General features: G+C 43.8%; 1 long non-coding RNA gene across 1 annotated transcript; it reads right to left on the bottom strand.

Moving 5' to 3' along the window:
- Positions 1-35,494: 35,494 nt before the first annotated feature.
- LOC142491079 (uncharacterized) lies at positions 35,495-59,728 on the bottom strand. The gene is made up of 3 exons (XR_012800268.1): positions 59,592-59,728; positions 52,812-52,873; positions 35,495-36,085 (listed from the first exon to the last, which is right to left on the bottom strand). It is a non-coding gene; the product is annotated as an uncharacterized LOC142491079 (long non-coding RNA).
- Between the last annotated feature and the right edge of the window lie 12,361 nt (positions 59,729-72,089).

The following is a 72,089-nucleotide window of genomic DNA, read 5'->3' as shown; positions in this document are numbered from 1 at the left end:
ATAGGGATTTTTAATAATGTATATGTGTTTTTAATATCTATGTAGATTTAATAAAATTTTATTATTTTTTTGATTTCCTCTGTGATTCTGGGAACTACTCAGACAGCCAGTATTGAACTGTAGGACCATTTATGTCCAATGAATATGACACTACTTAGATGACATGAGTTTGCTAATGATAAGCGAATCTTTTCTGATCAATCTATTTGGTCACCACCGATACTATTGTATACAATACCCTTAAAGCACCAGTCATTGACATCTTTTCACTCAAGCTACTCAAGGTGTTAGCGGTCTTCTTCACGTATTTAATCTATCTCATTACCCACAGTATCACAGATCTCTGGAATTTTTAGAATGGATTCATTTAGCTTCCAGTTCGTTCCTGGCCTACCCGTTTGAATATTGTTGCACCGGAGCTCTATGGGTGCGTGGTCAGACCATGAAATATCATGGATCTCCACTTGGGTGACCTTGGGGACCAGGTGGCAGGACACAGCGAAGTAATCAATACTACTGTATAAGCTATGTGGGTGTGAGAAGAATGTGTAATTTCTATCTGCTGGATGTAGCTCTCTCCATATGTCTATTAGTTGGTTACATTTGAGACCTCTGCGTAGGGATATACCTGCTCCTTTATTGTGTAGGGTAACTCCACCTGATCTGTCCATGTGAGGTTGTAGGACCATATTAAAGTCTCCTGCTAAGACCACACTTCCCTGCGCAACTGAGTTTAGGGTTCTAAAGAATTTTTCGAAGAAGATTGCACTCTTTTCGCAGGGGGCATATATACAAGCGATTGTGATCTTCTGTCCCCTAATAGTTCCTACTATTATAATATACCTGCCATCGTTATCCTGTTTGTTTATCAGGCCTTCGAAAGGAATGCTATTACGGAATAGGATGGCAACTCAACGCTTTTTGACTTCAGCAGAGGCCGAAAAAACCTGGGAGATGTCTTTATCAAGTTATTTGGGGGTATTGGTTTTGCTGAAATGTGTCTCCTGTAGGAGCAACACATCCGCATTTTTTCTTTTATAATCTGTGAAGGCTAGTTTGCGTTTAGTGGGGTTGTTAAAGCCCTGCACATTGTGAGATATAAAAGTCAACGGCATTTATTGCTGTGTGTGACTACGTGCATCACTATGTTGCTTGACTTACCCATGGAATCCATGTGTAGGGACGGACGATCACTTCCTTCAGGGCGCATATTCGTAAGTAGGTAGTTGAGGGTAGGGTAAGGAGAGATGAGTGTTAGGAAAAAGCGCTACTGCGCATGACAGAACTTCTCAATGTCCCGGATGAAGCAAAAAGAACTTTATTGGCACAGATACAATGGGGCTACACCACGATCTCCTCCTCTACGCGTTTCACCCTAGGGCTTCGTCTCCAAGACGAAACCCTATTCCTAAGGGTGAAACGCGTAGAGGAGGAAATCGTGGTGTAGCCCCATTGTATCTGTGCCAATAAAGTTCTTTTTGCTTCATCCGGGACATTGAGAAGTTCTGTCATGCGCAGTAGCACTTTTTCCTAACACCCATCTATCCACATGCACTGAAGGCAGCACGTGGACGCTGGAGGAAGAAGAGAGCAGAACCCAGACCGGAGTGGAGATTCAAGGTAAGAGTTTTCAACTTATTTACCTCTCCACACACTCCGGTCACACTAGAGTCCATTATTGCTCCCTCATACCCAGTTACATGACAGCCTGACACCCTCGGTGCACTTGCTGTGTGACTGAAGCGCAGGACAGGTTTTCACTTTAGGGTAAGGAGAGAGTGGGAGGCAGCGGGGGGGGGGAGGCAGAGGGGAGGGGGGGACTGGGAGGAGCACATGAGGATCAACACCAAGGGGAATGGGTTCACGACAAAAAACAACAAATACACTAGTGTACAAAAAACAAATAGGAACACGAAGACAAGAGCCCACTCCGGGAGCCCCCGGGAGTGGCCCTTGCGCCCAAGGGATGGGTCCTTTGGCCCAGACTGATGACGGGATCTCCCCTGCCTGCTGGGACCTGGCTTCCCTGGGACTTGTTTGCGACCCCTGTTCTGTAGGGATCGTAGCGGAGGACACATACACGCCGATCAGGGAACTGTCCCGCCGGCGCATCTCCTTTAAACAGACAACAGTTAAATAACAGTATAACTTATAACTTTAGCAATAACAAAAACTCTCAATCACATAACATCTACCTAATGAGTTTCTCCCTTAACTCCACCTTTCCCTGCTCCTCCTGTTTTTGTCCTCTATGTGAGTGTAGGTTGTAAGGAGCTCCGTGCCCCCCCAAAGGGTTACTATTGTGCGATCCTCGTAGCTCCAATCTCGATCACTCTTGGGGTTGAAGAGCCCAGAGGACCGGCTACCTAGATTTCATTATCCTCTTATGTGTGAATGTCTACCCTCTATATGGTAGGGTGCTTGGCTCCCCCCCGTTAAGTGCCTCTGTGTTTTAATGTGTGGATGGTGAACTTATAATGTGCGAGTGGTCTACATGTATTGCGACCACCCAGCGGCATCCAAGATGGCGGAGGAACCATCAGCGCACATGATGCTGACGTTAGTCAGCCACATGCAGACCTATCTCCTTATGGTGGTCCATGTTCCCATGTGGGGTCAAGCAGGAGGCAGCCACTGATTCCCCAATCCTCGGATGGCCCAGGCATATATTTACACTTCCCCTCCCCTGCCCCTCCGCCCGCCCCCGCAACCCTCCAAGGCCAAGGCCAGGCTCCCTCCGTCTGCGTTCCCGCACTGCAGACAGACGGGGCGCTGACATACACAGACAGCGATATGCGGCTTATAGGGAGCGGGAGCCGGAGCGGGAGGCAGGCGGGAGTGGGAGGCTTGAGCATGAGGGGGGGGCGTGGCCTGAGTGGAGGGACCCGCCACTCTCCCCCCCCTCCCTCCGCAGGCTCGGGCTGGAGCTGCTGTTCACAAGCCACACACTGCAGGCACTCTCACACACACACAGGCAGGCACTCTCACACATACACACACACAGGCAGGCACTCATACACATACCCATATACACAGGCACTCTCACACACACACACAGGCAGGCACTCTCACACATACACATACACACACAGGCAGGCACTTATACACATACACACACACACAGGCACACACACACACACACACACACAGGCAGGCAAGCAGGCAGGCACTCATACACATACACGCGCACACACACACACAGACAGAGGCAGACACTCACGCACTCAGGCACACACACGCAGGCACTCAGACACACACACAGACAGGCACACTCGCTACTGAGAAAGCCCGTGCAGCCGCCCATGCCGCCAGGCGCAGCGGGTCCCAGCTCTTACTGCTCTCTGGTCCGGCCCTCCCTGACATCATTATCCCGCCCCCCCCTGACATCACTATCCCGCCCCCCCCTGACATCGCTATCCCGCCCCCCCTGTCCCTGGACGTGTCCCATCGCCGGGAGCACCACCCGGTGTGTCCAGGTGCTAGGTCCCGCCGGTTCGGAGACATGTGTTGGTCCCAGGGAGGGGGGGGTTCGGGTGTCGGCATGATCCCGCTGCCGCCATCTTGGGCTTCGGCTACGTCATCGCCCAGTGCCGTCGCCGCTGGGCCCCTCCGCGCATGCGTCCCGCTTCAAGTCTTGCGAGAGCCAGTGACGTCACTGAGGCAGCCCGCGAAGAACAGGGCTGCTCCCGCGCGCCTCAGGGAAGGGGCAGGAGAAGATGGCCGCCCCGCGAAAAAAGTGAGTAGACCTGCGGGGGCTGATAATCTTCTTGGTCCTCGTGGGGGGGTCGATGGGAGCCCCCGGACAAGCACCTTTTGGCTAGGGCCCTCCAGAGGATCTTGCTGGGGAGTTTGGGGGAGAATGCAGTTGTTTAATGGGGTGGTAGAGCAGAGTCTATGTGGAGCTCGGCGACTCCTCCACAGCTCCAGCTACGGATCGTGAGCTCTCAGCTGCACGCCATGAGGTTGAGGGGGCGCCATCTTTGGCAGCTACCAGGTGAGGGGGGCTTTGCGGGGAGCCAAGGACTTTATGAAGGAATCCCTCTCCATCCTCCGCATGTTTCAGTGTGTGTGCAACACCGTTTTTCAGAACCATAACTGCACATGGGAACAACCACCTGTAGCGCACCTCTTTGTCCCGGAGCGCTCTAGTTATGGGGGCCATTGCCTTTTTTTAGCCAGGGTAGCGGGGGACCGATCTTGGTATACTTGGAATTTGATGCATTCAAACGCCACTGTTTTCATCCCTCTGTCGATTCTGCATGTTTGTTCTTTTGTCCGGTAGCAGTGGAACCGCATAACTATGTCTCTGGGGGGGTCCCCCTGCTGGGGTCTTCCTCTGAGTGCCCTATGGCACCTGTCTAGCATTAAGTCCCTTTCTGTCAGATCTGGAACAGATGCTCCAGCCACTTAGTGGCAAAGTCCTCCGGGTCTGTGACCGATTCTGGCACCCCGCGCAGGCGGACATTGCAGCGACGATCGCGTTTCTCCCCGTCCTCAATCTTGTTCTCCAGGGATCTGATTTGATCTTTAAGGGTGGACACTTGCGTTTGTGTCTGGGATATGGCGCTGGTGTTTTCTTCTGCCCTAGACTCCAGGGTATCGGTATGCTCCCCCAGGGCATCCACATCTTTCCTTAGTGCCCAGAGCTCTGCCTTGAAGAACTTTTTCATGGAGGAGCAAAACTCCTTCATGTCTTTCCTCCGCATCACTGCCATGTCATCCTGCTCCTCTGCGGGGGTGTCCATATCAGGGTCTGCTGCTGGCAGCTGCACAGGGGAATCAGGAGTCCCGGCCTTAGCTGTACCTTTACTTTGAAAATATGTAGATACTGGCTGCGTTTTTCTGCGCACCGCTTTGGTAGAAGCCATCCTTGTAGGTTGATGTATGTTGCGCTTATCTTTATTAAGGAAACATTAGCGTTTTAACTGTTATTTTTCACTATAATGCACCGGGGGGAATGGAGCTCTCACTCTAAGCTGCCATTCACCATCAGGGGGCGTGTCCTCCACTGATTTTATTAATAAATTGGAAGCCTTGGATTTTGACCTTACTAACTGCCTCCTGGTCACATTGGACTTTTCGAGCCTTTATATGAATATTGGGCATGCTGAGCGTATGGAAGCAGTAAAGGATCATCTAGACAAATTCATAGGCTATACTCGTCCGCCAATAGAATTTTTACTTCTGCTTATAGACATTGTGCTCCATAAGAATTTTTTCAAATTCGAGAAAAAATTATTTCTACAATGTATGTGCACAGCGATGGGGTCTAACATGGCCCATCGTATGCCAATCTGTTTATGTCCCAATATGAACAAACCCATATCCTGTATGATTTCCCATATGCTAACAATATCAGGACATATATGAGATATATTGACGATCTGTTCCATATGTGCATATGCAGCAACCATACATGCTCCTTCATTTTATTGTGCTAACTGCTGACCTTCACCAACAGGGCTCACTAGCTATTTGGCGTCATAGCAAAATTCACAAAATGGGTGATAAGCCGGTGATCTGAAAAGGCTTAACCAGGCAAGTTGTATCTGCTGCAGAGAGAGCTGCTCTGAGAGAGCCATCTCTCCCTGTGCAAATATCGCCCGAAATTTATGTGTTTAAATTTTAATTTTGTTAATAGTTTAGATGAGTAGGGGGTCTCCTGAGCTGAACCACATTGGTTTCAGCCTCAGGGACCCTGAGGCTATCCGCTATGGTAATGAAGTTTACTGTAAATGCATTTTTATTGCACAGGATTCATGCCAGGGGTCTCTGGTGCTAATATTAATGGATTCAGCTCCAGAGATTCCCGGCATCAATCCTATGCAGGAAAAATACATTTTTTTCTAAGTCCCATCTCACCGCTTCACTGCAGGTTTCCAACACCTTTAAGCCAACTTTTTCTGGCGTGAGAATTTTGAGATAAAATCCCCATTCTAGAGCGTTGATAGGCATTCATAGCCAAATCACTGCTACTAGAATTGCATGAGTTTATGAATCATGCCGAAAAGAGGTGATAAGTGGCTTATCACCGCTGCCTCTGTGATTTTTTTTTATGACCATTTTATTTAGCAATTCAGCCTTTTATCACCCACTTATCACCGCTTACTGAATAGCAGTAGGCATTTTGGGTGATAAGTGCTTGATAAGTGGCTTATGAATGCTTACTGCATAGGCCCCCAAGTGTTAATGATTCCCTCGGGCTGCCATATCCATTGATACAAAGATTCTGCCCCTGGCACACAGTGTTTGATCTCACCTTGTCATTGAGAAAGGGGGTATTAGAAGAGGCTATACTGACTTTATGCACACAGGACAATAGGCAAGGACCCCCTCCCCCTCCCCCCACACCCCTCTCCCAGGTCTTGTGGATTTCTGTGAAAGAGAATAAAGGGAATAGGGGGATTACTGAAAAATTAATGTAGACCTGTAATGATTATGCAACATCCACAGAAAATGTCTAAGCTTTTACTGCAGATACCTGTAATACAGTATACTTTATCTAATAGGCAGTAAACAGATTCAATATATCTGAAAATGTTTAACACATACAGTACAGTACTGTACAGTACTTTTCTGTGAAATTGAATACAGGAAAAGGGGGATTACTTCAAGATTACTGTAGACCTCGAATGATTATATAACATTAAATATATTTTACTGTAAGGCTAACATAAATACTCCACACCTAGAGAGAAAACGGTTACTTGTATGTAATAAAGGCCTGCCTTCTGCTTTCTGTCTGTACCATACTTACCTTAATACAGGCATATCGCAAGACTTTTACGCTCTAAAAGAACATACAAAACTCTGCTAATGTGATTAATATAGTTGTTGCATCTTGCTACAGTGCGTGTTTGCCCAGAGACTGTCTATGCCCTTTACAAGTTTGTCTTTGTTGGCAGGCTTGACTAATTTTCTTAGGTGATGTTTCATCTCGTGCCACACCAATTCTATTGTTCAAATTGGGGAATCTGAAACTTTAGGGACAAAAACGGTAAATTAATAGCAAAGATCAATACAGAGGAAAACAATGAGAAACACTTACAATACGGCACTTACTCTGACAGGGTTCTGACCCAGTTGATTCTGCTTGCCTGAATATAGGCAGCAGAGGCACTGTGACCAGATGGGAAATTATATATCTGATAATGTGCTCTTAGAAAAACATTTAATCCTTGATTCCTGGACAGAGATAATTAAAAAAAAAGGAAATGTACATTATGACATACAGTACATTCATACAGTACATTACACTACAGAATGCTCTTACTGGTTGTATTGTATTGTATTGTATTGTATGTCTTTATTTATATAGCGCCATTAATGTACATAGCGCTTCACAGCAGTAATACATGTGGTAATCCAATAAATAACAGATAATATAAATAACAGATCATGGGAATAAGTGCTTTAGACATTAAGGAAGAGGAGTCCCTGCTCCGAGGAGCTTACAGTCTAATTGGTAGGTAGGGAGAACGTACAGAGACATTAGGAGGGAGTTCTGGTAAGTGCATCTGCAGGGGGCCAAGCTTTATGTGCCATGTGTTCAGAATAGCCACAGTGCTATTCATATGCTTCTTTAAGCAAGTGTGTCTTAAGGTGGGTCTTAAAGGTGGATAGAGAGGGTGCTAGTCGGGTACTGAGGGGAAGGGCATTCCAGAGGTGAGGGGCAGTCAATGAAAAAGGTTTAAGGCGGGAGAGGGCTTTAGATACAAAGGGGGTAGAAAGAAGACATCCTTGAGAAGAACACAAGAGTCTGGATGGTGCATAACGAGAAATTAGGGCTGAGATGTAAGGAGGGGCAGAAGAGTGTAAAGCTTTAAAAGTGAGGAGAAGAATGGAGTGTGAGATGCAGGATTTGATCGGAAGCCAGGAGAGGGATTTCATGAGGGGAGATGCTGAGACAGATCTAGGAAAGAGTAGAGTGATTCTGGCAGCAGCGTTAAGGATAGATTGTAGGGGAGACAGGTGAGAGGCAGGAAGGCCGGACAGCAGGAGGTTACAGTAATCAAGACGGGAGAGAATGAGGGCCTGAGTCAGAGTTTTAGCAGTCGAGCAACAGAGGAAAGGGCGTATCTTTGTTATATTGCGGAGGAAAAAGCGACAGGTTTTAGAAATGTTTTGAATGTGAGGGGCAAATGTGAGAGAGGAGTCGAGTGTGACCCCAAGGCAGCGTGCTTGGGCTACTGGGTGAATGATCGTAGTTCCAACAGTAATGTGGAAGGAGGTAGTAGGGCCAGGTTTGGGAGGAAGTATGAGGAGCTCTGTTTTAGCCATGTTGAGTTTAAGGCAGCGGAGGGCCATCCAGGATGATATAGCAGAGAGACATTCAGAAACTTTGGTTTGTACAGTAGGTGTAAGGTCGGGTGTTGAGAAATATATTTGTGTGTCGTCAGCATAGAGGTGATAATTAAACCCAAAAGATGTTATTAGGTCACCTAGAGAGAGTGTATACAGAGAAAAGAGAAGAGGTCCCAGGACAGAGCCCTGGGGTACCCCCACAGAGAGATCAATAGAGGAGGAGGAGGTATTAGCAGAAGAGACACTGCAAGTACGATGGGAGAGGTAGGATGAGATCCAGGATAGAGCTTTGTTCCGAATGCCAAGAGTATGGAGAATGTGAAGGAGAAGAGGGTGGTCCACGGTGTCAAATGCTGCAGAGAGGTCGAGTAATATGAGCAGAGTGTAATGACCTCTGTCTTTGGCAGCATGGAGGTCGTCAGTTATTTTAGTGAGGGCTGTTTCCGTGGAGTGAGCATTACGGAAGCCAGATTGTAGAGGGTCTAGGAGAGAATAGGTGTTGAGAAAATGGAGCAAGCGAGCGAATACAAGACGTTCAAGGAGTTTAGAGGCAAAAGGCAGGAGGGAGACAGGCCGATAGTTAGAAAGACAGGTAGGGTCAAGCTTGCTGTTTTTGAGTAATGGTATGACTGTTGCATGTTTGAAGGAGGATGGAAAGGTTCCAGAGCAGAGGTAGGAGTTAAAAATGTGCGTGAGCGTAGGGATTATAGTAGGAGCAAGAGGTTTTAGGAGATGGGAGGGAATGGGGTCAAGAGGGCAAGTGGTAGAGTGAGAAGTGGCGATCAACAGCGACACATCCTCCTCTGAGACAGTGGAAAAAGAGTCAAGGAAGGCAGGAGGAGAGTTAGGAAGAAGTGTAGGATGGGAGGAAGAAACAGAGGGGATGTTCTGACGTATGGATTCCACCTTTTCCTTAAAATAGTCAGCAAAGTCCTGAGCGGAGATGGAGGAAGGAGAGGCAGCTGAGGGTGGTTTGAGTAGAGTATCAAAGACAGAGAACAGTCGGCGTGGGTTAGACTTGTGCATGTTGATTAGTGAAGAAAAGTAGGCTTGTTTAGCTTGCGAGAGGGCAGAGTTGAAACAGGATAGCATAAATTTGTAGTGAAGGAAGTCTGCGAGAGTATGAGATTTCCTCCAGAGGCGTTCAGAGGAACGAGTGGAGGAACGCAGCATGCGCGTGTGGGAATTTAACCAGGGTCTAGGGTTAAAAGGGCGAGTGCGGCAGAGAGAAAGCGGGGCATGTAGATCAAGAGAGGAGGACAAGGCAGAGTTGTAGTTCCTGACCAGTTTGTCAGGGTCTGTAGCAGAGCTTAGAGAGGAGAGGGAGGAGTGTAACGTGGACTCAAAGTCAGGTAAGTGAATAGAGCGCAGGTTTCTGCAGAACCGGGGGGTAGATGGAGGTGGAGAAGGGGAGAAGCGAGATAGAGAGAATGAGATGAGGTGATGGTCAGAGAGAGGAAAAGAGGAAATGGAGAAATCAGAGAGAGAGAAGTTTTTAGTGAAAACCAGGTCTAAGTAGTGGCCATCCTTGTGGGTGCTGGCTGCAGTCCACTGTTGAAGGCCAAAAGAAGAGGTTAGAGAAAGAAAGCGGGAAGCCCAAGGGAGAGAGGGGTCATCAATGTGGCAATTGAAGTCCCCAAGGAGAAGAACAGGGGAGTCTGAGGAGAGGAAGAAAGAGAGCCAGGATTCAAAGTGAGAGAGAAAGGCAGAAGGGGGATGAGTAGAGGGCGATACATGACCGCCACATGAACAGGGAGAGAAGAGAAGATCTGGACAGTGTGAACCTCAAAGGAGGGAAAGGCAATAGAGGGGGGAATAGGAATAGTTCGGTAACGGCAGAGAGAGGAGAGCAGGAGTCCCACACCTCCACACCTGCCATCAAGGCGCGGAGTGTGGGAGAAGGAAAGGCCACCATAAGAGAGGGCAGCTTCCAGAGCAGAGTCAGACTGAGTGAGCCAGGTCTCAGTTATAGCAAAGAGAAGCAGGGAGTGAGAGAGAAAGAAGTCATGCACAGAGAGGAACTTGTTAGAGAGGGAGCGAGCATTCCAAAGGGCACAGGAGAAAGGGAGAGAGGAGGGAGGGTGGCAGGGGATGGGTATGAGGTTGGAGGGGTTGTACATTCCTGCTTATTTCAGCACTGTACTGAGTGCTGTACAGCACTGTCTAACACTCTCACATACTGCTGCGACACACTTTATTCGAGCAAATAACCAGTTTGTACCTGGCAGATACCTGGAATGCGCCGCTCCTCACCTCTGACAAGCCGCATTGCGTTTGCCTTCCCATCCACGGTTCATGCCTGGCTGATGGGCGGCTGATCTGTTAAATGATAATGATCAGGAATTAATAGGCTGCAATGCTTCGCGTGTCCACCAGATGGCATAAATTCATGAATTGTAATGCAGTATATATATACAGTACTATATATACACAGTATATATATATATATATATATATATATATATATATATATATATATATATATATACACTGTATAACAACAACCCCTATAACCCCTAACATACAGTACTGTACACATACAGTACTGTATATGCACATACATAAATGATACTATGGGCCGGCGGGGGCGAGATGTGTTTGCAGCAGAGAGAGATCCGCTGCTCTCTCTGCGCAAACATCGGCACATTAAAAATTATTTTAAATACATTTTTATTTATAGTGTAGATGTGCACGGGGTCTCGGGAGCTGAACCGCACTAGTTTCAGGTCCGGGGACCCCCTGCTTCCCGAGATACAGACCCCTTTATGAGGTGCCGGTATCCCTCTGCATTTAAAGGTCCCGATCACGTGATCGCGGCCTGTTAAACCAAGCAGAGGGATACCGGCACTCCCAAAAGGGGCCTGTATCTCGGGGAGCAGGGGGTCCCCGGACCTGAAACCAAAACATTTCTGCTCCGGAGACCCTCTGTACATGTACAGTATAAATAAAACACATATATAAATAAACACACGTTCTTTACCTTAGCGGCTATGCGCTATGGTAAAGAAGCAGCATTTCTGTATTTTTAATAATATTGTACAGTGAGCAGGGGGTTCCCTGAGCCAGAAATCTAAACTCAGGGATCCCTTGCTCCTACTCAATATTATTAAAAATACAGAAATGCTGCTTCATTACCATAGCGTATAGCCGCTAAGGCAATGAAGGGGTTAACCCACCGTGCCCGCTTAATTGTGGGTAGCGGGGGTGGGTGAAGGGAGTATTTGGCCCTTGGTGTGAGTTTAGGACTTGCGGGTGGGTTGCGGGTGCACTTAACCCCTTCACGACCGTAGCAGTTAATACCGCTACGGTCATGAAGGGGTTAACCACTCCCGCGACCCCCCCCCGCACGCCCAAAACAACCACCGTTGGGGCTAATACCCCCTTCACCCACCCCCACTACCCACAATAAAAAATAATCACACACAGCATCCCCGCAATACATAAATAAATAAATTTATAAATACAAATAAATACATTTGAAATACATTTTTATTCCTAGTGTAGATGTGCAGGGGGTCTCGGGAGCTGAACCGCGTTGGTTTCAGGACTGGGGACCCCCTGCCCCCCGAGATACAGACCCCTTTATGAGGTGCCGGTATCCCCCAAAAGGGGCCTGTATCTCGGGGGGCAGGGGGTCCCTGGACCTGAAACCAAAACGTTTCTGCTCCGGAGACACTCTGCACATGTACAGTATGAATAAAACACATATATAAATAAACACTCGTTCTTTACCTTAGCGGCTATGCGCTATGGTAAAGAAGCAGCATTTCTGTATTTTTAATAATATTGTACAGTGAGCAGGGGGTTCCCTGAGCCAGAAATCTAAACTCAGGGGGCCCCCTGCTCCTGCACAATATTATTAAAAGTACAGAAATGCTGCTTCATTACCATAGCGTATAGCTGCTAAGGTAATGAAGGGGTTAAGGCATAATAAACAATTAATACATTCAATACATATTTTTAATGTCTGTGTTAAACCTCCCTGCCTTCACTGTAATCTATTTAAAAACCCCTCCCCCTATTCTGTCTTTTAAACTTCCCGGCCTTCTCTCTAATCTATGTAAAACCCCCTTCCCCTATCCCCCTATTGTGTGCGTTAAGCTTCCCTGCAATCTATGTAAAAAAACCTCCCCCTATTGTGTGTTAAATCTCCCTGGCCTGTGTTTCTGAGTGCAGTGTACTGTATGTAAATGTGGGGAGGGGGATCCCGTGTAAATAACCACACCCACCCCCGCTACCCACAATAAAAAAAATCACACACAGCATCCCCACAATACATAAATAAATCTAAATAAATCTAAATAAATCTAAATAAATAAATAAATACAAATAAATACATTTGAAATACATTTTTATTCCTAGTGTAGATGTGCAGGGGGTCTCGGGAGATGAACCGCGTTGGTTTCAGGTCGGGGGACCCCCTGCTCCCCGAGATACAGACCCCTTTATGAGGTGCCGGTATCCCTCTGCGTTTAAAGGCCCCGATCACGTGACCGTGGCCTGTTAAACCAAGCAGAGGGATACCAGCACCCCCAAAAGGGGCCTGTATCTAGGGGGGCAGGGGGTCCCCGGACCAGAAACCAAAACATTTCTTCTCTGGAGACCCTCTGCACATCTACACTGTGAATAAAACACACACATCATTAAAGAATTAATCTTTACCTTAGCGGCTATGTGCTATGGTAAAGAAGCAGCATTTCTGTATTTTTAATAATATTGTACAGTGAGCAGGGGGTTCCCTGAGCCAGAAATTAATACTCAAGGGACCCCCTGCTCCTGCTCAATATTATTAAAAATACAGAAATGCTGCTTCATTACCATAGCGTATAGCCGCTAAGGTAATGAAGGGGTTAAGGCATGATAACCAATAAATACATTCAATACACTACCCACTACCTATGGCAACCTCCGCTGCTGCTGCTGTAAAACAGAGAAAAAAATTAACACTTTCAAAGTAATGTCCCCTAACCCCTTAATCACCATAGCGGTTATTAACCGCTACAGTCATGAAGGGGTTAACCCACCCTCACCACCACTCGGGATGCCTACATACCCTCCCACACTAACCCCCCCCCTGAGGCCTAACTACCCTCACCCTGTACCCACAAGGGAGGCCTACCCACATACCGATGGGGAAACACCCCCCCCCACCCCCAGTACCCACAATAAAAACAGTACAGTGACCCACAATAAACAGCATTCTATTTATTAAATACATTACCCACCCCCTGTGCCCCCCCATAAATACATGATTTATTCTTTTACATACAGGGTTCATAACGCAGCCCCACGCAAGTCCCCGATGGGCTGGAGGGGCACCTGGACAGACCTACAGTTTACCAGCAGCCCTTTTTACACAGGTCCTGGAGGCCTGCTAGTTGATCCCGCCAGCACCATGGCCCCCAGGTGGTCTCCTTGGGCCACCGTGGGCCACAATTGGGTCCCCACGGTAGGCCCAAGGATGTCTGGGAGCCCTGGGTCAGACCCACAGGTGTCTGCGGGACCTCGGGTGGTTCCCATGGGGGTCTGGGGAACTCACGGGTGCTCACTACAGGTCCGCGGTGCCCCGACAGAAGTGGGACCACACATCATCATCCCCGCACCTACGGGTCGGCGGTGCCCCCACAGAAGTGGGACCACACATCATCATCCCCGCAGACTACGGGTCGGCGGTGCCCCCACAGAAGTGGGACCACACATCGTCATCCCCGCATGTGTCACCCGTGAACCACCAGCCTGATACCCTTGGGATACCCGAGGATACCCACAGGTGGTCTCCAGAGGTCCCACGCAGAACCACGGAACCAACCCTGAATGTAAAAATAAATAAACCTGTCCTATACATTCAATACATGCCCCCCCCCCCCAACACCTACAGTACAATAATGTGCAAAATAACTATTATCCAGATATGGATAATAGATTATGTGCCCATTATTAAAAACATTAACTAGCATATTCAAATTAATAAAGTACTACTGACCTCATCAATACGAAGTGTCCGTCGCCAGCGCCTTCCTTCTCTTGCCCACACAAGACATAGCCAATACCAAGCCAATACATTGCAAGTACATTCAGATATCAATTAACCCCTTAAACACCTTATCGGATTATAACCGCAAAGGTAATTAAGGGGTTAAGCCACATTGGCTGATACCCACCCTTCACCCATGAATTTGTACTGTGGCTTCATCATGCAACTATATATATATACTGTATATATAGACAGAGAGACAGAGAGAGAGAGAGAGAGAGAGATATATACAGTATATATATACACACACGTTATATACACACCCATGATAAACCAATATACAGTACAAATAAATGTAGAAGGGTTATCAAAACCATACTGTCCTACAACCAAACACTTCTCCATACATACACACTAAATTAAAATCAATTTCCTTTAATATTCATAACTGATCTCTCAATCTAAATCATCACTAAACCTCTGAAAAGCCATTTAAACAACTTACATTCCAATATAAATGATGCCTAAATATCTATGCACCATATACAATCTGCAAATTAATCAACCAAGTAAACAAAAAACAATTAGCAATCATTATTTACATCCCTAAACAATTCACACTACATCCCGAACAATGAAACCATTAACACATTCACGCCTAGAGCAGAACAATTAAGCCTTTGAAAAAATATAAGTACCGACAAAAATACAACCTTTACAACCAAGCCTATCCCTGACCTTCCTCAAATACACAATACAATACCAAGGAATACATCTATCTAATTTTAAAATACTTTAAACTCACAATAAAGCATAGCAGCATACACAAAATAATTTAAAACACATCTAATCCAGCTTTTAAAACATCATCATTTCTTACCCTGAATGTATACTGTATATCTCTCTAGACATATATACATACATACATACAGTGGCAAGAAATTATATACCACAAAAAAAAAAATACACATGTTAAAAAACCTTTTGAAAAAATTAACAAGTTAAATAAAATACATTCTTTAGTTAACTTACCATTACTTGCCCCCACCGATTCCCGTTGCGCAGCTTACTCACGAACCAATCCACGAACAGGAACCCATAAAATAATAAACCAGAAAAAAAATAAACTAAAAATCCAAAACAATCCACGGGTCTTCTATTTGTAATCCATCTTCATCTGTGTTCTTCTTTCTTCTATCTCCTTCCAGCAGGGCGGGGTCTTTCCATCTTCGGCCACGCCCTGGTCTTTCTTCTTCCCCGGAGGTCCTTCCTCCGCGGCGCCTGCCTTCAAAATGAGACAACATAGGCTTTTAAAGGCCTATGATGTCACATTTTGCGTCATGGTTCCCACAGTCCTGATTGGGCCGTGAAAACCATGTGTTTTGGCCGACAAAAATTAAAATGATGATGTCATCTTAAAGGCAATGAAAGCACAGCCAATCAGAATGGCTTTGCTTCAAATGCCTTTAAGGTGACGTCATTAAAAGACACATGGCCGTGCACACATGATACTAGAGCCAATCAGAGCGTGGGAACTTTATCCCTACTCTGATTGGCTCTGGTATACCATGTGTCAGGTGCTTGGGGGAGAAAGGATGTGACATCACTGAAAACCTGTCACGTGGTACGGTAGCCAATCAGAGTAGGGATCCACCAGCAGGCCTCCAGAACCTGTGTAAAAAGGGCTGCTGGTAAACTGTAGGTCTGTCCAGGTGCCCCGCCAGCCCACCGGGGACTCGCGTGGGGCTGCGTTATGAACCCTGTATGTAAAAGAATAAATCATGTATTTATGGGGGGCACAGGGGGTGGGTAATGTATTTAATAAATAGAATGCTGTTTATTGTGGGTCACTGTACTGTTTTTATTGTGGGTACTGGGGGTGGGGGGGGGTTGGTTGTTTCCCCATCGGTATGTGGGTAGGCCTCCCTTGTGGGTACTGGGTGAGGGGGGTTAGGCCTCATGGGGGGTGGGGGCTAGTGTGGGAGGGTATGTAGGCATCCCGAGTGGTGGGTGAGGGTGGGTTAACCCCTTCATGACTGTAGCGGTTAATAACCGCTATGGTGATTAAGGGGTTAGGGGACATTACTTTGAAAGTGTTAATTTTTTTCTCTGTTTTACAGCAGCAGCAGCGGAGGTTGCCATAGGTAGTGGGTAGTGTATTGAATGTATTTATTGGTTATCATGCCTTAACCCCTTCATTACCTTAGCGGCTATACGCTATGGTAATGAAGCAGCATTTCTGTATTTTTAATAATATTGAGCAGGAGCAGGGGGTCCCCTGAGTATTAATTTCTGGCTCAGGGAACCCCCTGCTCACTGTACAATATTATTAAAAATACAGAAATGCTGCTTCTTTACCATAGCACATAGCCGCGAAGGTAAAGAATGATTCTTTATTGATGTGTGTGTTTTATTCACAGTGTAGATGTGCAGAGGGTCTCCGGAGCAGAAATGTTTTGGTTTCAGGTCCGGGGACCCCTTGCCCCCCGAGATACAGGCCCCTTTTGGGGGTGCCGGTATCCCTCTGCTTGGTTTAACAGGCCGCGGTCACGTGATCGGGGCCTTTAAATGCAGAGGGATACCGGCACCTCATAAAGGGGTCTGTATCTCGGGGAGCAGGGGGTCCCCCGACCTGAAACCAACGCGGTTCAGCTCCCGAGGCCCCCTGCACATCTACACTAGGAATAAAAATGTATTTCAAATGTATTTATTTGTATTTTTTTTTTTTTTATTTATTTAGATTTATTTAGATTTATTTATGTATTGTGGGGATGCTGTGTGTGATTTTTTTTTATTGTGGGTAGCGGGGGTGGGTGTGGTTATTTACACGGGATCCCCCTCCCCACATTTACATACAGTACACTGCACTCATAAACACAGGCCAGGGAGATTTAACACACAATAGGGGGAGGTTTTTTTAACATAGATTGCAGGGAAGCTTAACGCACACAATAGGGGGATAGGGGGAGGGGGTTTTACATAGATTAGAGAGAAGGCAGGGAGGTTTAAAAGAGAGAATCTGGGGAGGTGTTTTTACATAGATTACAGTGAAGGCAGGGAGGTTTAACACAGACATTAAAAATATGTATTGAATGTATTAATTGTTTATTATGCCTTAACCCCTTCATTACCTTAACGGCTATACGCTATGGTAATGAAGCAGCATTTCTGTACTTTTAATAATATTGTGCAGGAGCAGGGGGCCCCCTGAGTTTAGATTTCTGGCTCAGGGAACCCCCTGCTCACTGTACAATATTATTAAAAATACAGAAATGCTGCTTCTTTACCATAGCACATAGCCGCTAAGGTAAAGAACGAGTGTTTATTTATATATGTGTTTTATTTATACTGTACATGTGCAGAGGGTCTCCGGAGCAGCAATGTTTTGGTTTCAGGTCCGGGGACCCCCTGCTCCCCGAGATACAGGCCCCTTTTGGGGGTGCCGGTATCCCTCTGCTTGGTTTAACAGGCCGCGATCACGTGATCGGGACCTTTAAACGCAGAGGGATACCGGCACCTCATAAAGGGGTCTGTATCTCGGGGAGCAGGGGGTCCCCGGACCTGAAACCAAAACCAGTGCGGTTCAGCTCCCGAGACCCCCTGCACATCTACACTATAAATAAAAATGTATTTAAAATAATTTTTAATGTGCCGATGTTTGCGCAGAGAGAGCAGTGGATCTCTCTCTGCTGCAAACACATCTCGCCCCCGCCGGCCCATAGTATCATTTATGTATGTGCATATACAGTACAGTACTGTATTTGTACAGTACTGTATGTTAGGGGTTATAGGGGCTGTTGTTATACAGTATATATATATATACAGTATATATACTGCATTACAATTCATTATAGGGGACGGCTTCATAGAGAACAGCTCGCAAGCGCCCCCATGTGTTTTTACACGCATTGCAGTATTGCAGCCAGCCGGAATAAAATGCTTCAATCCCTGCCGGGAAAATAACGCTATACACTCCGGCAGAAAACGATCACAAACCTCAATACACCGGAGTATACCCGAATTCGCGGGACTAGCCGAGCGAGAATAAAGTGTGTCGCCACTGTACTGTACAGTACAGTAGAATATGTGTCAAGATGGCTTACAGGGTTATAATATACACCAAAATAACTGGGTTGAATTGAATGCAACTGTGATATGATAAAGAAAGTTTATTCCTTTAGGGAAGGTGAACACACAATATTGAACAAATAACACACAGAATATATACACACGTGGGAATGGGGCAATGAAGTAATCAGGATAAGCAATTCATCAGGCATCAGGTATCTTTCAGATGTAATAACAAAGAACACGAACTAACACTGGGCATAGAGCTATATATTGGTTATATAGGATTTGGGCTCTATCCCTAAAATTGGGTCTCAGATATTTGTTCACAATTATCTGTACCCAATTACATTTTGCCAGCTAATGTGGGAAGCACTTTGGTACCTGCCCCAAGGTAGCTGGCACATGCGCACAATCCCTTAGTTAGGCTCCCATTTTCCTAACCCCACGCAAAAGAGTTGGCGTCACTAAATCTGCCAGATGGGGATCTGGGCTGGGGAAACCTAACTAAAGGTGTGAATCACCACACTTTACACAAGTACCCACGTTCTGCTCTTCTCCGCCCTAGAATACTTATTCAGGGTGGGGGAGCCTTTGATCAGTGGGCCTTCTGCAAACATACTGTCGCCCCCTGACCATTAACATACTGTATGGGTCAGGGATTTTCACGGACTTTCTACTAGGCATAAAATACAGTACAATTACAATATTTTATATATATATCAAAATATTCCGTTCGCTTGTGCCAAGTGGGTTAAAACTTGCCAGACCCTCATGCCAGAGGGGACTCTACATGGTGGCCAAGTTTCAGCTCGCTGCAACCTGCCGAACCACAGTTACAAAATTACATTTTAAAACGGCATGTTTTAGAAATTGCATTTCTCCGCCATTGAAGTCCATGGCAGAACCACACTTTTAACAGTTACCCATACTCCATTTGGTTGATCGGAAAGGGCTGGAAATTGCCATGCAATCATGCCAGAGCAGTGACTACATGTTGGCCAAATCCCAGCCCTCTAGTTCTTACAGAACCGGAGATATGGGTTTTCCGTTTCCACAGTTTTACACTTAGAGTTTTAAAACCAAGCGGCTTTTCTCCGCCATTGCAGTCAATGGGGTGACCCTCGTGGAGGCCGCGACCCTTTCCCATGTCCATTGCCCATCTGACCCTGTTGGGGTCGAGTAAGAGGGGTCCCCTGAGCTAGGGGCAAAAAGAACTGGACCGCTACCGGCCCTAGAACCGGAGCTACAATTTTAATATGAATGAACTTGGCCGTGACCAAATTCCCACACCAATTTAGTGTTCAAAGGCTCTTTCATTTAAATTGTATCCGCTTTCGGAGATTGCGGTTTGGCCGGCAGCCAACTCGTTCTTGGAGAGCGAACTCGAGGAATCCCCATTGAAAGACATTACGCCATTCACTTCAATGGAGAAATTCCGCTCATCCTCTCGGGCGCCATCTGCTGGACTTCTTTGATATCAGGCCAAAACCCTTGAAATCTCCATAGACTTGCATGGAGCTCCAATGGCGGCCTATGGGACGTTCTGCAAACGGGGATTAAAAGGCGGGAAGGGGAACAAAGAGCCATAAACATGTAAATACAGTTCACCCTTTCCCTCCCGACCTGATTCCAGTGTATGAGGTTGGTGCATACACTGTAAGGGGAGAAATACATGTAACCAGGAGGAAACACAATTTTGCACTGAGGCAGGGGAATAAAAACACATGTAATCATTAATACAGTTAACCCCTCGCCTCTCACACGATGGTAGGGATGGCCAGCTGGTTGTAACCCCTTTATTACCTTTATAGCCACCCCCTTTCCTGACAATATGGTCATTGCAACATTTACAGTAGACACAGAACTGTACATTAAAATTAGTGTTTTGTTTAATGAAATTAACAATTACCAAAACGGAAAAGCAAGGACTTTCCGTCAAATATTATAATAGGCCCTGGTCCAAGACTCGAGATTGCACCCCACACATGGACCTTGAGTGGGTCCTGGGGTCGAGGCTTAAGGTTTAGACATTTTTTTTGTGGAAGGCAAATGTTGCAAATATTTCCAGGGCGACTGATGTCACATCTGTAAATATAACAGCCTAAAAATGTTTGCCACTATCAATCCATGCATGTGCTTGGTCAACTCTTTTAATCTTGTTGGGCTCCCTTATCAGTGAAAGCACTCTGTATTGACAAGATAGAATTTTACAGGTACAGTAAAACCGCACTTGTGCATACAACATTAATCATACAGTATTAAACAGTATTAAGGTAAAACACTTTACCTGACACATCCATACTTCCTGCCCAATTTGCGTCTTATTATCCTGATGCTGGTCTCAGACATTTTCAGGTTTGATCCTGCTGCAGAATTGATTTAACCGCTGAAGCACACTATTCATAATTTGCGTTGCTGATGTCATTCACAAATATATAATTTTTAGTCCCAAAAATGAATTTTAAAGACAAGATGCAAAAAATCTTCTCTTGTGAAATCAATGAGTCCAAATCGATTAACACACAGAATTCAACAAACATAATTTAAGTGTATACAGTACATACTCTGTGTGGCCAGGTGAGTCCTCTTCCAACTTTTTGTCTGTCCTTGGGCATGCTTGCAGATACAGTTATGTGTTACATGGATGCCCAAAAAGCTAACCAGCATTTGATATGCATAATTCGGTGTCCATTCTTGTACATCCAGGGCACTTCGGATTTGCAAAAAAGAATTTATTCTCTTGGTGGCACTCTTAGTGGCACTCACAGTGTGTGCCACTAAGAGAATAAATTATTTTTTGCAAATCCGAAGTGCCCTGGATCCTCTACTTACTTACATGTATCCTGAGAATACACCAGACAGGTTTTTTCCTGAACCACAGAGCACCGGTACTTTTAATGCAAGTATATTGCTAACATTATAGCATTTAAGGTGTGCAAGACTAAAACCTCTGACCACATTCTTGTACATCTCCAGTATTTTCATGCTTAGATCCTTTGAAATAACTTTTCTGGGCATCGCTGCTTTAGGAAGGAAATCAAGCACAGAGGGATAGAGAGATAAAGAGGGCAGGTTTCTGATATTTGTAGGCACCATACAAGGCCAACACCTAACTATAGCCATTATATATGCTCCATGTGGGCAGGACCCTCTTTTTTCTCAACTTTTTTTAAAAATATTGTCAGTAAAATTATGAAGGGAAATATAATTCTAGCGGGCAACTTTAATATGGCATTGGATCCAAAACTGGATAGATCGGTCAAACACCCGATCATTGAAAAGAGGGAACAGCTACTCTTGTAAAGGCTTGAGATAAAACCACTTAGTAGACATATGGAGAGAACTCCATCCCAATGAAAGGGATTATAGATCCTTTTCACACCCTCATTCAAATTATAGCAGAATTGATCACTTAAGTAATAATCCCCGAAGAACAGGGCATTACTGGCCAATAATGTCCTGGCTGGGTTAAAGTCCCTCGGCTTTGCCTCGGCCTTCAACTCGAGGGACTTTAACCCAGCCAGGGCATTATTGGCCAGTAATGCCCTGTTATGAGGGGATTATTACTATTATAGGCTAAATGTAGTTTTTTTTTCATAATAGACACTTTTGTAAAGATATATATATAGCTCTGAACTACGCTGAGGCACCTGTGTAGGAAAAAGAAGTAAAGTAGCATATGAGAGGGGAGAGGCGCAGGGGGGGGGACGAGAAGAGAGAGAGGTGAGGGGGGAGAAGAGAGAGGTGAGGGAGAGAGAGAGGTGAGTGGGGAGAGAGAGAGAGGTGAGTGAGAGAGAGAGGTGAGGGGGGAGAGAGAGGTGAGGGGAGAGAGAGAGGTGAGGGGGAGAGAGAGGTGAGGGGGTGAGAGAGGGGAGGGGGAGAGAGAGAGGTGAGGGGGTGAGAGAGAGAGAGGTGAAGGGGGAGAGAGAAAGAGGCGAAGGGGAGGGAGAGCTTTGAGGGGAGAGAGAAGTCAGGGGGAGAGAGGTGAGGGAGGAGAGAGAGAAGTCAGGGGGGAGAGAGAGGTGAGGGAGGAGAGAGAGGTGAGGGTGGGAGAGAGAGAGAGAGGTGAGGGTGGCATAGAGAGAGGTGAGGGGGGAAGAGAGAGGTGAGGGGGGAAGAGAGAGGTGAGGGGGGAAAGAGAGGTGAGGGGGGAAAGAGAGGTGATGGGAGAAAATTGGTGAGGTGGAGAATTGGGGGAAGTGGAGTGGGGGGAGTGGAGATGTGGGATAGAAGTGGGAGAGAAGTGGGGGGACTCTGATATTAACTACAACTAAATAAAAAGGAAATATAAATTATCTTAGCACAAACTATAGATGTGGTGAGAAATATTACTTTGTTGCAAGTAACAACGTTGCAATTTGGGACACAGCAGCTTCTGACAGCACTAGCAGCTGTGAGAGAGGGAGAGAGACTGCTTATGCTGCTGTGTTGTGAGAGAGGGAGAGAGACTGTTATCTTGCCATGGTGTGAGAGGGAGAGTGACTGCTTATCCTGCCGTCCGTGTTGTGTGTGTGTATGTGAGTGAGTGAGAGTGAGTGAGAGAGAATGCTTATTCTATCATGTGGTGTGTGTGTGTGTGTGTGTGTGTGTGTGTGTGTGTGTGTGTGTGTGTGTGTGTGTGTGTGTGTGTGTGTGTGTGTGTGTGTGTGTGTGTGTGTGTGTGTGTGTGTGTGTGTGTGTGTGTGTGTGTGTGAGAGAGAGAGAGAGAGACTGCTTATCCTGCAGTGTTGTGAGAGAGGGAGAGAGACTGCTTATCCTGGTGTGTGTGTGTGTGTGTGTGTGTGTGTGTGTGTGTTGTGAGAGAGGGAGAGAGACTGCTCAGTGAGGAGAGGAGCGGAGTTGCTGCTGGAGGCTCCACCTGCATCTCTGAATGGTGAGTTGGCAAGTTGGCAAAAGTTCCGGGCATTATTCATTCAGTGGAATTCTAACCAATCAGAGAGCAGGGATTTCAGTAATGCCCGGAATTTTACTGCTTTCATCTATAATTCTTTATATCAAGCAGACTGGTCCCAAAGATCTCCCACACTGGGATCCATGATATTTCATGGTCAGATCATGCACCAATTGAGGTGGATAGAGAAAAATCTTCTCTGCCAGTGCTCAAAGTTAAATAATTTGCTTCTCCTTAGAAATATTTAATAGCTGTATAGCATGATCATCATTTCAATAGCACCATTGTTGGAGGATCCAGGTAAATGTATTGAGTAAAACTGTAATAAGGTCAATTGTGCTCATTCTTAGGGGTTTGGGTAACACATAGAAAAGGGATGTCAAGAGAACCTAAGTAAACCAGGGACCTTGACCCCTATCTAAATAATAACTCCAACAGCAACCCTTAGAGCTAGACCATAAAGATAGAGAACAGTGTCAAAGACATATTACTCACGACCCTTGTAAATGCGGTCCTTCTGGTCCTGGCGTGCTCTCAGCTCGACGTGTATAGTAGTAGAAAATCATCCTGGATAGTGGGAAATATGGTGGTGCACAGCGTGCCAGCAGGTGCCTCATGCGTTCCGGAAGCAGGAAGTAAAACGGAAGCCGGATGGCGATTTTCAGTACAAAAATTTTAATGAACAATGTACAGCAAAGACATCAATAAAAAGAAAAAATCATCTTAAGAAGGAACTCTGATGCGTTTCGTGCATATACTGCACTTTGTCAAACTCTTGACAAAGTGCAGTAGATGCACGAAACGCATCAGAGTTCCTTCTCAAGTTGATTTTTTCTTATTATTGATGTCTTTGCTGTTCATTGTTGTTCATTAAAAATTTTGTACTGAAAATCGCCATCCAGCTTCCGTTTTACTTCCTGCTTCTGGAACGCATGAGGCACCTGCTGGCACACTGTGCACCGCCATCTTTCCCCCTATCCAGGGTGATTTTCTACTACATTCACCAATTCAGTTAAGGTGCTCTAAAATTAAGAACTATAGAGAAAGAACCTGGTATTACAAGAGCACTCAGGTATCCATATGTAAAGTAATTATATTACAAATATTCTTTATTAGTATTATACTTAAAATAAAAGGGTATATAATGACAAACAATGTATGGTCAGTAGTGTGAGTTGGTGAAACAGTGAATTTCTAAATACTATGAACTTCCATAGAGTGGGTCAATGATATAATTAGCATGGATAGAATTATGTGCTAACAACAGCACCTAAGTAGAAAGGTGTGTATAGCAGATAAACTGTTCTAGGGGACTGATACGTAACCTTATGTCTACTCCTATGTAATCCTATAGGTAGACAACACCAGACTTGTAAATAACTACTATAATGTATACCTGTACTGCACTGAAATTAAAATAGTAGATGGTTAGGACCCAGTATGTGTATACTGTTGTCTATTAACCATATAACCGAACGTATTAACTACTCTTTGATAAAGTGCCTTTCGGCAAGAAACGCGTCAAAGGAGCTGCTGTTTGTTATATGTGACATAAATTCGCCTTCATTTTTAAGTCTGCCTCCAGTCCGGATTCCTTGCAGTGCTCGTTCCAGTTTCTTTTTCCTATTCTTCCTGAGATATAGGCCCTGTTATTCGGTGCTAGTATCTCCTATGCATTTAAATGTATCGCGTCACGTGACCGTGGGAATTAAATGCATAGGAGATACCAGAACCTCATAACCGAGCCTGTATCTCGGGAAGTAGGGGGTCAACGGACCTCAAATAAACGTGGTTCTGCTGCAGAGACCCCCTGTTCATGTACACTAGTATTCAAAATGTTATTAAACCTGCTTCATTAACTTAGCGGCTAACCGCTAAGGCAATGATGGGGTTAACCACCAGTGCCTGGTTTATTGCGGGTCGTGGGGGTGGGTGACGGTGATATTTGGCCATTGGTGTTTAGGCCTTGCGGGGACTTATGGGTGGAGTTAACCCCTTCATTACCTTAGATGTTAATACCGCTAAGGTAAAGAAGTGGTTAACCCCTCCAGCTACCACCCGGTAGGCCTAAACATACATACTTGGGGCTACTACCCACTTCACCCAATCCCTCAACCCAAAATATAACAAATACACACAACAACCCTACTACCCACCTCCTCTACGCCCAACAACCCAACAACCACCCCCCCCCCCCAAAAAAAAAACATACATTACAGTATTGGGAAAAATAACTATTATCCAGATGTGGATAATAGCTCATATGCCCATTCAAAAACAAACATTAGCCTGCCAGCATAAATAAAGTATATACAACTTTCTACTTATCCCTGTCATCATGAAGGGCATCCTTGTCACCATACTCCAGGTTCATGTCCTCTGTTGCCAGCAGGAGTACATGAAAAAATCTAATGGCCCCTAACCCCTTAATCACCTTAGCAATTAATAACTGCTATAATAATTAAAGGGTTAACCCCTGTCTCCCGCTACTCACCTGGAAAGCCTTACCAACAACCCTGGCCCCGCTATACCCACCCTGTATTCATTGATTGGAACAGTGGTATATCATTCCCATATAATATGGGCATGATAAGCAACTTTAGCAGGCAATGGTCAAACGAATACAAATCATTAAGGCCCAAAATACACAATAATAAAAGAAATACACAAGTACCTAAACACCCCAACAATAAAAGAATTAAAAAGCCCAATAGCACTCATGAATAACATTTATCTATCACCAAAGCAGCAAAATAATTACAATTATGTTATTCCAAAACATAAGAATACAATTAAATAAACACCTATCCAACCAGTTCAAGAAATAAAAGCACTAGCCAACAAATCAATTAAATACATAAAATAACTAAGCAACAAATCAATGAAATAAATAAAAGCACTAGCCAACAAGCCAATACATTAAGGCCTGGGACATAGTAGCTTCAGCTTCGCTGAGCCGGGCTGAGCCGCGCTGAGCAGATGCACTAACCCCCTGCATCTGTCATCAGCGCGGCTATAGTTTCCCCTTCCGCATGCGTGCTGATGCGTGCGGAGGCTCAGAAACTTTGCCGAGACAGGCAAGATTCAAATTTGCCGCTCGGGGAAGCGATGTGAGCGGTTACGTGACCGCTCATGCCAATGGGAGCGAGGGACTAGCCCCGCCTCCCGCTCCACCTCCTGGCACGCCTCCGCTCCGCCTCCACCCCGCCTCCAGAGCGCGCTCACTGCCTCGCCTGCCTGGATAGGAAAAAGCTCCATTTTGAGCAGGCGAGGCAGAGCAGGAGCGCGGCTCAGCGCGGCTGAACCTGATATGTCCCAGGCCTTATTTAAACCGCTAACCAACCCTAAAATGTACTAAAAACAATCCATCCAAATTCCAAACAATTTAATCAAAACAATAAACAGAAATAGAAAAAAATACAATCAATTCAAAACAATCATTTGCCAAAAAATGCATTGCCTTTCACTGTATTTATCTGTACCCTAAAGGGGCACAGATGAATACATTAGCAGTCAATGGGCAATCACAAACATAAAAATAAATAAATACAATAAAAAAACCTGAAAAAAGACATTGACATACATTCAATATTTTATTTACTGTACCTTTAGAAGTCTTCACCCTTCCGAATCCTGGCAAATCAGGAAGCTCTCGACCCGCGACGTCATCACCCTCAATCCGTCCCCATCCTCCTTGAAGAACAGCATCAGGTAAATAATTCTTCTTTCTTTGATCTTCTTTCACCATCTATTATCTTCATCTGTCATTCATTTCTTTAATCTTCTTTCTTCTTTCTTTCAATCCAAACCCCATGTTAAATCCACAACGGATGTTCTACTGACGTCTTCTTGAGCTAAAATGAGATGGAACAGGCCTAATATAGCGCATGTGATGTCACATTTTAGGGTCAGATGGTACAGCTCCGTTCCGATTGGATGCTTTATCATGTGCCTGCATCTTTTTTTTTAAGGATGTGACGTCATCTCCAAGGGCGGTTTGTTACATCCTTAAACCATATGTCTCATATCACATGGTATTAAAGCCAATGGGATTGAAGACAACAAATTGAAGACATCACTTTAAGGAAGTGAATCCCAACAAGGGTTCCGTGGAACCCTGGGGCTCCTTGAAGCAGTCTCATGGGTTCCTCCTATTGACCACAGACCCCCCCCCCCCCTCCTCCCCATTTTTTTGGTATGTATTTTGTAGGGTGGATTGAGTGAGAGTGGGGTAATTGATGGAAGGTAGGGGCGAGAGTGAGAGAAGAGAGCGGGGCAGGAGGGAGTGAGTGAGGAAAAGAGGGAGTAAGAGTGAGACGCAAGGGATAAATACATTCGAGGCGGGATGGGGGAGAGTTAGTGAGATGGATGGGAGAGAAATACATGGGTAGAGGGTGGGAAATAGAGGTAGCTTGTGAGGTATGAAATGTTGTGACTGACCCCTGTCGAACCTAATATGTGTCAGCCAGATAGGGGTTCCCCGAGATTTTTCGAAATGCTTCAAGGGTTCCTCCCAACTAAAAAGGTTGGAAATCACTGCTTTAAGGGATGATGTCACATCCTTTAAACTAATGTAACATATCACATGGTACAGGAACCAATGGGGTTGTCTTCAATCCCATTGGCTGTAATACCATGTGATATGAGACGTGGGTTTAAGGATGGGACGTACCTCCCTTGGAGATGACGTTACATCCTTAAAAACAAAGAACAGGCGGGCACATGATACAGCTGTACCATCTGACCATAAAATGTGATGTTACAGGCCCTATATAAGGTAAGGAAAATATTGAATGTATGTAAATGTCTTTTTTTCCATTTTTTTATTGTATTTATTTATTTTTTGTTTTTGATTGCCCATTAACTGTGCTATCTGTGCCCCTTTAGGGTATAGATAAATACAGTGAAAGGCAATGCATTTTTTGGCAAATATTTGTTTTGAATTGGTTGTTATTTTTTCTATTTATGTTTATTGTTTTGATTAAATTGTTTGGAATTTGGATGGCTTGTTTTTAGTACATTTTAGTGTTGGTTAGCAGTTTAAATTAATTAATAGTTTTGTTGGCTAGTGGTTTTATTTATTAATTGATTTGTTGGCTAGTGGTTTAATTTATTTAGTTGATTTGTTGGCTAGTGATTTTATTTCTTGAACTGGTTGGATAGGTGTTTATTTAATTTTATTCTTATGTTTTGGAATAACATCATTTTTATTTTTTTTATATTTTGGTGACAGATAATTTTTGTTCATGTGTACTATTAGGCTTTTTAATTATTTTATTGTTGGGATGTTTAGGTGCTTGTGTATTTCTTTTATAATTGTGTATCTTTGGCCTTAATGATTTGTATTAGTTTGACCATTGAGTGCTAAAGTTGTTTATCATGCCCATATTATATGGGTATGATATACCATTGTGCCAATCAATGGGTAGAGGGTGGGTAGAGTGGGGCAGGGGAGGGGTGGTTAGGCATCCAAGATGGGTAGCGGAGGATTTGGGTTAACCCCTTAATTACTGTAGTGTTTATTAATCGTTAAGGTTATTAAGGGGTTAGGGGCCATTAGATTGTATTTGTTCATGTACTCTTGCTGGCAAAGGAGGACATGGACCTGCAGTATGCTCATGAGGATGCCCTTCATGGTGTCAGGTGTTAGTGGAAGGTTTTATTTACTTTATTTATGCTGGCTGGCTATTGTGTTATTTTGAATGGGCAAATGAGTTATTACCTATATCTGGATAATAGTTATTTTGCCCATTACTGTACTGTATATGTTGGGGGGGGGGGGTTGTTGGGGGTAGAGGAGGCAGAAATTAGAATTGTTGTGTTTATTTTTCTTTATTGTGGGTAGAGGGATTTGGTGCAGAGGGTAGTAGCCCCAAGGATGGTTGCTTAGGCCTACCGGGTGGTAGCAGGAGGGTTTAACCCTTTCATTACCTTAGCGGTATTAACCACTAAGGTAATAAAGGGTTAACTCCACCCGCAAACCTCCCATAAGGCCTAAACACCCACCAAGGGCCAGATACAACCTTCACCCACCACAGCTACCCACAATAAATTGCATTGATAGTAACCACCTTGTTGCCTTTGCGGTTATCCGCTAATGTAATGAAGTTGCCTGTAAATGCATTTTTATTGCATGGGATTCATGACAGGGGCGGCCTGTGCTGATATTAATGTGTATCAGCTCTGGGGACTCCCTGCATCAATCTGATGCAGAAAAAATGCATTTTTTTTGCATCAATCTGATGCAGAAAAAATGCAATTTTTTTTCTAAGTCCTCTCTCGCTGCCTTCTCAGCAGCTTCTTCCCAGCCTCACGCCAACTTTTCCTGGCGTGAGGATTTTGGGAGAAACACCACATTCCAGAGCCGCTATTAGCTTTAATAAACTAATCGAGGCTACTAGAATTGCACAAGTTTCAAAACATGTTGATAAGTGGCTTATCTCCACTCACCCCGCGATATGTTTTGAACGGCAGAAAAAATTGCAGATTCATGCCTTTATCACCCACTTATCGAGGCATACTGAATAACAGTAGGCATTTTGGCCAAAAAGGCCTCGAGAAGTGGCTTATTGAGGCTTATAGAATAGGCCCCATAGTGTTTCCAACCACTTCAAAAATAAACATCAGTGTAATCCTAACAGTCTAATGTTGTATGGTATTCAAATAGTAATAACAACTGGAGAGGAGGTTATTTTGTCAAGAAAATATCACAACGTGAAATTGGATTTGCACCTTAAAAAATATAACCCCATTAGGTCTGAACATAGACATCGACCTGATTTCATTTATATAAAATATCCACATGCTCAACTAGTCATCAAAGTAAATCTTCCCTTGTCCAGAGACTCCCTTACTGTCCTTCTATGAGGTACAGTATAACATCATTCTCCCTGGTATCTGTTCTAATGTGTTACCAACTGTACTTTATGCTTCCTTCCCTCTTCCCTTTGGGATGTTTAAACCTTTTTATTAATACTATTGCCATGCAGGTGAAGTGAATTATAATTTGACCATCTTCCTTCAATTGAATGAGACCCTACATACTCGCCATATCATTATCACTCCGTGATCCTCTCACGCATGGGTTTCTCAACTAATAAACCTGAATATTCTTAAGTGCTTGTTTGATCCCATATAAGATCTCACAATCAAATACAGCAATATATCTTGAATATGTATTAACTACTGTATGTATATTCTATACCTGTATGATGTTAAGTATAATAATATTCTAGATATACTGTATAGTAGCTGCAATAAACCTCTTTTTGTCTTGGATTTTCCTGCAGTGTGTTATTGTAAGTTTCCACCCTCCATTAATATAGGAATGCAATAATGAGTTACAACAGTGACAGTTATAGTCATAGTTACTTATTTTTATAGATCTAATACAATGTATGCAGTTCCTCGACATTTGGAGGGAATGAAACCTTGTTTGCACAACCTTTCATGTCGTGGGAACTAAACTCAACCATATTAGGAGGGTTGTTTGGACCAAAAATAATAATATTGTGGTGATATGTAATGTAAGGAATAAAACTATTCCTTTAATATCACTTTCCATATATAATATAACCTCAGAAATATCAATGAATACCTTTAGTACATCTCTATAGCATTTTGATTAAAACCTTTGGAAGTATCAATTGTAGCCTTGCAAATTAAACTGAGGGAGGTGTGGAGAGCTAATGTTAGACCCTGCTGCAGCGCTGAACTTCGGGGAGGACAGCTAGGAGTCTCACTGATCCGTTATCTATGGTATGGAGTCTATTTCCGCTCATGTTTCTCTAAACAGGTTTTTCTTCATGAAACATATGCATTATTAGAGGAGCAGCACGGAGGTTGAGTGGATGGTCAGCGGCAGCTGACAGGGGGTGAGAGACAACCAATGCACCAGAGCACTGTAGCACTGCATCCTGTATGCTGAAGAAAGGAGCAGAGAACAAGCGTCCCTACTTTAACTTGCATATTGCCAGATAAACGGCATGAAGTTCAGTCAGATGAACAGGAGCTACAGACTTGGTGGTGAGAGTTAACCAATCTTTCAGAGTACAACACTCTGAATAAAACAAAAGAAATTAAGGTAAAATCTAATCCTTATAATACCTGAACAATATTGCTTGAGTGCAGCGACGCACTAAATATTATACATAATCCCTGCGCGCATCATTTACAGGGTGTCATATATTGCAAATATTGCTGTGACTTTTAAATTCAAGACATTTAAATATTTGTTCATCAAAACGGTAGAACTACAAGAAGTCAGTCCAATCAATGGAAATTTAAACCATCCTGGGATCAAATAGAGTATTTCCTTTTCTACACTTCAAAAATCCAATCTTAGAAAAAATCTACTCACTTCTAAGATGGAGTTTATACCACCAACTTAGACATCCAGCTGTAGGATATACTGGGAAAGAATAACAGGATAGTTATAATATTGGTCCTTTTCTGAATAGACATTCTCATTAATGGTGTTCTCCTGAGTATATTTAAATATTGTATTGATTATGCTTAATCAAGGTTTTGGTCTAAACATTTAGTTTGTGCATTTGTATTTTTAATAAATGTCTATTATGTATATGTCTTGAATATTTTTTCCTTAGGCTCCTTGGCATAGTTAACTCTATTACTTGATATAGATCCCTTACTTCATACACTAGCTATTTTCCCTTTTTTACCATAGCACATTAAGCTCTGTATTTGATAGAGCTCATTAGGTTCATTCTCCAGAGTTTCTTGTTTTCCTACAGGTATTCAAACATCTGAAATCATATAAGGCCCCTGGTCCAGATGGGTATCCAATTTATATTATAAAAAAATTGTCAAACTGTTGTCCCCCCACCTTCTTCGCATGTTCAATGCAGTGATGGCAGGTGCTTCATTCCCGGAACACATTCTCCAAGTATCTATATCTCTAATATACAAACAGGGAAAAGACCCAACAGACTGTAAAAGTTATAGGCTGATATCCCTAATAAATTTGAACATCTAAAATGCTGTCCAACAGATTGAGTTATATCCTTCCTAGACTGATACACCCAGATCAAGTCGGAATCATTAAAGATAGGCAAGCGGCTGATAATACTAGATGAATTATTGATCTGATAGAAATAACCAATACAAAAAGATACAAGTTATGGTGTTAAGTCTAGATGCAGAAAAAGCTTTAAACAGGATAGACTGGCTATACTGTACCTAAATGCCACGCTTGGAGAGTTTGGTTTTGTGGTAGAATTCTAAAAGCAATATTGGCACTGTATTCTAATCTGGCAGCAAGAGTGATACCTCAGGGCTTCCCTTCCAATCTCTGCAAAATCAAAAATGGTACGAGACAGGGTTTTCCGCTCTCACCTCTGCTGTTTGCCCTAAGCATGGAACCCCTGACAGCACAGATTCGAAACAACCCAGATATTTTGGGAATTCAAATGAATGAACAAATACACAAAGTAGCTATCTATGTGGATGACATCTTTCTGACTCTGTCAAGGCCACTTACCTCTCTGCCGAATCTGTTTAATCTCTTAGGGAAATTCAATAAAATATCAGGCTTTAAAATCAATCAAGCAAAATCAGAAGCCTAAACATAAATTTACCAAAGGACATTCAGCCAGTCAGTCCTTTATGCATGTGTTCAATGAGGGTGCAGCATACATAGTTACGCCCAGCTTTACCAGCTTATCATGGGTTAAACAATTATCCTATTGTGGGTTGCTAAGCGATGGACTGGCTATAAATGTGCAGGACTTCATTACGTTTACTATCAGCCCTTTGAGAAAGTCGCCCAGCGGTGACGAAACGCGTCAGGGACTCTGATAGCGCGATTACGTCACTACGACGCTGCGCACGCGCATGAGGCCACATCCAGCATGGGATACATACGGTGGCCATTCGAAGTGGGGAGCCAAGTTCTTGGACTGCATTCAGACGGCAAACGGCACCCCAGGAACCCGGTGAGCTGTGACTTACACAGGCAGTCCTGAAGAAGCCTACAAAGACGAAATTCTGCAGCACAGAACCGGATGGTGGTGATATAATCCCAAATTGCCTTTTAACCATTTTATTCTTGTGAGTTTGATTCCTCCCCCCCCCCCCCCCTTTCTTCCCTTTTTCATTTTAAATACACAGTGTTATGCTATGGGGCGTGCGCTCTCTCTTTTTCTGTTTATATATATATATATATATATATATATATATCTCGCAAACAACTGTAACACCCTCTACAAGGCGAATTTCCCCAAACTTTTACAAAATTTGACAGAAGACATCACCATATGGTACACATACAATATTTCATAATTGACAAGATCTATTGTATCAAAATGAATCTACTTCTGTATATTCTTTACTTTTTCCAGACCAATCCAGTGCAGCTGAAACTGAAGGACATACTCTCTCTTCAGTTTCTAATCTCTAAGTTTATTTGGGGACACAATGACCGAGAGTAAAAGGAAAAATTCTAATGAGGCCAACGCTAAAAGGAGTGCAGGCGGTACCTTGCTTGTTATCCTACTATAAAGCGGCCAAATTATGTTAAATAAATAGGTTGACCCACCTAAAGAGGTGGGAGGCATTGGAGAGGGAGGTTTGTTCTCAATTAGAGCTAAACAACATAATTTGGTCTCCACAATTGATACTTAAGTCTATTAAAGAATCACTATCTTCAATTACCAATTATTTGGCAATTTGGGAGGCCTAGAAATTTAGATGTTTACTGACCACCAGAAATTGATTAATGACCCCCCTGTGGGATAACCCCGATTTTGATCTATGTATGAATAGCATGGATTTTGCAATTTGGAAGCAGAAGGGTTTCACCATCTTAGAGATTTGGAGTGGAATAAAAACATCAAAACATTTGAACAAATTAGGTCTGAAAAAGACATCCCTCATTTAGAATTCTTTAAATACCTCCAGATCAGGGCACTTTATAACAAACATACTTCTGCCCCCATTGACAAATTTTGAAAAGCTCTGTTTATTGGAAACAGACACGAGTGGACTCACATTGCAAATGTACAAAGAAGTAACTTGTTTCAGCCCTGATTACACACAAAAGTTAAGTTATACAGATGCAGCGGCCGTTATTCGAACAAATCACAGCGCCGTTTTAGTGTGCACTGCTGTACTGCACATTGCATTAACGCTGCCAATCGCCCCAGGCACACGTGTTTATCGCAGTTGTTTTGTTTGAATTTCATGGATTGTGTGCAATTAAATGCAATGAAATGTATGAATTGTAATGTGTACAGTACTGTGCGATTGTGCTACTGTGCAAATTTCAGGTGTTTAAAAGCCAGAACCCTAAAATGCCATTTTCTACACTCGCCTGCACCGTCTAAAGGCGATACGGTTGGAAGAAATCGCGCACCATAACATGAGAAGGCTAGGACGAGAACTTTACTGTGGCAGCCAAAAGCTCAATTTGCACCACTTTAAAGGAGAACGCATATACAGTAAAGTGTTAATGAGATAGTATCTCTCCCCAGTAAAATTATCCAGATTTGTCGCAGAATAATCCCCATTGTGCCCAAACAATGTGGAGAATCAGCCGATCTTATACATATGCTGTGGTCTTGCCATCAAATTGCACCTCTATGGGAGAAAATTAAGGATTGACTTTAGATGATTTTGGGCCTCACTATTTCATTGGACCCGTGGCTGTTCCTTATGAACAGACCAACACCAGGTCTGGCCAGAGTGAAGAGTAAATTAGCTTGTCATTTTTCAACGGCAATGAGATGCGAGATCGCTGCATTATGGAAACAAAAATAAATTACAACAATTTCTAAGATCCATAACAGAACTTGATTTGTTTGCCAGATGGAAAAATTAACAAGTTTGGTTAATGACACTGGCGTTAAATTCCACAAAGTCTGGCTACCATGGTTATCCAAGATTGATATTCTGGGAGTGAACACTGTCATGATTTCGCTGTGACAGTAATAGTTGCGTTTTTGTTTGACAATGGGTAGAAAATTTGAGCTCAGAGTTGGGTTGATAGGACCTACAAATAGGTGTGAATTGGACCACATAGGGAGAGAGACCTCATGACCTAAGCAAAATAAAGGTATATGCAATATGAAGGAAGATACCCCCTCCCCTCTTAATCTCACCCCCATGGTTATATATATATATTTTTTTTATTTCATTTAAAGGTTTACTGAAACAATGGATGTATTGTGTATTTATCCTTTGCCTTAAAAACCAATAAAAATGAAAATTACAAAAAAAAAGAAGAAAATGGGAAATGTCACCACTTCGACAATTTTTTGGTTGGGTTGCTCAAGTTTACATGCACCCATGGAAGCTGATCTGGACAACCCTCGCTCATCCCGCCCATCAACCACCGCCACCAATGCTGCCCAACCAGCCACCCACTTTTCTGACCCTTTCACCATCAATGCCCAACTAGACACCCCACACTCATCTCACCCATCACCAAGCCACATCTAAGCCCAACTGGATTACACCCTCACACCTTGCACCAGATCCAGCTTGATAGTCTGCATTCTGGATGGTTTCAAAATTCCTGACAACACAACACAGCAATACAGGGACAGAATGGAGGCCAAGTTGAATATTCTTTAGGAGAGAATGGAGAGGACAGGAGTGGTAAGAGTATTTGAATGGAAAAGATTGAGAGGAACAACGGAGGTCTCTATTTTTTGATAAACACACAGAGTTCCAGCAAGCTCAAGAAATCACAAAACATACCACATCATATATATGTATATATATATATATGATGATGTATGCCTTGGCTGTTTGTTCATCACGTCGATCCCTGTGACATCATCTCCCGAGGCCTGCTTTGGGGGCGGTTGTCTCGATCGGCACGGCTGCTGAGAAGGAGAAGAAAAGGGGATCAGTGCCTAACTATATGTACGGACATTTTATCCACACTGGAGACTGTTACCATGGCAGAGAGAAACTAATTTTGAAGGGATTTACCATCAAGGAGGCTGAATTAGTGCCACCACACGAGAGGACACCCACCTACCTGAGGTGCATCCCTTGGTTCCAGAAGTCAGCGACTGCTACACTGAGGGCGTGGAGAGAGCGACCTACACAGCATCTGGTAACCCATGTCCTGATACACGGAATGCTTGTTTTTTAATTCTTTGATGTACGCCGAATTATTACCCTATACATTTATTTTATTTTTTTCAACTTATATTTTTTTATTGTTTTGTTCAGTACATAATATGTATACAGTAAAAAGGCTTATAAGAACAAACAGTATCAGCTTACTGCATGTGGCATTCAACTTTGTAATTGGGTAGAGGGTTTTGGACATACGGGGTAGACGGACAGACAGACAGGGGGGGGGACTCCAGCCAGAAGTCGGAGGGGAGAGACAGACAAAAAGAGGGGGAGAAGAAGAGAAAGAGGGAGGGGGGGGGAGTTCGGGGGGTCTCCTTCCATGATTCCGCCTCTGCCTCTCTCATGCTGGTTCTCTGCGTCTGAGGACTTTGTGCATACCCCGTAGGACCTCTAACTTTTGACTAGTTTGTCTCTCTCATTTTCTTTTAGGTCCCACTTGGGGCCGGCGGGGTTTTGGAGTGTGGGGGGGGGGGGGGGGCGGGGAGGGGGCGCTGGGTGCGTCTAAGTGTGGTACGGGTTCTACCATTGAGCACTTCCTCACGGGAGAACGCATTTGTCCCTATCAAAGCCAAATTGAGGTCCTCTCCACTCCCTGGATTTCTTTCTGGGCTAACCATGGTGCCCAGACTTTTTCAAAATTTTCGCCAGTGTCATTTACCAAGCTTATCAGCATTTCCATCTGGCATACCGTCCAAATTCTATGTCTAATATTTGGGATTGAGGGAATTATGTTCTGTTTCCAGCATGCTGCAGTCTCCCCCCTCATCGCCATAGCAAAGTGAGCTATCAACTTATTTTCTCCTTTAGTGAACCCGACTGCTGGTCTGTTCAGGAGGAACAGCCATGGATCTAATGGGACGGGTTTACCTGTGATAATGTTCAACCAGTGTTTAATTGAGTCCCAGACTGGGACGATTTTGGGGCAGGACCACAGCATGTGCAACAAATCTGCCTGCTGTCCACATTGTCGTGGACACAATGGGGAGTAACTGGGCAGAAATTTAGCTAATTTTGTGGGAGTGTGATACCAGCGCATCATTACCTTATATGCGTTCTCCCTTAAGGTCGTGCACATTGAACTTTTGGAGGTTGCCGTCACTATCTTTGTCCAGTCCTCTACCTCCAACTCCTCTCCTAGGTCTGTTCCCATTGGGTCATATATCTGGTTTTGTCCTTTACTGTCGTGCTAGAACCGGTCACTTCTTTATACATCTGCGATGTGAGTCTCACCGTGGATGTCCCTGATCGACAGAGCTTTTCGAAATTTGTCATAGGGGATTTTGGCTGAACTTTTTGATAGAACGCCCTGATCTGGAGGTACCTAAAGAGCTCGGCATTGGGGATATGGAAGTCTGATTTGACTATTTCGAAGATTTTTATTCCTTGTCTTCCCTCCAGATCAATCAATCGCTTTATGTTATTTTGTTTCCAGATAGAGAATTCTGTGCTGGACTGGCCCGGAGCAAAAAGGGGGTTATTCCAAATTGGTGTCATGCCCGATGCCCTGCTGGTCAGGCCATATTTGAGCCTTGTGCTTTCCCAGATTAATAGCGAGTTGGTCATTGAGGATAGCGGCAGTTTGGTGCTATTGCGCACCTTCTTAGGGTACCAAATCAGGTGCTCTAGTTCCAATGGGGAGCATGCCTCTCGTTCCAACGCGACCCACCTTTTAGAGTCGGGGTTAGTGTGCCATTGCACAATTTGACATAATTGGGCCGCTCGATAGTATGACAACAAACAAGGTACCGCTAGCCCTCCCGCCCCCGTTTGTGTGCGCATTATCTGTTTGCTCACTCTCGCCTTTTTGCCTCCCCAGATAAACTTATCTATCTCAGTTTGGAGGGAGAGAGTTTCCTTCAAACTTAACGGCACTGGGAGTGTTTGAAAGAGATACAAGAGGCGAGGGAGCAAGTTCATTTTTACGCAGTGGATTTTGCCAATCCATGAGATTTTATTTTTGGCCCACCTATGGAGATCCTCTCTCAGGGTCCGTATCAGCTGCGGGTAGTTAGCTTGGCCAATTGTATTATATGTCCGCGTGATATTGACCCCCAAATATTTAATTTGCTGTTTTTGCCAGCGGAAATTGAAGTTAAGGGCAATTAGTTTTTCTACGTGTTTAGGGAGGTTTATGTTAATAGCCTCCGATTTGCTCTGATTGATTTTGAACCCGGAGACCCTATTGAAACGTCCCAGCAGATCGAGCAGGTTTGGCAAGGAGGTGAGGGGCCTGGATATTGTCAGGAATACATCATCCGCATAGAGTGCCACCTTATGCGCCTGGTTTCCGATGGCAATACCTGAGATGTCTTTACTATCCCGTATCTGAGCCGCCAGCGGCTCCATACACAATGCAAAGAGGAGGGGGGAGAGCGGGCATCCCTGTCGCGTACCACTCTTAATTTGGAAGGGTTCCGAAGCGAATCCCTGGTGGGTAACCCTAGCCGACGGGGTCGAATATAGCACAAATATAGCTTTTGTTAATTTGTCACCCATTCCGAACGCTCCAAGCGTGGCTTCCAAGTATGGCCAGTCTATCCTGTCAGACGCTTTTTCCGCATCCAGACTGAGCGCCATAACTGGTATGTCTTTATGATTGGCTATTTCTATCAGATCAATAATCCGTCGGGTATTATCTGAAGCTTGCCGACCCTGGATAAACCCGACTTGATCTGGGTGCACCAGTCTGGGTAGGATAAGACTCAATCTATTGGCCAATAATTTAGAGTAAATTTTGATGTCCGAATTAATTAGGGATATAGGTCTATAGCTTTTACAGTCCTGTGGGTCTTTCCCTGTCTTGTGTATTACTGAGATGGACGCTTGGAGCATTTGGCTAGGGAACTGGGAGCCGTTCAGCACTTGGTTGAACATACGGAGTAGATAAGGGGCTAGTTGTTTTCTAAATTTTTTGTAGTAGAGGTTCGAGTACCTGTCGGGGCCCGGGGCTTTAGAGGGTTTCAGGTTTTTCATAACCTCCGATATTTCCTCCATTGTAAAATCTCTACCCATCACCTCTCTGTCCACCCCGCTCAAGCAGGGTATATTTGAGCTATCCAGAAAATTCACCAGGGCCTCCTTGTTCGCTGGAGATCTAGCTACTTTGTCTCCGTCGTATAGTTTTGCGTAGAAGTCTTTGAATTCCCTTACAATTTGTTTGGGGTTCGCGGTAATTTCCCCTGATTCTCGCCGTAACGCTTGAATATTATAATTGCGTGTTTTGGAATTAATCATATTGGCTAGTAAGGTATCTGGTTTGTTTGCTTTCTCGAAGAATCTTCTCTTTGACCAACTTAACGCTTTCTCAGCCTGGGAAGTGAGCAGAAGGTTTAGTTTAATCTGGGTGTCCTTTATTTGTTGCAGGGTCGCTGCATTGGGTAACCTTCTATGTTGTTCCCAGTGCTGCTTTAGCTCTGCTTGCACCTTAATAATTTTTGCGTTGCGCTCTTTTTTCTTGCGGGCTCCCATGCTAATCAAAACCCCCCTCAGTGTTGCTTTATGTGCCTCCCAGAGGGTTATATGTGAGTCAACGCTATCTTTATTCTCCCTGAAGAAGTTTTTAATCTCCTCTTTGATCTTTCTCTCAAGGTCTGGGATCTTTAGAAGGGAGTCATTTAGTTTCCAGTTTGCTCTTGGCCTTTCCAGCCCTATCTGCGTGCACATTAGCTCGATCGGTGCCTGGTCTGACCATGAAAAATCATGGATCTCCGTATGGGTGACCGCGGAGACCAGTCTACTAGACACAAAGAAGTAATCGATTCTGCTAAATGAGTCGTGTGGGTGTGAGTAGAAGGTGTAAAGTTTTTCTAGTGGGTGGGTTTCTCGCCATGCGTCCACTAGCTGGAGGTCTTTTAATTCTTACTCTAGCGCGGAAGATCTGGGATTGGCTTTGTGTTTGTGAGGCCCTGAGCGATCCAGAGTTATGTTCATAGCCACGTTGAAGTCCCCCCCTAGGATTAAGGCTCCTTCACTGAATTTTTTTATGACGCCGAATGTCTTCTTAAAGAATTCTGCCTCATGGGTATTAGGGGCATACAGCGTGGCTATTGTTATGGGTACTGCATTTATGGATCCTACGAGCATCAGAAACCTGCCCTCTCGGTCCTTCTTTACTTTATTTACTATTAGGCCTACCCTATTATGAACTAGGATTGCTACACCCCGCTTCTTTTCTAGGGCGGAGGATAGGAATACTTGGTTATATTGTTTATCGAAGTATTTGGGAGCGCTAGTGGTACTGAAATGCGTTTCCTGGAGAAGGATGAAATCTGCTCCCTTTTTTTTGTAATCAGTAAGAGCTATCCTTCGTTTGCATGGGGAGTTTAGTCCCTTAGTGTTGTGGGATATAAATGTTAGAGGCATGTTGGTGCGGGGTACTGACCTTGTATTCTTAGTGTTGCTCTTGGGTGTATCGAACCGCTACGGTGCTGCTTCTGTACCTCTGCAGTACTCAGCTCTGTGCGGGGCTTCGGCGGTGGACAACTTGTGAAGGAGACAGTGTGGGGGAGGGTAGACACAATAGGTACGTGGGATACATGAGGGAAGGAAAAGAACACATATAAAACACATATCAACTTGGGAGAGTGGTCAGCGGCATAGTACCACTTTCTCTCCCTTGCCTGTGGGTCGGTGGGTCTCTGGAGCACGCCCTCCATCTCCTTCTTTCTCCAGAGGGCCGTGTCACCCCACCTCTTCCCCAGGGCTTCCTCAGGTTCTAGGGCAGCTGCCCCAGCCTGAGGGTAGACACACACGGCGACTATAGGACCGCCGTCCCAGCCGTCTAAATATCAACTTTATTAGTCCTAACTTGGATCTCGTTAAAGTTCGCATGTGAGATAGTCTGCGTAAAACCTCTAATGTGAGAACAAACCCAAAACTGACCATGTAATCATAACTTTCCACAACTTGACCCCTTTTCCTTTATATTTGTGACGCCCCTCATATTGCCTGCTGAGCTTAAGCTATCTGCTACATCCTGTAGGTATAATCCCTTCCCTTTTAGTTCAAAGCTTTAATTTAGTTCAAATTAGCTGCTCTTAGCTTAATTGCCCCCCAGAGGTATCTGCCCGTCTGGACCTATCTCTGAACCTCCCCATCTCCCCTCTCATGCCTATGTTGTCGCTCCCTTTGCAGGTTTCTACATTGGCATCTCCACTTCCTAACTTACAGGTATTCCGTTGTTGTCTGTTGCTTCTGTGTGCCCTCCAACTTTTACCTCCCTCCCCCCCTGCTCCCTCCCCCCCTGCTCCCTCCCCCCTCCTCCTCCTCCCCTCAGCAGGCTCCTTCCACTTTCTGCTGCCCTCCGCTCTAGCTCCCTGCTTTACCTTGCGGGGCCCTGTATCTTAATCCCCCTGCGCCACTCTGTTAGTGTGTGTTGTGCTACTGTTGTCCACAATCTCCCTTCGGTGCCTTGTGATGCTGGATTGCTGGGCCGCTTCCGGGATCTTGTTCTTGCTCCCGCCTCTTCCGGTTTGGTACGACCGCCGCCATCTTGGATGTGGCGCCTCGATCGCGTACCTCTCGCGTGAGGCGCTGCCTCCTTCCTGCTGACGTCATCTGCTGCCGCCCCTTCTCAGTTGGGCTCCGGAGCTGGTCCAAGATGGCCGCTATTCCTCTTCTGCTTCCGTCGGGGGTACAGGCAAGTGGTGCAGTGATGCTGTGGGAGATCAGGACCTTGTCTCTGCTGGGTTGCGATGCGAATGCCGTGGGGGGGGGGGGGGGTGCGCAGCCATGAGAGGGCTCCTGGTGGGGTTTTCGTGGGCATCTTTGGCTAACTAAGAGGTAGGGTCAACTGTAACTGTGGAGGAACATTAATTCTTTATTTGGCCATTTACCGTGGGCTGCGGGCTTGGTTGTTTTTGTTGGTTCTTCCTGCCTCCCGCCATGTTGGATCTGGGGCTGCTCTGTTTCCCGCCACTTCTTCCGTGATTTTATCTTGCAAGCCCAGTTTTGTAAGAAAGGCTCCTCCATCCTCAGCTTTCTTTATTGTGGTGGATGCCCCATTTCTGGACACCAGGAGCCCGAAAGGGAAGATCCAGCGGTATTTAACCCCTTCGTCCCTGAGGATCCTGGTGATTGGGGTAAGTTGCTTTCTTTTCAGCAACGTGGTGGGGGAAATGTCCTGGAAAACTTGGATCTTGTGTGACTCAAAGGACGGGTTATTACGGGTCAGCTGGGCAAACAGTTCTTTTATTCTGAAGAAATGGAAGCGGGCGATGATATCCCGCGGGGGGTCTCCCGGTTGTGGCCTGGATCTCAGGGCCCTGTGGCAGCGATCCAGGTGCAGCTCCTGGGACGTTTTGTCCGGCATCAGCTGGGTCAGCCACCGGGCCATGAAATCTTCTGGGTCGGTCTCCTCTTCTGGGACCCCCCGTATCCTCATATTATTTCTTCTCTCCCGATTTTCGGAGTCCTCCTGCTTATCTACAATGTCCTGGATAGTGTCCTTTACTTGGGCCAATTGTTTATCTGTTCTATGGAGTGCTTTCACCGTAGTGTCCAGTTTCCTTTCCAAGGAGTCAGTTCTGGACCCTATACTGCTTATGTCTGCTCTTAGGGACGCCACCTCGGCTTGCAGGCATCTCTTAATGTCCGCGCAGAATTCCTGCATGTCGCGTCTCCGCATAATTCTGTTGCCGTTATCATTCTCCCCCTCTCCCTCCGAGTCGGAGCCGCTTAGCGGGAGGCCCTCTTGGCTGCGGGCGCGTGGCTAATCCCCCTTGCTATAATAGTCTGTCATCACTGTGGAGGGGCGCTTTGATCTTGTTCCCTTTGACATCTTGGGGGTATCAGCGGGCTATGTGGGCAATTTTCTTTAGATTTGGTGAGGTTTTAGCGCATTTATTGATTTTTTAGTGCCGGCTGGGAGCGGAGCTGAAGGTTCAAGCAGCCATTCAGTCCGCTGTCGCGCATGCGCATCACCCTATACATTTATTGATACTATTTTTACATACTTCCCTATTGTGTTGTGTGCTGTTTTTCTTCTAGTTTTTACTGTACAGATGTAACTGCCGGTTGTCGACCGCATCACAGGACAAAAGCGCTGCCATTTCTCGTGCCATATTCAATGTAAAATCATAATGTAGTCATAATTTAAAGTACTGTACTCCATGCCATGCTTTCTTTCCCCAAACCACAAAAAACTCAGGATTTTTAATAAGGTAAGGTGCGAATATTAATATAGAAGGAGGAGCAGTGAGTAAAGACACTGACTGGCACTGCGTTTGAAGCAGGGGAACCTGGTTAAATTCCTGGTGTCGGCTCCCTGTGATCTTGGGCAAGTCACTTTATCTCCCTGTGCCTCAGGCACCAAAATCATAGATTGTAAGCTCTACGGGGCATGGACTATGTCTGCAAAATGTCTCTGTAAAGCGTTACTTAAAACTAGCAGCGCTATGCAAGAACAAACTATTATTACTTATAGAATAGTGTCTCTATCTTTAGAGGCCAAGACGTCCAAGAATCAGCCAGTTCAATGAAAAATAAAAGAACATTTTAAATTTGGAAAAAGAGACTATGGGGCCTATGCAGGAAACAGCGAGAATGGCCAATTGCCAGATGTAGAACTCACCATGTTTTTGGTGGATTCCCCTTGCAGTATGCAGGAAGGTGCGCATATCTGTGAGAGGAATCCGGCAGAGAGATGGCGAGCCCTAGCGAGAAGGGCTCTGCTGGCGAGATCTGTCAGCAGAGAGCGAGAACCGCCTCTGCACAAATCTCACCGGCAAATAAAAAATGTTTACATAACAATTGTATTAATATTGTAGATTTGCAGGGGGTCTCTGGAGATGAACCGCGTTGGTTTTATGTCCGGGGACCCCCTGCTTCACGAGATACAGGCCCAGTTATGAGGTGCCGGTATCTCCTATGCATGGAGATAGCCCGATCACGTGACGTGGGACATTTAAAAAACATTCATAGGAGATACCGGCACCCCATAACCGGGCCTGTATCTCGGGAAGCAGGGGGTCCCCGGACATAAAACCAACACGGTTCATCTCCGGAGACCCTCTGCACATGTACATTATTAATACAAATTTAGTAATGCTGCTTCATTACCTTAGCGGCTATCCGTTAAGACAATGAAGGGGTTAAGTCACAGTAGCATGTTTATTGGGGACAATTGCCCCAATAAACATTGCAATACACAACACAATCACCCTCTGTGCCCCCAACAACCCCTATACCCCCCTTATATTCATAACCCACAGTTATTTTTTTAGGCACAGGAATGGTACTATAGGCCGGCGGTGGGCCTCGGGTGTTCCCGCAGGGGTCCCGGGGTCACCACTTGCCTTCAGTAACAATTGTGTGCCCCAAAAAATCAATTACAAATACATACATTCTTTTAAAAAATACCCCCCCCCTAACATACACAGTATATTCATAGGCAACATGACTATTATCCACATACTGCTGCGGCACATCTGAGTCTAACACATCGCCGGTTTTTCCATGTCTTTTTCCTGGAATGCGACGCACTTCACCTGGAGCATGCCGCATTCATTTTGCGTTCCCAGCCACGGGTCATGCGCGGTTGACGCGCGGTTGATGTGTTTATTGAGAATGGTTTGGATTTAATAGGTTGCAATTCTTCGTGTGTCCGCCAGATGGCAAATATTCATGAATTGTAATGCGCATGCGCTTCAGTAATGTGTCGACTTGCAGGTGTTTCGTTTAAAAAAGATACCGCAGTGTGCTATTGTAACTTGGCCTTGAGACTGAAGGAAGAGGTTGCAAAAAATTATCAATTTAGGCATTTCATATTAAAGAAAGACAAAGACCAGTTTCGGTTACAGTATTCTCTAGAGACCCGCCTGCCATGAGTGTTCAAGTGCAGCCCGTTTTCCAAAAACCCGACAGAAGTTACGCGTATTTGATATGGGCCGTGATTAATGCAACAGATGATAAGATGGCAACCGTTTTTCAAATTTATCAGTATTTTATCGAAAACTATGACTTTTACAAATTTTCGCCAGCTCCTCATATGTGGAAGCGTGCAATAAGGAAAAGGTTATGTAGCGATCCCTGTTTTTATCGTATTGAGCCACAATTTGTTGGAGGGTATTGGTGTGTTTCACCGGCTTTTACCTGTATCTATGATCATGCAGACGGCAAAAGGCGAAGGGTCGTGTTAAAACCAACTAAGAAACGACAGTCGCTGCCAAGCAATGCACCAGCACCGGCTTCCAATGACGGTCCCGCCGTCAGTGACAACCCTGAGCCTGAGCCGGATTTCGCGTGCAGTTTCGATCAAGCTTGCATGTACCTAAGCAATTTCCAGCCTCATCAGCTGACTACAGGTGGACTAGTCCCGCTGCAAACTATCGACGTGGATGATCAAGAACGCTGGACTGGCAGTGGACCGGCGCCAGCTGAATGGGAAATTCTATGGTGAGTATTGTTGCCGTATTATTTTCTGTGTTTTTTTTATTTTGACAATACAGTATCAATATCGGTGCGATACAAAAGTCAAGCGATTCTCCTGTAAGCAATATTATTGGCTGAGCGGCTTCTACAGTACTGTACTGCAGATACTGAACTATTGGTGGAACGCTAGGTGCATGCGCATTGGAACCTTCTTGAAACACATACAGTATGCGTGTCATTACATAGACGGTAGGCGCATGCGCATGTGATCAGGAGACGCGCCCCGAGAAAATTATTGGTGGGACTGGCTGGGAACTTCTTTAGACCATTACAGTAAAACTTTTCTTTTTGTTTTTCCTCAGAAAAGAAAACGTCTAATGGAGGGATTTCGATGGATAATATCGCTTTGTGTAACAATGCCTGCACATTGCTGAATCGGATTTAAAAACCCATGTACCGGAGTCTACAGTTTAGTGGCTGATGTACACTATGCTGATGTTTTGCGGCCGTACAGTATACAATACTTTTTTATAAACAGTATACTGTGTAATAAACCAGAAAAAATTAAAACTATGCATTTATTCTACATGTATTACAGTACTGTACATACAGTATGTGTCTTCTATACAGTGCCAGAACATACAGTACAGTACTGTACGTGTCTTCTATTTTTTTTAATACTCTTGTACTGAGCATGCCTACAGTATACAGTACAGTTTGCCTGGACAGTAGTGTACATTCTAGAAACACTGTATTTTGTTACAGTAGCAAAGGAGCCAATGGAACAATGTAAAACAAATCAACATGTTCTTTTATTGGTCGAGTAAGTACAAAAACATTTTTTTACAAATACTGTACAATGTAGAAATATTTTAAGTGCACAGCAATTCAAAACATCAACAGGTGTATGGTTTACTGCTACAGTTGTGAAAACATTTATGTATAGAAAGTGAATGTATGGTTTACAGTCACATGTTTTAAAAACAAATTCTTTATTCATAAAATATACAAACCGCAACATCTCCTTTATCAAAGAACGGCAAGTCAAAACATATACAGTGGGATGGTGTGCAAAACAGTCTGCACCAGTACAGTCCTCGAGGGCAGCAGACAGGCCCGGTTTTCAGAACAACCTAGAAAACCGTGCCTATTTGCGGCCCTCAGGGACTAGAATTGTGCAGGTCCTGTGTGTGTGTACAGCAAGTTAAAACATTTCTGTCTAAATACAAGTTAAAAAACACACAACAGCATCTTCTTTATTTAAGTACAGCAGGTCAAAACATGTACAATACAGTTCAGCACAACAGTATGGTGATTAAAAAAATTCTTTATTCATAAAACACAGTATACAAAACGCAACATCTACTTTATTAAAGAAACATACAGTATACAGTACAGTGGGATGGTGTGCAAAACAGTCAATCAGGCCTGCACCACTACAGTCAGGACAACCTTGAAAACCGTGTATGTTTGCGGCCCTCAGGGACTGGAATTGTGCAGGTCCTGTGTGTGTGTACAGCAAGTTAAAACATTTCTGTATAAATACAAGTTAAAAAACACACAACAACATCTTCTTTATTTATGTACAGCAGGTCAAAACATGTACAGTACAACAGTTCAGCACAACAGTATGGTCTTACAGTTCCCGTGATTAATCCAGAAAGTCCACCACATTGTCCGTCCATGGCCGATTCCTTGCATGGCGCAAAATGCCATTAATGCGGTCTCGAAGGCCTTTCATTACAGGATCTGTAATTGGATAAAAGCACCGCATTTCATCCAGAATGTTCTTTCTGAAATTGGCAGGAAGCGCCTTCTTTACGTGATTTCCGTCGTAGTTCACTTTGAAGTCCCAGTCGCAGTACAACGAGTAGGGAACATGGTGCTTAAAAAGTAACAAGGCATACTTGTGGGGTGCACCCGCACTCATCACCCTATACTTCTCCCTAAGCGCCGGTGTCAGATCGTGCAGGGTGATGTCGGACACCGTATCGATGCGAGCGAATGTAGGTCTTCGGCGAGCGGGTGTGCTTGAGGCGACGGGCGATGGTAGGTTGTCTGGGAGGAAGCTTTCCTCCGGTCTTGGTCGCCGTGTTGTCTCCTGTCGTGGTCTTGACAGGGTTGTCATGTCCTCCTCAACGGCATACATGTACACTACATCTTCTGGTGGAGGGGGTGCGCTTGGTGATGGAAGGGGTTCGATGGTCCTATTCATCACATCCATGTCACCCCCATGCTCTGGCGTCAGGGAAAAAGGGGCATTAACACCGAGCAAACGATGTATACCCGCTATGTCAGCCTCTATCTTCTCCATCCATCGATCCATCCGTTGATCCATATCTAGCATCCGTTGATCCATATGTAGCATTGTCTCCAGAAGCAGATCTATCTTTGCTAGCACAATAGAGTTCCCGGAGAGATTCACATTTATCCCATTCAGCATCTGGTCTAACGAGCTGCATGGCGTGTGGACATCTGGGTGGATGGGTGCAACGGAGGATGAGATGGGGGTTCCATGGAGAGAAGCGGCAGCGACATCGAAGAAGGGTGGAGGAGGTGACCTGTGGATATCCGGTAGAGGAGAAGCGGCAGCGTCGTCAAAAAGGGATGGAGAAAGTGACCTTTGGATTTCCAGGAGCAGAGTCGTCTAAGAGCAAAGGAGAAAGTGACCCGTGGATTTCAGAGGCGGCAGCGTAACCGGATAGAACCGGAGAAGATGGCCTGTGGGTTTCCGGGAAGGAGGCGACAGCGTCGAGGACGAGGGGTGGAGAAGACGGGCTGAAGATTTCCAGGACAGTGGCAGCAGAGTCGTCGAAGCGTATGGGAGGTGGTGGTCTGCGGGTTCGATGGGTTGGCTGCCAATCGGTTTGCGTCGAGAGTACATCACCGTATATCTTCTTGACATAATAAGGCTGACATCTATGAAAACCCTTAGCCTTTGAGGTCAGCAGAAGGTTTTTTTTATTGGCCTTAGCCTGTCGCTTTTCCCTTGGCGTGGAAATGGCAACCGCCTTTCGCTTTTTCTGCCTGACAGGCACGGCAGAGGCGAGACGGTTCCTGCGTCCGTAGAATCGGGGTTGCTCCATGGAAGCAGGTGGCACAATGCAGTACAGTATCTGGACAAGGGCAAGTTCAGATAAAGATCATCGAGTGGTGGGCTATGCAAAGTGTGTAACCTTTTATGCATGGCGGCGAGGTACAGGTGCTGAAAGTGGGCATACTCTAATGTGAGTCATTAATGTATAAATACACCATCCATTTTGTGGATTCACTGCACATTGAATACACATCGACTAAACATCGAATATACATTCTTGTGTTTGTATTTCTTTCTACTCGCAGCAATGGTTGTTAAAAAGATTTCCAAGGATCTCAGCATGCGAATAAAGGAGATGTACACGAGCGGACACCGAATTGCTGCTATCCAACGCTGGTTAGCTACTTCTGGCCTCATTGTGCCAGCATCCACCGTGAGCTATCATGCACACGGAAAAAACAAAGAACGCAAAAGGGCACCAAGGGTAACTAACGCGTAAGTATATTTATAAAACTTTGATAAAAAATTTGATCCAAAAATCTACTGTACATCTACAGTACTGTATCTAATATTTTTGTTTTATATTGCAACAGTATATATGTTTTGTATATTTATATTACAACAGTGTATATATTTTGTATATTTATATTACAACAGTGTATATATTTCGTATATTTATATTTATATTACAACAGTGTATATATTTCGTATATATATATTTATATTACAACAGTGTATATATTTCGTATATTTATATTTATATTACAACAGTAGTTATATTTTGTATATTTATATTTATATTACAACATTGTATATTTTGTATATTTATATTTATATTACAACAGTATATATATTTTGTATATTTATATTTATAATTCAACAGTTATATATTGCTGCATACTGTATTAATAGAACAATATATTGTATCCTCTTGATCTACTGTTTTTTACTTACCGGAATGTTTTTCTTTACATTGTAGGGAGACAACTCTTCTGGTGGACAAAATGTGAGGAGAATGATGAGAAGAGTTCATTAAGGGTCAAATACACTCTGCAGGAAAATCACAATCTCACTGTATCCGAGACCAGCATAAAGAAGATGAGACGCAGCATTGGATGGAAATATGGACGTGTGAGGTTAATACTGGACAGTACAGGAGGTAAAAGTGTTGTTTAGGAAACTGTACTGTACCGCTAAAATTATTTATTCCTTGTCATTACAGAGCGTACCCCATGATAAGGGACGCAAACAAAATCAAAAGAGTGGTCCAGGCCCAGGCATGGATCGACAGTGGGGAAACTTTCCAGGATTGCATCTTCACTGACGAGTCTACTGTGTCGCTGGAGAGATTTGCAAGCTTTGCATTCCACAAAAAAGGCCGCATATCTTTGAAGCCACGGCCAAAACACCCAGTGAAGCTCCATGTGTGGGGTGCCATCTCTAGGCGTGGACCAGGATGCATTGTCATCTTTGAAGGTAAAATATATCAAATATAATATAGCCTTACGCACTGTACTTTACTAGTGTAGCCTTACTGTATGCACTGTACTGTACTATTGTGCAGTTTTTTGAACACTTTTCTTTTGTTGCTATAGGAATCATGAATAAAGCTTTCTTCCAAGACAACATTGTCCCTGAGTGCAATACATCACAAGCGAGTTCCCAAATGGTCACCGCTTCTTCCAGGACAACAATCCGAAGCACACCGTGTCAACAGCGCATATCCTTGAGCGTGGTATCAACTGGGTGAAGACGCCAGCGGAGTAAGTGTGTTAACCGTGTCATTTGTTTCCCACAGTTTTTACTGTGTACTGTATCTCTTAAACTAATTGTCCTTTTTTTCCAATGACAGATCGCCAGACTTCAATCCGATCGAAATCGTCTGGCATCAGCTGAAGGACCATATCCGGAAAGTGGCGAAACCCTCCAAAAAGGACGAGTTGTTGAAAGGCAAAATGAGTTTTTGGATTGATGTACTCACCGTGGAACGCTGCAATAAATATATAGACCATATTGCCACTGTGTTGCCCATTGTCATCGCGCGTAATGGGCAAGCATCAGGAAAGTAGTACTGTGCTGTATTATTGTAAGTACAGAATGATACAGGTAAGTATGGCACAGATTTTTTCTTTCCCAATAGTCAGAGTATACAGTAGTTACAGTTTTTTCTTTACAGAGAGAGCAGCACCAGCCATCAGGTTACAGTAAATAGTATTTAACAGTAGTCAGAGTATACAGTAGTTCCAGTATAAACTAGTTTGACAGTACTACTGTAACTGCCTACTAACTGCTCAATTTTTTTCTTTCCAGAGAAAGCAGCACCTGCATCTACAGTAGTACTACACATCACACAATGCCATAATACAGTACGCACATAACTGCACTAATTTTTTGTTTTCTTGTCGTTTCAGGAAACAAGGGTGGCCTGGGGGGAGGTGGGGTTTTGTGTCCAGTCTAATCTGTCTGTACAGTAAAATGTACAGTATTTAAACAGCAGTAATGATGTACACAAAACCTCTCCTCTCTCAATGAACTACTGTACTGTACACAGATTGAGGAACAAAATAAAGACGGAAAAAACAATATTACTATATATATATATATATATATATATATATATATATATATATATATATATATATATATATATATATATATATACATATATATTATACATTACAGTATATATTATTAAATAATTTTCTTATAAATGTGCATTATTCATGTTTCTCCATGTTTTAGAAATGTTTTCTAAATGTTTATCCAATTTCAATCTGCCAAAAGAACTTAATAAAGACTGCATTATGTATTATTCATGATTATTTTTATATTTGTATTTTTTGGTTCCTGATAAAATAAAATAAATATTTATTCACATTCCTGCTAGTCATAATCATTTACAACAACCACAACCCCCCCCCCCCACCCCTACAGTACATCAATGAATCAGTTAATGTTTTTTTTAACTCTCAATTCTCACAATGCTGTGCAAATCAGATTTACATTTCAAAATCGAGAAGGGATTTTTCAAAGCGTTACCATTAACTAAGCCTCAAAGGGTTGGGGGGGGGAGTGAGTCATGTGCAGTAATCAGCTAGCTCCCATCTCAAAGAGGATTACACAATGGCAATATTCTGAAAATTAACGACTCTGTGGGGAGGGGGGGTTGGGTGACTCATGCGCAGTAAGCAGCAAGCTCCCATCTCTAAAAGGATTAGAGTACACGCAGGCGCAGTGAGGCGATTGACGCTCGGCTAGGGACGGATTAAAAACACAATGACTAACTAACTTCAGAAAATGAATGACTCTGTGGAGGTGTCTGTCGATAAGAATTTGTGTGTGCATGGGGGAGGGATGAAGGATTAGTTGTGCAGCAGTTCAAAGAAATAACATACTGTACTGTAGAGTACAGTAATTTCAAAAGGCAGTTCATCATAATACTGTAATTTGATCCCTACACCCCCCAAATACAGTACATAAAAAGCACACAAATCAACCATGTGCAGGCAAACTCACAGATTTAATATCGTAATATCAAGATTGTTTTTGCAGGCTTGTGGATAAAATAACAGTTAAAAAATCATAATTATTTTTTTGGGGGGGGGCACTCAAGCAAGCAGTGGTGGGTGAAGTTACAGGCGCATCTCAAAGAGAATTACACGCAGGCGCAGTGAGGCTTTGTAGGTCGGCTATGGAGGGATTAAGAACACAATGACAAGATTCAGAAATTTAACAACTCTGTGGAGAGGGGGGGGGGTTGGGTGACTCATGTGCAGTAAGAAGCTAGCTCCCATTTCAAAGAGAAGTACACACAGGCGCAGTGAGGCTTTGTAGGTCGGCTATGGACGGATTAAGAACACAATGGCAAGATTCAGAAAATTAACGACTCCGAGGAATTTCAAATCCTTGAGCTAGCGTTCGTGGGGGAGGGGGCTGCAGGGTACAGCTGCATGAAGTTCAAAGCTAAAGACATACTCAGATCGTCCGCCACTGTATGGATAATAGTGCATGTGCCCATGTAAAATACATTAATCCCAATAAATACATCTTGCACTCACCCTTGGCTGCCAGCCACGATGAAGGTCATCCTCATCTTCATCACCGTCCATGGCCTCGGGTGCTGAAAAACACACACAATAATAAAAAGAGAATAAAAAGAAAAAGAAAAATAGGGCGCAAGACCCATAGTGTAGTATGTAAAGTTTAATGCTAAAAAATAACGGTTAAAAACACTTTCAAATGTACACTGGCGACACACTTTATTCGAGCTCGGCTAGTCCCACGAATTCGGGTATACCCGGGTGTATTGAGGTTTGTGACTGTTTTCTGCCCGAGTGCATTGAGGTATTTTCCAGGCAGGGATTGAAGCATTTTATTCCCGCTGACTGCAATACTGCACAGTATATATATATATACTGCATTACAATTCATGAATTTATGCCATCTGGTAGACACGCGAAGCATTGCAGCCTATTAAATCCTAATCATTATCATTTAACAGATCACCCGCCCGTCAGCCAGGCATGAACCCAGGCTGGGAAGGCAAACACAACGGGGCTTGTCAGAGGTGAGGAGCGGCGCATTCCAGGTATCTGCCAGGTACATACTGGGTATTTGCTCTAATAAAGTGTGTCGGTGCAGTAAGTAGGTAAGAGGCACATCTGTGGTAGTTCATCCGTAGTTTCAGCATACACTGGAATAGCCTTAGGCAAGGCCCCGCTCCCTCAGTCAGCGCGCCCGCACTGCAGACAGGCGGGGCGCTGACAGACACAGACCGCGATATGCGGTCTGTAGGGAGCGGGAGCCGGAGCAGGAGGTGGGCGGGAGTGGGAGGGGGGGGCGTGGCTTGAGCGGAGGGACCAGCTACTCCCCCCCTCCCTCCACGGGCTCAGGCTGCAGGAGGGAGCTGCTGCTGGAAGGTAAGCAACAGCAAAACACACAGACACACAAACACAGACACACACACACACACCACCCCCTACCTTGCTTCCTGACAGCTCCCGCCCCTGCCGCTGATTGGATCATCAGCGCACCACGTGATGCGTCGCCGCTCGGGATCACAATTTTCTTGCATCCCCTGGCGGCTTACGCGTCACAGTGCGTAGTGAGCCAGCAGCGAGGGGGGACTGGGACCGGCTCGGGAGGATTCCCCGGGCGCAGCGGGTCCCAGCCCTCAGTGTCCTCGTCTCTTGCGTGGATGAAGCTTCAGTCACAGACACCCTCCTCTGGTGTTCGGTGTTGCTTCGCTTCCGCGTCACGTGCGTGCGTGACATCATCGCGTTCGCGTCCTCACGCCATCACTCAAGGGGTTGGGCTTGGACTGGTGTGCTTACTCTTGCAGTCTGACACAAACAGACTCAGGATCCTCCTGCAATGCTTCAAAAATCAGCAGCCTTGGTAGATGAGCCAATGAAATTGAGATTTAGTTCCCATGATCTCATTGGCTCTAGTCCCATGTGGCACGCCATTTTGGTTTTGTTGACGTCATGTTAAAGTGAAATTATGCACAGCCATTCTGATTGGCTGGCGTAATTCCCTTTAAATGACATCATCAAATTTTTTTTCCTTTACAAAAATCACATGCTTTTCACGACCCAATCAGGACCGTGAGAACCATTTGATGCAAAATGTGATGTCATAGGCTTATAAAAGCCTATTTCGTCTCATTTTCCAGCTAGACGCCGTGGGGAGAGGACCTCCCCTCCGAAGAAGGTGGACAGTGCGTTGCAGAAGAAGAACCCAGAAGACCACGAAGACGCCGCAGACGGTAAAGAAGATCCCGAAAAGAAGACCACAGACGGTATGGATTATAAAGACAAGAAAGAATACAACACATTGGATTACAATTGTTTTTTATTTTATGGGTTTCTGTGTTTGGATTTGTTACAGACATAGCGGTTCCCCCAGAAGTCGGTCATTGGTCATCTAATGGTAAGTAAACTAAAGAAATGTATTTTATTTAAGTTTTAAATGTTTTTTTTTCTCCTAACATGTCAAATTAATTTTTTTAATGTCCATTTAATGCCCCTGTATGTATATATATAAATATATATATATATATATATCCCTATGGAGCTATATACATACATGTTTATTAAAGGGTTGTTTTGAAAATGTTAATTGCATTTTTTCATGTCTTGTACAAGTATTTTCCCTTTTTGGTTAAAATTGTGTGTGTGAAATGTTAATTTGAATTAGTTATGTCATATCAGATGATGATGGTTGCATGGATTTATTTAGGGACCCTGCCTTAATTTTTTATTGTGGCTTATTTGTTGAAGTTAGATTGTGTATGATCGTGTTAGTTAGAAATAGAATTGTTTTCGGAATGGTTTTGTTTTAGCATTACAATAGTGAATAGGGTTTTGGGTTTAGATTTGCTTGTAATTTATTCCGGATGGCATAAATTGTGTGTTGGTAATTTATTATTATCTACTTGCTTTGTTTATATTGAATGTTTGCTTTCAATCATGTATTTGTTTTGGACCATTGATTGCTATTGTGTACATGATGGAAATATTATTTGCATCATGTACACATTGTTAAATTATATGTTTTATTGCCATTTGCTATTTACTGGTTTGGATAGCTGCTTGCTGTGTTCTCTTATGATATGTGTTTCAATTTTCATTTGGCTTTGTTTTTAATTTGGCTGTGATGTTGTCAATTTGCGATCGGATGTTTTTTATTTGCACATGGATATCCTTAACCATTTTTATGTAGATTGGTTAATCATACATATATTTAAAATTATATATATATATATATATTTAATATGTGAACGATGAAGCCACTCTACAAATGGATGGGTGCAGAATAAACCCATTAATTACTTTAGCGCTTATTAACCGTTATTATTATTAAGGGGTTAATAACACCACAATATATTTGCTATATGGTGTGGGTGGGTTATGTATAGTTTATTAATAATTTCTATGTTTATTGCAGGTGTGTGTATTGTTTTGAATGAGGGTATTGGGGGTAGAGGGTATTGTCCCCGAGGGAGGGTAGGCCTCCCGGTGTGTGGGGGTGAAGGTGGTTATGCCTCACGGGGGTGGGTAGTGGCGGGTGGTTGCTTAGGCCTCCAGAGTGGTGGGTGAGGATGGGTTAACCCCTTAATGACGGTAGCGGCTAATAACCGCTTCGGTGATTAAGGGGTTAGGGGACATAACATTGGTTCTTTTTATCCTTCTGTGTTTTTTATCACCCGAGGCCATGGACGGTGATGAAGATGAGGATGGCCTTCATCGTGGTTGGCGGCCAAGGGTGAGTGCAAGATGTGTTTATTTTATTTATTGGGATTCATATATTTTAAATGGGCAAATGCACTATTATCCACATGTGGATAATAGTTAGTTGGCCATTACTATTACTGTATATGTTAGAGGGCGGGTGTATTTATTTAAAAGTATTTATGTTTTTTTTAATAATTTTTTGGGGGCACAGACTTGATACTGCAGGCAAGCGGGGACACCTGCGGGGAATACACGAGGGCCACCGCCAGCCTATAGTGTCATTGCTGTGCATACCAAAAATGTTTGGGACCTTAAGGTGTCCCCGCTTGCCTGCAGTATCAAGTCTGTGCCCCCAAAAAATTATTAAAAAAAACATAAATACTTTTAAATAAATACACCCGCCCTCTAACATATACAGTAATAGTAATGGCCAACTAACTATTATCCACATGTGGATAATAGTGCATTTGCCCATTTAAAATATATATATTCTTCAGGGAATAATGATAGACTGCTCAATGTAATCATTATATAGCATAATACTTAATCAATTGATAGATAGATTAAATAATTCATAACACATTGGTGATATATATATATATAATCACCACAACTATTAAGGTTATGGTGGGTAAAAAAAGTGACAAAAACCCTCCACAGTAAAGCATAAAGCAACTGTAAATATTCCTGTATATTCATTTGCATGTCTTAGACAGGTCTGCAACCCTGTCTTTCCCCATTATCGCCCAGCATACAGTGCTTCCACTGCAGCAAGGGATTCTGGGTAATGACATGCAAATGAGCACTCAGTGCCACCTTTTGTCTCATGCTCGTATTACACAAGCAAATCCTCAAGCCAATGCATGCTGTTTTAAACACAGCTTTTAGACAGAGGCTGGGATGAGATGCAAAGCCATTAAACCCACTCACAGACATGTTTCAACCTTGATGGGTATCATCAGTGTGAGGTTGGTTGTAATGGCTAAGCTGGTTTTGAGACTATAGACTAGGTAATCACCACAATTATTAAGGTTATGGTGGGTAAAAAAAAGTGACAAAAACCCTCCACAGTAAAGCATAAAGCAACTGTAAATATTACTGTATGCTCATTTGCATGTCTTAGACAGGTCTGCATCCCTGTCTTTCCCCATTATCGCCCAGCATATAGCACTTCCACTGCAGCAAGGGATTCTGGGAAATGACATGCAAATGAGAACTCTGTGCACTTACCCGGCATCTGGCAGCTCTTCTCCCTGTCTCTGCTTCCTGCTTCTGTTTCCGTCTTGCGAGAGCAAGCTCCCTTAAAGAGACAGTGTGTCTGTGTGTGTGTGTGTGTGTGTGTGTGTGTGTGTGTGTGTGTGTGTGTGTGTGTGTGTGTGTGTGTGTGTGTGTGTGTGTGTGTGTGTGTGTGTGTGTGTATTTGACTGTGAGACTGTGTGTGTGTGTGTGTGTGTGTGTGTGTGTGTGTGTGTGTGTGTGTGTGTGTGTGTGTGTGTGTGTGTGTGTGTGTGTGTGTGTGTGTGTGTGTGTGTGTGTGTGTGTGTGTGTGTGTGTGTGTGTGCAGTGTGCTGTGAGTGTGTGCAGTGTGCTGTGAGTGTGTGCAGTGTGCTATGAGTGTGTGCAGTGTACTGTGAGTATGTGCAGTGTGCTGTGAGTGTGTGCAGTGTGCTGTGAGTGTGTGCAGTGTGCTGTGAGTGTGTGCAGTGTTCTGTGAGTATGTGCAGTGTGCTGTGAGTATGTGCAGTGTGCTGTGAGTGTGTGCAGTGTGCTGTGAGTGTATGCAGTGTGCTGTGAATGTATGCAGTGTGCAGTGAGTGTGTGCAGTGTGTGTGCAAAAAAAAAACTTAAATTTTTTTTTTTGTAAAATTCGGGGTCCACGCACAAACCGCGTTATAAGCGGATCCGCGTTATAGCGGAACATGCTATAATGGGGTTGAGCTGTATATATATATATATTGTGGGTAGTGGGGATGGGTGCAGTGTGTATTCGCCCCATCGGTGGGTGTTTACGGCTTGCGAGTGGGTAGCTGGAGGGCTTAACCCCTTATGAAGGGGTTAAGTCCACCTGCAACCCCCACCCCCGCAAGCCCTAAACACCCACTAAAGGCCAAATACCCCCTTCATCCACCCCGCTCCCCACAATAAGCCTGCTACTGGATGGTTAACCCCTTCATTGCCTTAGCGGTTAGCCACTAAGGTTATGAAGTGGGCTGTTAATGCATTCTTCCTTCTTTGGATGCATGGGGGGGGCTTCGGTGCTGATATTAATGGGTATCAGCTCTGGAGCCCCTCGGCATCAATCCGAGCCAGGAAAAGGGCCTGATTTTTTCTATGTCCCGTATCGCCGCTCAGCCCCAGCTTTTTGCCAACTTTTCTTGTCGGAGAGATTTGGAGAAAATGTCTCCATTCTAGAGCGGCGATCAGCGCCGAGATGCTGATCGGAGCTACTAGAATACAGCGAGTTTTAAAACTGGCAAGATATGGCTTCTCGCCACCCACGTGGCGAGTTTTATTTTTCGCCAAAACTGGCGAGATAGGGCTTTTCAACATTTCCTGCATAGGCCCCTATGTATTTTTGTATTATTCATTCTTACTTTATAATCGTGTGAAATTAAAACATTTTATTCTCTAAAAAAACTTTTTTGTGTGTTGATGTTTTTACTCTATAGGTTTCAATTAAATACACTTGAAGTACTGTACATACAGTAAAGTACTATACATCTGTGTGATATCAGATCGTGCGCACATCAACGGGAATAAGTGACAGGTTGCATTGCAATTAGTTTTATTTCTGCCCTCTTTCAAACCACAGTAAAATCACAGCTAACTCGTGTGAAAACTTTCAGAAATCTCACGTCTCAGGTTGCCGCAAGACAAGTGGCAGAGAACAGGCAGCTACATCTGTATATATAAATTTGTTGCATATCATCATTGCATGTGTTGTGCATATCATCATTGCACTAACAAAGGTATTTAAGGGTTTTTTTTCTGGATATAGGCAACTCTTGTTCATCTAGGGTAGTGTTCTTAGAAGTCTACACCCAACTCATCTTTAAATCCATCATCCCTGTCTCGGGGACTCAAATGGGTAAGGGACTCTGCCCCTGGATCCAATTCATGGATAATATATTTCACTGTTCTTCTTGGCCTTACTGGCTGCATTGTGGAAATATTTATTGGAGGATTCCTCTCTTCATAATCCATAACCTCAGATAGATGGCCTAACATCCTTTCCACCCTGTATTCCTCATCCTCACTTTCCTTCATGCATAGTCCTGTTGGGATAAAGTCAGGACCCTGTCCTCGGTTCAGCCGATCACTTCTCCTGGATTGTCTTCCTTTTCAGGGCACCTCATCAGCTGACCTTTTGGCAATAGATTATTTCTTTGCAGGTTCTTTTCTGATCAATCTCCCCTTTTAAGGCTTCACTCATTATACAGGCAGCCCCTTTAGTTTTTCTACTACTAAAGAAGGTTCTGTCCTCCATCTATTTGCTATTTTATATTTGCCAAGTATAACCAGATTCATGATAAGCACTCTATCATCCACTTATAATTCTTGGCCCGGTACTCATTTACTGTATCATACCGGCCTTTATTTCACCTGTTATTTGTGTCATCCGCAGTAGTGGCCAGTTGATACGCCTCTTGCATCTGTTCCTTGAGTTTTGGCACATATTGCATGTAAGTAGTAGGGGATGTGCCATCTGCTGCCACCCTAAAATGTAGATCAATTGGTAATTTAACTTCCCACCCAAGCATCAGGTAGTATGTATGTATGTTATATGTATGTATGTCTTTAGTTATATAGCGCCATTAATGTACATAGCGCTTCACAGCAGAAATAGTTACAATCATATAAATAATAAGATAAATAACACAAAGGGAAGAAGTGCTTCAGACTTAAAAGTAACATTTAGAAAAGGAGTCCCTGCTCCGAAGAGCTTACAATCTAATTGGTTGGTAGGAAGAACGTACAGTGACAGTAGGACGGCATTCTGGAAAGTGCGTCTGCAAGGGGCCAAGGTTAGTGTATGAGGTGTTAATTCGCCCAGTTTAGAACTGTTTCCGGCTTCGTCACTTCTAAACTGAGCAAAACGCGTAGAGTGTTGCCTTTTGGTCTTGGAGGCGATCCGTACTCAACCATCCCTGCAGCCGTGACGTCATACGCTTCGACGGGCGTGAGAGAGCAGGGACAAGCTCCAACAACAGCCCACGAGCAGTGAAAGATTGAAGAACTAAGGGAGGCGATGAGCAGTGCGGTGACCCTTCAATTCACTTATTAAGTGATATATGCTTGTATTTTACTTGCACATTGTAAGTGCACACTTTATATATTTTACATAAAGATTAGTCTATCAGTCTGATCGCACTATGTAGTCTTTTCCATCTCCCATATCGTATACCATCATCGATTGTGCCATTGAGGGGGGTCCCTATCAACACACATCCAATACGGGTAGCAGCCCTTCTTGCAAGTGCATCCTGTGAGTAGGCTGGACATATGAGCCAAGAATATACAAAGTGCCTTATCTCAGATTTTCATACTGTACATCTGCACTTATATTGTGTGTTTTTTTTTGTCTTGTCTCCCTTATATGCTTCCCCCGGTATTGTTTGAGAATATCCTTACATCTTGGAACCCGTGAAGACAGGTCCCACCAGAGGGTTTGAGCTGGGATATTAGATTTTCACTTATTAATTTGTCACTATTTTATTATTATTTTATATGTGATTTATATAGTTCTACACATTCACGTTTTTTTTATTTCACTTTTAGTTGTTCGCGCCTTGATATTCACCTTCACGATTCACTCATGTTGGAATTTAGCAGCGTCTGGGGTTAGAAGGGCAAGAACGACAGAGAGAAAGCGGGGCATGTAGATCAAGAGAGGAGGATAAGGCAGAGTTGTAGTTCCTGACTAGGTTGTCAGGGTCTGGAACAGAGCTGAGAGAGGAGAGGGAGTAGCGTACAGTGGAATCAAAAGCTGGTAGGTTAATAGAGCGCAGGTCTCTGCAGAAGCAAGGTATAGATGGAGGTGGAGAAGGAGAAAAGAGAGAAAGAGAGAATGAGATGAGGTGATGGTCAGAGAGAGGAAAAGGGGAAATGGAGAAATCGGAGAGAGAGAAGTTTTCAGTGAAAACAAGGTTTAGGTAGTGGCCATCTTTTTGGTGCTGGCTGCAGTCCACTGTTAAAGGCCAACAGAAGAGGTTAGAGAGAGAAAGCGGGAAGCCAAAGGGAGAGAGGGGTCATCAATGTGGCAAATGAAGTCCCCAAGGATAAGAACAGGTGAGTCTAAGTAATAGAGAAAGTAAGAGAGCCAGGATTCAAAGTGACAGAGAAAGGCAGAGTTGGGATGAGTAGAGGTAGGTGGGCGATAGATGACAGCCACATGGACAGAGAGAGGAGAGAAGATCTGGACAGTGTGAGCCTCAAAGGAGGGAAAAGCAAGAGAGGGTGGAATAGGGAGGTTATGGTAGCGGCAGATAGAGAAGAACAGGAGCCCCACACCTCCACTCCTACCATCAGGGTGTGGAGTGTGGGAGAAAGAAAGGCCACCATAAGAGAGGGCAGCTTCTAGTGCAGAGTCTGACTGAGTGAGCCATGTCTCAGTTAAAGCAAAGAGAAGGTGAGAGAAAAAAAAATTATGCACAGCAAGGAACTTGTTGGAAAGGGAGCATGCATTCCAAAGGGCACACGAGAAAGGGAGAGAGGAGGGACGGTGACAGGTGATGGATATGAGGTTAGATGGGTTAACAACCGAAGGAGTAGAAGAAGTTGTATGTGGAAGGCGAAGATGGGAGCATACAGAAATAAGGCAGGGACCAGGATTGGGAGAGATATCCCCAGAAGCGAGGAGGAGAAGCATAGATAGAAAGAGAATGTGTGAGGATTATTTGTAGGGTTGCATTTTAGTGCAGGGGATATAGCTGTGTGGTGTTAGAGGGAGCAGGTAAGAAAGGAGTTCATGTGAACTGAGAAGTGGCGAAGGAAGGAGAGATGGAGATATATGAATAGAGTTAGAGACATAATGAGGCTGGTAGAATGAGGTGCGTATTTTGAAAAGAAGTGAGGTCAAAGCAAATAAAAACAGTAGTGGCGGCATGGCAGCAATAGTTTAGTGCCGAGAAACACAGCCTGTGATAGATAACGTCCTCCTTTCCAGTGTTGTTCAAAATCCAGGAATCAGATCCAGTAGGCATTGTCCACTTTTTTCACTCCTGTTAAACTCCCTGTTCAACTGCACACTATAGTCTTCTTTAAACATGCTACTTTAAATGAATGCTGCTTGCCCCTGCATTGCTACTTCCCCAGTGTCTCTAGTTATATAGGTCTTACAAAAAACGACTGCATTAATTTCAGCTCAACCAGCTCAATTAGCACATGTGACGCCCATTTAAACAATTGGTAATTTTTTAAGCAGGGTGTTGTCCTGTCTAGGTGTTACAAGTTGAATGTAGTCAAATGGACACTTAAGGGGTGAATAGGAGACAGCAGAATCAAATTTGGGCTTGTAGGCGGATGCTCACAGAGCTATGCAAGGGAGACTGGTTATGGTGAAATTAAATAAGGCTTTTATTGCGCCTGTTTCCTTAACATCAGGAAACCATCCAAACAAGGGGTAAACAAAGCTTCTATTCACTTGGGAGTATTTCTAGTGAAATACTATGCAGTCCACAACTCCCTTTAGATAAGCATGTCTACCAGTCCCAAACATATAGCATGAAATGAAGAGATATAAAAAGTGTTACAAATGAAAGTCTTATCTGTTAGCTGGGCTGCTGTAGGGGAAGCTTCTCTGCTCTCTTGGAACCGCACCCTTGTGTGCACAGGAAATGTCAGGCTCCAGGTTAGAATCTTGTCCCCTTTGTCTTGTGGTCAGCTTGTCGCTCAAGACATATGTCCTTCCTTGGTTCAGCCCAGTTGTGGACTAAGGAATCTCTGCTCTGTCTCCAAGTTCAGCTCAGGTGTGAGCTAAGGAGTCTCACTTCCTGTCTCAAAAGACAAGCTTTTCTAAGCAATCTAATCAGGCAGGTGGTGTTTGTTAATTGACTACCAGCAGTTAACCACCACACTGCTGGATTAGAGGCACATTACCGGAACAGGGATAACTCCCCTGTTACAGGGCTTTACCTGAGAAGAGAAGAAAAAGATGTCTGTTAGGGACAGAGATCAGTCCTGTAGTCCAATGGTCTTCCCTGTTCAACTCAACACTGTATTGTACTTAAAACATGCTACTTTAAATGAATACAGAAAGAAAAGTATGCACAGTCCCAACAAAAATCCCTCTGTATCCAGATAGCGATGGTATTCCTCTGCTGCTTCCACTCTCCTGTGATCAGCGGGGTCAAACTGGAACACATACACAAAAAGGAAGCACAAAAAGAAAAACCATCAGTCAAGATTAAAAAACGTTATAAATTGACTCGAATTTACATACTAAAAATCACATACAAAATACATGATACAATGAATGGATCCTAATAGACCTAATAACACACACAGTCTAAGCACTAATGGAGGCTTCCCAAATCACAAAAACACAGATGAACTTGTTCAGGGTATACTGTGAATAGATGTTGCTGCTTACATATTAAAGGGAAACCCCTTGCATGGGGTGCATTCCCTTTGTGGTTATTAGGTCTATTAGGATCCATGTATTTTTTATGTGATTTTTAGTAGGTAAATTTGAGTCAATTTATAAAGTTTTTTATCTTGACTGATGTTTTTTTCTTTTTTGCACTTCCTTTTTGTGTATACTTTAAATGAATGTTATTGAATCATAAGGTAAAGTTGTGTGAAAAAAAAGTACACCCTCTTTGAATTCTATGGTTTTACATACAGTATCAGGACATAATAACAATCATCTGTTCCTTAGCAGGTCTTAAAATTAGGTAAATACAACCTCAGATGAACAACAACACATGACATATTGCACCGTCATGATTTATTTAACAAAAATAAAGCCAAAATGGAGAAGCCATGTGTGAAAAACTAAGCAGCAATAACTTGAAGTAATCGTTTTCTGTATGACTTTATCAGTCTCTCACATCGTTGTGGAGGAATTTTGGCCCACTCTTCTTTACAACGTTGCTTCAGTTCATTGAGGGTTGTGGGCATTTGTTTATGCACAGCTCTCTTAAGGTCCAGCCATAGCATTTCAATCGGGTTGAGTACTGGACTTTGACTGGGCCAATGCAACACCTTGATTATTTTCTTTTTCTGCCATTCTGTTGTAGATTTGCTGGTGTGCTTGGGATCATTGTCCTGTTGCATGACCCAATTTCGGCCAAGCTTTAGCTGTCGGACAGATGGCATCACATTTGACTCTATAATACTTTGGTATACAGAGGAGTTCATGGTTGACTCAATGACTGCAAGATTCCCAGGTCCTGTGGCTGAAAAAAAAGCCCAAATCATCACCCCCTCCACCACCGTGCTTGACAGTTGGTATGAGGTGCTTGTGCTAATATGCTCTGTTTGGTTTTCGCCAAACGTGGCGCTGTGCATTATGGCCAAACATCTGCATTTTGGTCTCGTCTGTCCAAAGGACATTGTTCCAGACATCTTGTGGTTTGTTCAGATGCAACTTTGCAAACCTAAGCCGTGCTGCCATGATCTTTTTAGAGAGAAGAGGCTTTCTCCTGGCAACGCTTCCAAACAAACCATACTTGTTCAGTCTTTTTCTAATTGTACTGTCATGAACTTTAACATTTAACATGCTAACTGAGGCCTGTAGAGTCTGAGATGTAACTCTTGTTTTTTTTTGCAATTTCTCTGAGCATTGCACGGTCGGACCTTGGGGTGAATTTGCTGGGAAGTCCACTCCTGAGAAGATTGGCAACTGTCTTGAAAGTTTTCCACTTTTGAATAATCCTTCTCAATGTAGAATGATGGACTTTAAATTGTTTTGAAATGGCCTTATAACCCTTCCCAGATTGATGGCAGCAACAATTGCTTCTCTAAGATCATTGCTGATGTCTTTCCTCCTTAGCATTGTGTTAACACACACCTAAATGCTCCAGATCAGAAAACTGCTAAAACTTCAGCTTTTATAGAGGTGATCACACTTGCTGATGATCAATTAATCAAGGGCATTTGATTAGCAGCACCTGTCTGCTACTTAGCATCTTAATTCCTATGGGAGCAGTAAGGGTGTACTTAGTTTTTCACATATAGCTTCTCCATTTTGGCTTTATTTTTGTTAAATAAATCATGACACAGTGTTGAAATATGTCATGTGTTGTTGTTCATCTGAGGTTGCATTACAAACCACATGCACTGTATGTGTCCTTTATACAGAGGGACACCAGGACATTCCATCTGTACATTTGATTCCGTGATACAGTGGGACTTTGGTCACTGAGAACCCTGGACTTTATGTTGCTGGACTCAGGAATCCTAGACACTATGGGCAAGGATGGCTGAGCTCTGCAGACCACAGGTGCATGTCCTTGATAGTGATGCATGGAGACACCAAGTACCTGCACAGATGTCTATAGATGCATATAGACTTTAATTTATTGAAAAGTATTCTTTTTGTTACTAGGAAAAGTCTCTATTTTTATTGCTAAAGCTTTGTGGTAAAAAAAAAGGCCTATATTAATTTTCTAAATGCAATCTCCTAGTTAAAACTTCTGTACATATCTCCTACAGTGCCTTTATCAGAACTTTTGGTTAAAAAAAATGTGAAATCTAAAGTTATCAACCTGTTGGCTGAAAATATCCAATGAAACAAATGACATTGTGAAATAAATGTCACTAGCAAAAGAAATACGACAGTAGATTGATAAAGAGTAAAGACAGTCTTAGAATGAATGCCAGAGATTGAATTTTCTGCAGTCAAGTAGACAATGGGAAAAAATATCAGCACAAATTGTACATTTTAATGAATACAAGGAGCTAAAAAAAAACAAAAGAATAATGAAGAGAATAAAAAGCCTATTGTCCAGCAGTGGTCTGACAGTGACTGATGATAATGGGCTATAAAACATATTATATTTTTGTTGCAGAAGCATTGCATTGTTTCCTATTAGATTACAGTATGTTGCCTCCCTTTGAGTTAGCATCACTCATCACAAGTTAATTGACTTTAAATGATACTTAATAAAGTAATACATTGCATTTATATGTATAAGCTATCAATTTATCGGACAGATATATAGTACAAGGTCTTACAGATTGGTGGATCATCATAAATCAAGTAACTTCAGTTGTTTGAGGATAAATAAGATGACCAAAGGTCAAATTCAGCAGTAACTAAGTCTATTGCAAGAAGCTTCTTTGAGATAATATGGGGCAATGGCAAAACATATATTTTAAACTAATATTGAGAAAGACATTTTATGCCTGTTTTTTGTATTATAAATTGGGTAGTCTTCCTAAAATATCCCACCTGCCAAACAAGCCAAAACCAATGTAAACAAACAAAAAAAAGCCTCAGCATCAGATTAAGCAAAGAAAAGGAATCTCACTGAAAGTATTTGGGGGCCTACTCTACTGTATGTATTATGATCATATTTTAGTTTTTATTCTGCGTCAACATTTTTGAGCTAAAAAGTAGCAAAATTCATGAAATAATGTCGTCTTATATGAAGGTCACTATGTGACTTCCTAAATATGATGCATAGTGTGTTGCTTGAAATTAATTGTGCATTGCGTCATGTTCAAAACAATTTATATAATTTCAATTCAAATTGTATTATACTGTATTTATATGTTATTTATAACTATTGTTAATAAACATAAATAATTAGTGTAATACTATATTATCTATAATAACCATACTATAAAAGTAATACATATTGGTAACCAAATAATGAAACACCTGTGCTGCGAAAAATAAATTTTTGGTTGATACATAATAAAGTATCTTACAGTAGTTCTGAGCTAATAATATAAACAGACTTTTTAGGGTTTACACCTGATTCAACTTGTCAGGCAAATTTGAAGTACGTTTTCCTTTTTTTTTGGTGCACAGATGTTTCGTGTTCATTTACATCTGTGCCCCAAGCACATTGTATTTCTGGGCATAAAAATATTTTATTACAGTGATATTTGACACTTAACAAAAATAAGGTTACTGCAAAACAATTGCATCAGAAGTACAGTATTCAAGAAAATTCTGCTCTTGGTTTCAATAGCATACATCTGATGCAGTTTGTTTTGTCTCCGAAATGTAAAACATTTTCCGTGATACTTAGAGGCAGGCTCTTTCTATCTAAGCTGAAGCTGCCGATCGGGTCGTTTTTTTGGTTAAAAATGCCATATATATTGAAATGAATGGGGAATTTTGTCTGAAAATGTCTTTATTCTACAGGTTTGCTAGAGCAGAAGCAAATACTGTAATTTATTAAGTAAAACTACTGAATCTTATTCAAACAGAAAATATTTGTTAATATAATGTAAGAGCAACTGATTCTATGCACTTTTCTCTAAAGTACCCTCTGCAGTTGCATTGACTCCTCCCTTTTCAGAATTTCCTAGATTTATCACCAAAAATCAATGATGGTTAAAAGTTCCAATCAGCCTGCAGCAATGTTGAATTTAAATAAAGTATCTTTATTTTATGGTGTAGAAATTACATAACTTTATGTAAACCGCATTATTTCAGAATCCAAGGAAAAGAGGTAATTAGCCACAGTCTGCAGCAGAGTTCCAAATAACTCAGCAGGGGAGTACAGTACCTCCTGTATTCTTTATAAAACTAGACATAATATAATAGTATGTAAATGGAATACCACAATATTACAGTGGCATGGGCAAGGGAAAAAATAGTCATAGGCTCCCATAGTCTGTAGCTTTGCTCTAGTACAAACTGTGCTTTTATTGCCACTATAATACTCTTGCTAAATGTACTATTAATGTACTACACTTTTTGTGGGGTTTTTTATTACACAGATTATGTAAAAAAAAATAAAAAAATACATATACAGTATGAAATTACTTGTGGACAAAGGTATTTCATGCTGGGATAACCAATGTAAGTGTAGCCCTCTTTCCCTTGGACATAGATGGGTCTACTGGTGCTGGCTTTACCTGCTGTCTCACAGAGATCTGAGCCTCCACCACTGGAAGCCTGGGCAACAATATAATAACTGGCAGCGCCTCCACTTGCCCAGGATCCCCTAAGTGTGAGAATCCCCTGAACAAGAACAATAATAATAGCTCACAGATTATAATGCTAACCTTTACTGTATGTGTTATACAAATAAACATGGATAACCTTTAACACCCTCACCGCACAGTCGTTATCCCACCAGTGTATTTTCCACACCGTGTCCAACGTAACAGACCAGTCCCTTGGTCCCTTAACCCCTGAGTGTCCCCAAGGAACCCACCCCCAAGGTGGGAACAGCGCCTATAAGGTACCGGTATGTTGGTGCACTTATGGAAATACCTGCCGGGCGCTCCTGCACCCGGGCTGCTGACTCTTCAAAAAGGATCCGCCGATCCAGCGCAGTCGCTCACGTTGAGTTCCCACCACCGGGGATATCTCCAACGTGCCTTGACTCCGCAGCGTAGTCTGTTTCCAAACTACAAGTACAAGATCCTCAGCGCACAACTGTGTCCCTGACTGGTACTAACCAGACATGGTCCCTATCTAAGGGCTGTTCCCTGCAGCAGTCACAAACTAGTGGTGTCTCAGGGCCTGCACTGGGGTCTTGGGAGAATACTGGTCTATTGCAGTGGGTCACTGACCCCTGCACACACACCTCCTCTCCCATTGCTATCCCAGCACCCACTGAGTAGCGTGCTTCACTGTCAGCTTCCTACTTCCCTTCTGCCACAACACTTAAGCCCTATTGGCTCCCTGGCACCATGTGACCCTGCTGAGGCTCATGGGAATTGAAGTCCCAGCCGAGAGCCTCCTCCTGATTGGTCGGGCTTCACGCGCCTTACACCGTGCATGAGCAAACTGTAATGGGCACCGCCGCTCATCCGCTCATGTGCAAACCTCACACATAATTGTGGCGCACTGCCGCAATACTTCCGGGAGCCCCCGGCGACATGGCTACACCCGCAGCTCCTCAGCACCTGGCTAGGGTTCCCACTCAGCGAGGAGGTAAACAGGGGAACTCAGGGAACCTGGCTACATCCTCCCCCTGGTAGAAACACCAACGTGCCCGCTGGGGAACCTAACCACCATACACAGTTACACAATAAAAATGCATATCATATGTGTACAACTTATCACATCATCTCGACTCTATATGAGATTATACATTCCATTGAACATCACGATAACAGATCTCACTTTACTGCGAGCCCACTGCTAAGCCTCATAATGGGGTGCCCCAAATTGATCATAAGTTATCCTCAAGGGAGGCTGACCAACTCTTTGGCTCCTGCGTAGCTGTTCTTCGGCCACTCCCTTGGGAGAGTGACTAGCATAATCCTGCAGCTCAACTTCTTCCCTTGAGGGGATCAATGTCTCTTTGAGGCACAAAGCATGGGCTATGTGGATCTAGAGGCTGCCTCACTGGAGTCACCCTATTTGATGTTTGACCATAGGGCCCTTTACTCCGTAGCTCCTTCGGGAGATGCCCCGGAGGTCGGAGGGCCCCTTTGAGAGATTTCTTCCATAGAGTCCTCAGAGGTGGCGTTATGTACAGTCTCTGTGTCAACCTCTGTTGAGTTTGGCTCCCCATCTAGAGGAGTAGCTACTACTTCAGGTTCTTCATCTCCTACTTGGGGTATAGGAAGCAGATGATTCCGATGCCATACCTTTACCCGGCCGTCGGAGTCTTTGATATGATAAACCAGGAAGCCAGGCATCTGTGATTCAACCTCATACACCCCATCTCTCCAACAGTCGGCCAATTTATGCTTACCGGGAATCCCTAGATTGCAAAGGAGGACTGCATCTCCAGGACGAATTTCCTTATGGCGAACCTTATGGTCGTAGCGCCGTTTGTTACTAGCATTTAATTGAGCTGAAGCTTTGTCGGCCAATTTATATGCCTGCTGCAAACTGTCCTGCAACCGTTGTACATACTTAAAATGTGTCCTGTTAGATACCCCATTGGTAGATATCCGCAAACATATATTCACCGGTAGCCGAGCTTCTTTTCCGAACATCAGGAAGTAAGGAGTGTACCCGGTGGATTCGTGACGGGTGCAATTGTAGGCATGCACCAAGGACTTCACATGTTTGCTCCACTCAGTCTTCTGTGAGCCAAGCATATCGCGCAGCATTCGGTTGAACCATTCAGGCCGAGCATCTCCCTCTTGGTGGTAAGGAGTCGTGCGGGATTTGGTGATATTCAGCAACTTAAGCAGGTCCCATATGAGATTGCTTTCAAAGTCCTGGCTTTGGTCCGAGTACAACCAATTGGGCAATCCATAATGAATAAAATACTTCTCCCATAAGACTTTAGCTACAGTAACAGCCCTTTGATCTTTGTTTTCAAAGGCTTGCGCATATCGAGTGTAGTGATCTGTGATCACCAGTACATTGCTGATGCCTCGAGCATCTGGCTCAATACAGAGAAAATCCATGCACCCAAGATCCATGGGTCCGGAGCTTTTCAAGTGAACCATTGGCACAGCCCTGGTGGGGATCGTATGCAACGAGCACACCGCCTATAGTGCTGTTCTGATTCCCTCATTATTGGCCAGAAAAATCGATTGCGTAATAGCCCAAACGTTTTATCCATGATCATCATGGAATGCTCGAAGGACCATAGGTTGTAGGTTCCTGGGTAAAACCATCTGTCGTCTGTCTGGGTGGTTGTGATACGGCACTATTCTATACAGTAAACAATTGTCAAGCTCGAACTTGTCCATTTCTCTCATTAGAATGGCAACCGTATGTTTGGGAGCGCATTTCAGCAATGTCGGATTACTTTGTTGGATGGACTGACGAACCATTCCTGCCATGGGGTCTTGGATTTGGTATTGCACTAGATCCTTCCATGCGATAATTTTGTCAGGAGCGAGGTTCATCCCTTCAGTATGACAGTAGGCACCTGGAATATCTTTAGACTGGCATCCCAATGAATCCACGACCCTCAATTCTGAGAAGGCGACTCGGTCTTCCACAAAAGCAGCCGTGGAGCACATCGCCCGTACCCCAATATTCATGGGCCCGGGCTTGTACTTTAGGATGAAATGATAATTGGAAAGCGCAATGGCCGGTGGCATCCAACTTCGCGGACGTTGTTATGTACGTCAAGGGGTTGTTATCGGTCCGCACCTCAAATGTGACCCCATACAAGTAGTCATGAAGCTTGTCCACAATAGACCACTTGAGAGCTAGAAATTCCAGTTTGTGTATGGGATAGTTCTGCTCGCTGGGAGTCAAGCTGCGACTGTCATAGGCCATAGGTCGAAGGCCCTTAGGGTTCTTCTGATGCAACACAGCTCCTAATCTACTGAAGCTTGCATCGACATGCAAAAATACGACTGTTCTGGATCAGCATAGGCCAGGACAGAGGTCTGCGTTAGGTTCCTTTTTAGCCTGAGGAAGGCATTTTCGCAGGTGGGGGTCCACTTGTCCCCAAAGGGTACTTGTGCGGAGGTGGCCTTCTGACCCGTGTCTTCAGGATAGATTTTAAGAAGGTTGTTGAGAATTTTCGCTTTGCTGGAATATCCTTCCACAAACCGACGATAATAACCGCAGAATCCCAGGAATGAGTGTAAGTCTATGACATTCGTCGGTCGGGGCCAATTCACCACAGCTTCGATTTTGCCTGGGTTGGTAGATATTCCTTCGGCAGAGACAATATGACCCACATAAGTCACAGATTAATGACAGAACCTACACTTATCCACAGACAGCTTTAACCCCTCTTCACCCAGTCAATCCAGCACTTTTATTAATCGCTCTTCATGTACTTCCAGCGTTTTACCGAATACTATAATGTCATCCAGATACACTAAGCATTCTCTAGGGTTCATATCCCCAATTGTCTTTTCCATTAATCGCTGGAACGTGGCCAGTGCACCGCATATGTCTTGGGGCATGCGCGTGAATTGGTAGAACTCCAGCGGACATACGATGGCCGTTTTCTCCTGGTCTTCGGAGTTTATAGGCATTTGATAGTATCCAGACATCAGATCCAATAGACTGAACCACCAGTTTCCAGACAGAGTGTT

This window comes from Ascaphus truei, chromosome 3, assembly GCF_040206685.1.
Source record: "Ascaphus truei isolate aAscTru1 chromosome 3, aAscTru1.hap1, whole genome shotgun sequence".
NCBI classification, from domain to species: Eukaryota; Metazoa; Chordata; class Amphibia; order Anura; family Ascaphidae; genus Ascaphus; species Ascaphus truei.
The sequence above is the reverse complement of the archived record's forward strand: the minus strand, read 5'-3'. Positions and strand labels throughout refer to the sequence as shown.